Source organism: Vicia villosa, linkage group LG6 (genome assembly GCF_029867415.1).
Source record: "Vicia villosa cultivar HV-30 ecotype Madison, WI linkage group LG6, Vvil1.0, whole genome shotgun sequence".
Lineage (NCBI taxonomy): Eukaryota > Viridiplantae > Streptophyta > Magnoliopsida > Fabales > Fabaceae > Vicia > Vicia villosa.
In genome coordinates this window covers 164450297-164522385 of record NC_081185.1, presented here as the reverse complement: position 1 = coordinate 164522385, position 72089 = coordinate 164450297, and the positions used below count along the sequence as shown (strand labels likewise).

General features: G+C 32.5%; 4 protein-coding genes and 1 long non-coding RNA gene across 11 annotated transcripts; all 5 read right to left on the bottom strand.

Annotated features, from left to right (window-relative positions):
• Nucleotides 1-10536: 10536 nt before the first annotated feature.
• On the bottom strand, nucleotides 10537-13344 carry LOC131610994 (uncharacterized; the record flags this gene model as incomplete). The annotated part of the gene is made up of 1 exon (XM_058883106.1): nucleotides 10537-13344. A coding segment is annotated over one exon (819 nt), but the record flags the coding sequence as incomplete, so codon positions are not given.
• A 2017-nt stretch (nucleotides 13345-15361) lies between these two features.
• LOC131610995 (uncharacterized) lies at nucleotides 15362-17909 on the bottom strand. Of its 4 annotated transcripts, none has more exons than XR_009286737.1 (6): nucleotides 17486-17909; nucleotides 17047-17346; nucleotides 16413-16942; nucleotides 16126-16269; nucleotides 15887-16040; nucleotides 15362-15668 (listed from the first exon to the last, which is right to left on the bottom strand). It is a non-coding gene; the product is annotated as an uncharacterized LOC131610995 (long non-coding RNA). The 4 variants fall into 4 exon arrangements; XR_009286735.1 differs by having other exon boundaries at nucleotides 16126-16519; nucleotides 16739-16942; XR_009286736.1 differs by having other exon boundaries at nucleotides 16126-16942; nucleotides 17445-17909.
• A 24713-nt stretch (nucleotides 17910-42622) lies between these two features.
• On the bottom strand, nucleotides 42623-44156 carry LOC131615237 (uncharacterized). The gene is made up of 3 exons (XM_058886708.1): nucleotides 44056-44156; nucleotides 43322-44007; nucleotides 42623-43200 (listed from the first exon to the last, which is right to left on the bottom strand). The coding sequence occupies exons 1-3, from the start codon at nucleotides 44154-44156 to the stop codon at nucleotides 42623-42625; spliced, it is 1365 nt and encodes a 454-aa protein (XP_058742691.1).
• A 7768-nt stretch (nucleotides 44157-51924) lies between these two features.
• On the bottom strand, nucleotides 51925-55348 carry LOC131613093 (uncharacterized). Its single transcript, XM_058884807.1, has 11 exons — nucleotides 55090-55348; nucleotides 54491-54636; nucleotides 54074-54341; nucleotides 53704-53922; nucleotides 53532-53622; nucleotides 53321-53447; nucleotides 53045-53148; nucleotides 52838-52958; nucleotides 52579-52749; nucleotides 52430-52492; nucleotides 51925-52329 (listed from the first exon to the last, which is right to left on the bottom strand). Exons 2-9 carry the CDS (start codon nucleotides 54629-54631, stop codon nucleotides 52660-52662), a joined length of 1161 nt encoding a protein of 386 aa, XP_058740790.1. The 5' UTR covers nucleotides 54632-54636; nucleotides 55090-55348; the 3' UTR covers nucleotides 51925-52329; nucleotides 52430-52492; nucleotides 52579-52659.
• A 9611-nt stretch (nucleotides 55349-64959) lies between these two features.
• LOC131610993 (uncharacterized) lies at nucleotides 64960-66740 on the bottom strand. Of its 4 annotated transcripts, none has more exons than XM_058883101.1 (4): nucleotides 66316-66740; nucleotides 65570-65689; nucleotides 65342-65422; nucleotides 64960-65254 (listed from the first exon to the last, which is right to left on the bottom strand). In XM_058883101.1, the coding sequence occupies exons 1-4, from the start codon at nucleotides 66547-66549 to the stop codon at nucleotides 65165-65167; spliced, it is 525 nt and encodes a 174-aa protein (XP_058739084.1). In that variant the 5' UTR covers nucleotides 66550-66740; the 3' UTR covers nucleotides 64960-65164. The 4 variants fall into 4 exon arrangements, with proteins under 4 accessions (XP_058739084.1, XP_058739087.1, XP_058739086.1 ...); XM_058883104.1 differs by having other exon boundaries at nucleotides 64960-65245; nucleotides 66316-66732; XM_058883103.1 differs by having other exon boundaries at nucleotides 65570-65680; nucleotides 66316-66730.
• Between the last annotated feature and the right edge of the window lie 5349 nt (nucleotides 66741-72089).

Here is a 72089-nt window from a genome sequence, read left to right as displayed (position 1 = left end):
TCTCTCAATTGCAACTTTTGAACGAAAAAATTGCAAATACTCTCGCAACTGGAATTTTTGGACGGAAAAAATACAAACTCTCTCAACACACTGTTTGAACTGAAAAATAGAAAACTCTCTTAAGGAACAGTTTTTGAACAGAAAAATAAAAATACTATTTATTTCCAACTATGTGGGACTTGGATGAAAAAATGCAAACCCTTTTTACATACGATTTGAACGGAAAAATAGAAAATCCTCTCAACAAATGATTTTTTAATGGAAAAAGGGCAAATCTTTGTATCCTCATGTTTGGGAATAGGCTTTACTCCTCTAGATTTACAATTCTCTTCATAAGTCTTATAAGCTTCAATATTCATAACAACTTTCAGAAGCTATTTAAATTCATAAATACGACCTAGCTTTACATTCAAATCATCCAGAATGTTTGCAGACTTTGCCTCTATATCCATTTGACGCTTCTTCAGTTCTGCAATCTCGTTTTGAAGGAGTTTGAATTTGTTCTTACAACAAGCCGCATATTTAAAGAGTAATTTTGCGAAGGCCACATCAGATTAACGGTGGCAATTGAATCCATTAAGACAAAATCCATCAAATTCATGCACCAAAAAATTCATCCAATCCATCCCACACATAAAAGTAAGTTAATGGATTAGATAAAATCCATCCATTTCTATAAATGGATTAAAACAATCCATCCAACATATTTTAATATTCCAATGGATTAATTTTATCATATACTTTAAATCAATTAAATCTATTTTTTTAAAAATAAAAATAATAATTGTTTTTTCGAAACTAAAACATAATAGTTTTTTTCAAAAATACAAAAAGTTAATTTTTTTTCTTCATAAATACGAAAAGAAAATAATGTTTTTATTCTTCAGAAATACGACAAATCAACTTTTTTCAGAAATATGATAAAAATTGATTGTTTTCGAAATACACAAAAATCGTGTTTTTTAAAAAAAAAAAATACAAAGAATCGAGTTATTTTAGAAATACAACAAAAAAACAAGTTCTCTCAGAAATACAAAAATCGAGTTTGTTTACAAACATAAAAATTGAGTTTTTCAAAAACATGAAAAAAATTGATATTTTTTTTCCGAAATATGAAAAAAAAAACTGCATTTTTTCAGAAACACAAAAAATTCTAGTTGATTTGAAAATACAAAAAATCAAGTCTTTTTGGAACACAAAAAACATGTTTTTTTCAGAAAACACAAAATCTATATTTTTTCGGAAAAAAAAAAAACAATTTTTAGTTTTTAAAAATACTTTTTAAAGTCAATTTTAAAAAATTGTTTTCAAGAAATAAATGGATTTGAAAAAATTGTTTTCAATAAATAAATGGATTTTAAAAAATTGTTGTTAAGAAATAAATGAAAAAAAGGTATGCTTGATAATTTTCTAGCCCTAAATATCCTCATTTCAATTCTTTCAAATCCTTTTTTTTCCATTATTGGTGCGGGTGTGAAATAAAAAAAAAACTACTTATTCTAGTTAAGAAGCTAGTAAACTCAAGAAATCCATAACCTTCAGATTGATTACTTTGCTTATTGCGAATAATTTTAATAGATCCAACCTGCAAACAAACAATACAATTTCTTTAATAACAAACATAATGACCTAAAATCAACACCAGACACCAACTAACCTTTATAGGTCCACATATTAGTTTCAAAGCAACCCAACTTCTACATAAAAAACAATCATGTAAAAAACAATCACGTAGACAAAGCAACCTAACTACTACAAACAAAACAATCATGTAAACAAAGCAACTCACCTGCTGATTAAATATACAATGTATGATACAAAAGGTTCAGATCACTAGTCCACCACATGATGTATCCATAAAATAATGAGCTTAAAGATAGTGCACTTTTTTTGGTGTTAATCAACCGGTATCCGCGGGAGAAAGAGGTCCCACGTGACTAATCCGGACCCGGACTCGGAGGCGACGACACCGTGACCCCATGGCGTTTTTGACTCCAGCAGGGATAGTGTAAAATTCTTTACACAGTCAATGCATCACAACCCTTGAAAATAAATACTTTAAATGTTATTTAAAGAAAAATTTAAACATTTACAAAAGTTAACAATTTGGATTTCACTGACAGTATAAAACTGCTTTACACTATCGGTGTATTTCCATTAAATCTTAAAATAATATTGATTTATATATTTAATTTACTTTAATTAGATTCAATTTTATAAAATCAATTTATTTTAAATCAATTATTGTTACATATTTAATAAATATATACACCTTTGATTGAATTGAATGTATATATGTTGTTTAGTTTTGTGATTTCAAATTAATGTTTTTGTTTTTGTTAATTTTGTTTTTGTTTTGAAAAGAAGGAACTAGAATTAATAATTGGATTGATATCCTTAGAAGTGCAATTTAGAGTCTAAAATATATTTGGAAATGATGTGTTCATTGCACTCTTATCATCTCTCAATAAATGTGAAAATTACAAAATACTCGTCTTGAGTTTGAAACTAAGACACACCGCAACACATCAAACATCTTCATCGAAATGACACCAAATACAAATAAAAAATATGTTCAAAAATTACTAAATTCTGATACACCGTTCAGATATTGAAACTAGGACTCACTTATTTAAAGAGTAGCCTTTTTCATTCAAACTAAGCACGTCGATATCTCACTTTTAGGACGTTTTTCATCTTTTCCTTTTGGATTTTAATGTTTGCTATTTCTTGATATATTATAGTTAAATTACATTAATGTTTTTCATCTTTTCCTTTTCCTTGTTTTTTCCATATTTGGTTTGAATCTTGCATATTTTGATTTTACGATTTATGATGGATTTTTCCTCTAATGTGAGAAAATTTGGATTTCAAAATCTGAATCATAATACGAATTATAAAATCTAAATTTTTATGCTTGTCATTGTGTTTGTTAATTCTATCTACTAATACATAGTTTCAGCATTTTTGGTTATGATATGTCTTGTCTTTTGTGATTGTAGAAAAATGGTTGAAGAACAACGAAGGTACACACATGATCGATTGTCTCAACATGCTTCAATGCATAAGGATGATAATAAATCCTCGCGAGTAGTTGAAGAATTATCTCGTACTGATGAGGGATCGTCTTCCAGTGGTCATATATCTCCAACTCATGATGATGCACCTGTTATTCCTATTCATGCTCTTGAGCTCTTGTACTTGTGCTACTGAGGGGTTACATTATTAGAGGTTTCTTGTTTTTCTTGAAGGAAACACAAACATGTATGGATTACCTCGTTAGATGATTCAAAAGAAACATGTGGCCATATATTTAGTATCGCTGGAGGATACGGGGCTTGGAAATATAAGAAACAAAAATATTAGTTAAGCCTATATGGAGTCTAAGATGATAGAACTAGCAACAACTAGTGAACAAGGAATTTGGTTAAGATGCTTACTAATAGATATTCCCTTATATGAAAAATGGTTACCAGTTATGTCGATCTATTGCGATAGTACCACGACTATTGCAAAAATCAAGAACTCTAACAATAATAGAAAGTGACGACAGCATATGTAATAAGCACAACACCGTTAGAGAGTTTTTTATCTGTTGGAGTTGTAAAAGTGGATCATGTATCCACTGATGATAATTTATTCAAACCTCATCGAAAGAATTAGCTAGAGAGAAAGTCCATAACACATAGAGTAAGATGGTGTGGGAATATATGTTTGCAACTATAATTGTCAATTGGTTTTGATGCTGGCAACTAATGAAGCAATAGTTTTGAAGATAATAACTCTATATGTCAAATGACTTATAAAAGTTGAGACTTCTATATGACAGGGGGAGTTGCTTTAAACTTTCAAAGTAAAGTGTCTGATGATCTAAGTCTTAAGCCCCTAAATCAAATGATTTAAATTTCATTTGAATTACTAAGTCATTGATCTATCAAGCCAAGGACCATACAGATATGGATTTGTGAAAGTGTACAAGATCGCCCGATCTTTCACTTAAACATCTTAGAGTGATCATTTCTAATGTAAAATGTCAAGAGTAAATTTTAAAGTACTGTGAAAATCACACACACAACTTTTCAAAACCCTTTCTTATTTATTAAAACTTTTTGAAATTCGATCAAGGCTTATATGAAATTGATTAAGAAGTGCTTCTAATCATTATGTTAATAATGAAGTAGTTGATAAATCCAATAACTTATGGACCACATGGAGGGAAAAAAAGATAAAAACACCCTTAAGGAAATATATGAAATTTCCAATTGAGATATAAAGGGTAAATACATGTATCCACGAAAATGACACACCAAGTGTAACACCTCAATTTTAATTTTAATAGCATTAATATTTTATTATTATTATTATTATTATTTTAATTGGATGTTGGGGGTATTTTAAATAATTATTATAGTGTTTTAGTTAATTAATTAATTTATGGAGATGATAGAGTTTATTGGAAAAACTAGAGACATTTTAGAGTTGAGAGAAATATAATTTTATTTAAAATTGCAGAGAAAGATGTCTTTTCAGTAAGAGATGAGGATGTGGTTAGAATTAGATAAATAATGGAATTGAAATAGTATATTGTTTTGTTTAATAAATAATAGAGAATATCGAAATAAAATAAAATAGAGGTTTAATAAGGGTGTGAGGAGAGTTGAGGGCAGAGAGAAGTAATTGGATTATTAGGTTAAAATAAATAAATATAGTGATATGACTTTTTACTGCACATGCAAAAGTTGGAAAAGAGACAAATAAGAGATCTTGAGAAAAGAGGGACCAAAGACTCTGAACGATCGTGAGAAGGAAGAGAGCGGTACATCTCATGCACTACAAGAAATGTTGTTCCTACCCACGTGAATTTGTGACGTGGTAAACATATGGCTAAAAAATGGTAGTTGCGACGTGAGTGGCACGTCACTACCATGTTTACTAATAAAATATTGAAAATAACGTAAAGATGGTGGGAGTAAGAGTTTTTTTTAAATAAAATATATTTGCAACATAGTAGAAACGTCGCTACACTTAAATTAATTTAAAAACTCTAACAATTTGATGGAGGGATTTTTTCAAATTTTGAAATATTATGTTGTGCAGTGGTTTCCACGTCCTAACATTTGTGTAAGAAAAAACCTGCTCACGACTTGACTTGGTTCTGACTTGACTCTAAAAAGGTAATTAATGAAAATATCAGTTGGCATGTAGTGTAATGCTAACCACGTCGCAACTAGTGTAATGCTTGTCACGTGCCAAAGTTTTGACTGTAGAGAAGTTGCGACGTGATTTTCACTTTGCTGATTGGCGTCTTTGATACCACGTCGCTATGTCCCAATAAATTAAATTAAATTCTCGCATCCCGAAATCTGCAAAGTAGTTTAAGAGGGAAACTTAAATTTACAAATTTCACGTTGTGGCGTGAATTCCACGTCGCAACACTTTAAGAGGGCATTTGACTTGACTGTGTGCAGGGAATGGCAGGAGTAGCAGTAATTGCATATGATCGTTTGATTGTTACGGCGTGGTTTACACGTGGGTAAGTTGTGGCGTGAATCGCACGTCGTTGTCAACCTTATATATAGCACCTTCATCGTTCCCAAATCCAAATCTCAAACTTAACATTTTTCAAACGTTTCTCTCCTTCCTCCCCTCACATTTCCCTCTACTCCTCTTCTTCCATTAATCTTTTCCTTTTTTTCTTCCATTGCAATTTCTATAAAGGAATGTTACTTATAATATTCTTATTGCTGTATTTTTTTCTTCAAATATTATTTATACTAATTTTTTTCTGTTAATTTTTTTCCTTAAGTACTGAAGTAAAGAGGATTGAAGAATATTAAAGAGATTTAAAGAAATATTGGACAAAGAAGATTGAAGGAGATCGAAGAAGAGGTATTTTTGCAATTTTAATTTTGATATATTATTTAGATTGTTGCTTGATTTTTAGATATTATATTTATTTGTTTTAAAATTTGACAAATATTAGTTTGTTTTAAAATATTATGTTTTTTATTTTGTAAAATTTATTATTAGGTAAAACTAAATAATAATAATAGTTAATATAATTTATATTATATAAATATTTTAAACAGAATATAAGTTGGTATTAGGTAAATCAAAAATTTATTTTTTAAAATAGTTAATATTAGTTAATATAATTTATGTTACATTATTATTATTTTCAAACTGAATATTATTTTAAACATAATATGTATATTATATTTAAAATAGATTATATTTTTAAAACATAATATTTAAAATAGATTATATTATTAAAACAGAATATATACTATGTATTTTGTTTTGTAAATGTACTATGTGATTCAACAAATGTATAAAGAAGCTTGGAAGATTTTTGGAGACGTTTCAAATAAAGAGGCTTGGTTTAATTGTTTTAAGGTATAATTAATTAATTTTTTGAGTCATTGTTTAATTAAATTTTTTTACTATAGTTTTCTAACACTTTATTTAAATGTCATCAGGAAAAGTGTACTTGGGATCAAATGAGCGAGAGACTTGTTAAAAAAAATTATTATAGTAGAACATAAAAAAGACTTTCCGACACGTTGCGACGTATTAGAAAGCGTTGGGAACGTGATGGTAGTCGTCCTGAGTGGATGGACCAAGAAGTTTTTGAGAAACTTCTTGTGTATTGGAAATCAGAAGAATTTAAAGCTAAATCTGAAAATGCCAAAAAAATGAGGGCATCTGAAAAAAGGGGTCACCTTAATGCAGTTGGAAGTATAAGCACTTACGAACATTCTCGACGCATGGTAATTATTACCACTTTTTAAAGTTATGTTTTGATTAATTATTTGTTTTTAATTAAAGTTAATTTTATTATTTAGGCTAAGATGTTATGGAGACAACCACTGATGGTCGAGCTGGTTAAAGAAACTCAGACAAAAAAATCGGGTGATTATGTTGAAGAGCGTACACGAAAAGCTTTGGTAAGTTATTCAATTTTTATTATATTTACGAAAAGTTTTGTTAAGTTATTCAATTTTTTTATATTTAATGGCAATTTTGTGATGTGATTTTCACGTGGCAACTAAAAAAGTTGTGGTGTGATTTTCACGTGGCAACTAAAAAAGTTGTGGCGTGATTTTCATGTAGCAACTCTGATGTTGTGGCATAAAAATCACATGACAACTAATTTTCATTTTATTATTTAATATATTTTAATTTAAGTTAAATAATTAATATTTTATTTTATGTGTAGGAGGATTATCAAACATTGCTTATACGATTTTTGGTCGGTAATCCCCAATATACTCCTAGAGAAGGAGAGCCGCTTCATCTAGATGTTGATTTTTATATTTAGAATGAAGTCGTTGGCAGAAAAGGGCCTAATGGATGTTTTTTTGGTGGTGGAAATTTGGCGGGAAGCTTGAGAAGTGGGGATAGAACTTTATTTCAAAGAGTTAGAGATGGAGAAGGATCGTCACGTCCAGCACAATTGACACTGCAAGTAATGGAAACAATAAGACCATTGGCCCTAACTGAGGCGAGACGTGAGTCAGCGCAACATGAGGCGGCGCTAAAAGCCCAAATGGAGGGGAAACAACGGAAAATAGAGGCAATGGCGAATAGGCAAGCAGAGATAGAGAAGAAAATGCAATTATTTATGCAATTCCAACAAAGAAGTGGTAGTCAACCGTTTGGTGGAAACGTAGGAGTGGTTGGAAATGACCGAGAGAATGATGATGAAGATATGAACCTTGAGAATTTTTCCGATCCAGATGAACCTTAGGATTAATTTTATTTTTATTTAAATTTGAAATTGTGTAGGATAATTTAATTTTATGTAATATTTTGTTTATTATATTATAAATTCAATATATTTTAGTATTTTGTTTAGTATATTATAAATTTAATAGATTATAGCATTTTGTTTATCATTATTATTTCAATTAAATAAATATTTTTATTAATATTTATTAATTTTGAATAAATAATATTAACAATAAAACTTTTTTTATAATAATAATAATTATTTTATTTTATTTTTTTAAAAACTTAACATTTGTGACGTGTTATACATGTCACTAATTTTTGACATGTGTATCACGTGGCTACTCTCTTAAATTAATTAGAAAGGTTGTGAAATGATTACCACGTCGCTAACTTGTGTCATATTTACCACGTCACAAAACTTCTCCGTGTTGTTTGTGTATCACGTTGCGACGCGATTTCCATGTCACTATTTAGTGACGTGAAAATCATGGCACAACCAAGTTGTCACGATCTCCCAAGCGACATATATATGTTAACGTCGCTAAGTATGTGTTGTGACGTGATATTCCATTTTGTGGCATGGGAATCACGTCGCTACAGGGCTTTTTTTTTGTAGTGATGGGCAAGAAAGTTCAATGAATCTACAATTTTGAGGTAAGGACATAAACTCTTTACATATGGGTGTTTAGTTAGTCCAATAGTAACACCCAAATTTTTATTTTAATAGCATTAATCTTATTTTACTATTATTATTATTATCATTATTTTAATTAGATGTTGGGGTATTTTAAATATTTAATATTATATTTAAATTAATTATATATATTTAATTAATTTATTGAGATGATTGAGTTTATTAGAAAAATTAGAGATATTTTAGAGTTGGGAGAAAATATAATTTTATTTAAAATTAAAGAGAAAGAAGTATTTTGAGTAAGAGATGGGGATGTCGTGAGAATTAGAGAAATAATGGAATTAGAATAGTATTTTGTTTTATTTAATAAATAATAGAGAATATCAAAATAAATTAAAATAGAGGTTTAGTGAGGGTCTGAGGAGAGTTGAGGACTGAGAGAAGTAATTGGGTTATTAGGTTAAAATAAATAGATATAGTGATATGACTTTTTACTCCACATGCAAAAGTTAGAAAAGAGACAAATCAGAGATCTTGAGAAAAGAGAGGCAATAGACTTTGAGCTATCATGGAAAGTAGGAGAGTGGTAGATCCCATGGGCAAGAAAGTTCAATGAATCTACAATTTAGAGGTAGGGGCAAAAACTCTTTACATTTGGGTGTTTAGGCATATTCTACTAACATTTGTGCTAAGGCAAGGTCATTTATTATCATTTTCTTCCTTTCTAGATTCATCTTTGATATCTTCAAAGTTGCATCAGCCTTTGTCTTTTTTACCTTTCTCACCATTCAGCCACTTAATGAAGTCGAGGAACTGGCGGAATGAAGCACTCCAAGGAGAAGACCATACTTTATAATCTGAGTAGATAAGAATGGATAAAAGTTCCAGATTTGTGATGGAAGTAAGTGGCGTGACATATTGTACAAATTCCTCGACAGTGTAGCCATGTTCATGAATTTTTTTATGGTAAACAACTCTCAACGGAAAGCGCGACTTTCAATGAGTGAGGTACATGCAGCATTGATCTTCAAGAGAAGAGAAACTTGTCCTTGAACCCCTTATAGTTAATGGTATAGGCTTGGCGAAATCTTCTTTCGGGTAGGTCATTGAGGGAAATCGAGCTTCCCTGGTCCGCGTCTTTTAGCTCAAAAAAGGAAGAAAAAATAACCCTAGTGTGGGAAGGATGTTCATAGCTTCGCAAATAACCTCAAAAGCTTTAATAAAACACCAACAATTGGGGCGCAATTTAGAAGGAGTGATATTTATGATGGATGAGAAGGTCGGCTTCAAAGTAAGAAAAGGAAATCTTGAGTTTGAAATTCTCAATTACTCCGGTATAGAAATAGAAATTTTCATCAGCCACGTCCCTAGGTTGAAAGATTCAAACTCGTTCCCCATCTTCGCAGGTTTTCAACACCACATCCTCTTTGTTCCCAGTGGAAGAGATGTCCATATTTGACCAACGTTTAGCAAAATCACCAGCATCGATCAGGTTATGACCATAGCTCAAAACCTCTGAATCGACATAAGACTCGTCCATCTCCATCAAAACTTCTACAAAACCTGATTAGATGGACTTTGAGTAAGTTTTAGTACGAGGTGATTAAATATCACCATAAATCTCCCTAATGATGTGGTCAAAATTTTCCCTTCCCAAATGACCTTTGCGTGTTTTCATGTAGTCAGCGTAGAGTTTGCTTCTCTCTTGAGCATTTAGGGGAACGGGTATGTTCCCCGAATCATCACATTCTCATTTAAGGATCATGGATTAGAAATTAAAGACTAAAATAAAGTAGAGGAAGGATTACCTGAGTTTTTGGTAAAGAAGGTTGTAACGCACTGGTGAAGAGGTGAGAACAGGGACGGATCTAAGTTAGAGTCATTGGGGGCACCTGCTTCCACAAGTTTATTTATTTTGTATTAAACAAATAACAATTTCAATTTATTCTCTTAACAAAATTAAGTATTGTCCCCACAATATTAATTTGTTGTTTCTAATTTGTTAATTATTTTTTAGTGTAGTATTATAATGGAAATAATTAAATATCAATTAAATTGAATTCATAAAATAATTATATCTTTATTTTAACAAATATTTAATTTTTTTATACAAACATTTATATTTTATAAAATATTTATAATATATAAATTATTTTTGCCCCCACATATTGATATTTCTGAATTCGTCCCTGGGTGAGAATTAGGGGTGCTCGCGGTGCGGTTTTGACGGTTTTGACGAAAAATATCATCCGAACCAAACCAAACCAAACTAATGCGGTTTGGTTTGGTTCGGTTGACTTTTAAAAAAAATCCGAACCAAACCAAACCAAACTAAACTAATGCGGTTTGGTTTGGTTCGGTTGATTCGGTTTTTTACAAATATTTTATTGAGCCATACATACACATATATGACAACATAATTTTATATTTAGACATTCATACACTAACAAATAACAACAAAACTCGTCATATTTTGAAAACTATTTTCCATGTAATATGTAAAAATTAAATTAGACTAAAGTGGAATATTAAACATAAAATAATAGCATAAAACAATATAAAATTATTATAATGAAACAAAAAAATAGAAGAGACAAAAGATTAGTGAAGGTGAAAAAGAAAAGGAAAAAGTGTTGAGAGATTAGAGAAGAAGATGTGCGATAAAAATGAAACTGAAATACGGAACAAAAAGAAAGAATATAGGAGAGTAAAGATTATAGAAGAAGAGGGAAGATGTATGTGGCAAAGAAGGTGAAATAATGTTATTAGAGATTTGAGAAGATCGGGACTGAAATTATATGTGTAAGGATGAGAAAATTGTTCGTATTCATAAGGCTAATGTATAATAGGTTTAATTTTGGGTTGAATGTAAGTTATGTAAAATTTAGGTTGTAACATAATGCGGTTTGATTCGGTTTGGTTCGGTTTACAAAATACAAACCGCAAACCGAACCGAACCGTGCGATTTTGTTAAAAAATGACCCAAACTAATCCAAACCAAATGCGGTTTTTTGCGGTTTCGGTTTGATTTGGGTTGGTTTGCGGTTTTCTATTGGGTTGGTTTTGTTTTGAGCACCCCTAGTGAGAATAGGGTAAAAAATCCTTGGGAGAGAATAAGAGCGAGTAACTAAGGAAGATGATCGTGATGGCAGCGTCTTCCCAATAAAAGTCATCACAATGAGAAAAGTGGAAGAGGTTCGATGGACGCGCACTCATCATTGCATTTGAAAACCCACTAACATACGTCAGCGACAATTGATAGTTGTATCTAGTAACGATCGACCAAGGACATTGTCTAAAGAATTTCAGGATTTCGTGACGAACACCTCGGCCCTCTAGGTCTCGTGATTGGGAGACTTATGTACACCCTAAAATTCTTAATGAAGGTTTGCAAACCGGATGAGGGATACACGTTGAGCAAGTTGTGATCGCATGCAAATAGTCGACGTGGGGAAGGATACATCAACCCGAGATCGATGAAGCCGGGACATGAAGTCGGGCGCATGGAAAGATACACCAACCCATGGTCGAGGAGCAACGTCGGATGGAATATGAGACATGCCTAGTCGGACGGCCGAAGTTTCAAGCCGATAAGAAGGTTACGATAGTCCACATGAGGCATGAAGATTACTAAAATTAATGAAGGAAACGTCACACCCTCATGATTGCGACGAATGACATTAGAGTAGCCTCTTGAATGTTGTACTTGAAGGGTCATTGTCTCATGAATACGAGGGAGAAGGTTGAGTATAAAAGGAGAACCTCCCATAGAGGGAGGGGACATCAAATACAATATCACACCGAAAATACAGGCACACCATAGCCTCGATAACACAAAATTGCTAAGGACTCACCTGATTAACTTTGGAGAGGTTATCAAAAAGTGCTTTTAAGAAACAACATTCATTTTGAAAACAAAGGGAGTAATAAGATAATTTATTTTCTATGGATCGCACAAGGTAGAATAATAATTTAGTAGACTTTCAGCTAGACTCATTAACGTAAGAAAAATAACAAGAATACCCCAGGTTGATTCAAATGAAAATAATCACTACAAAAGTTTAAACTACTTAAAATGGTCAATATATGGTTTTCTTAAACATGCTCAGTTCAGTTCATAAATGAGGTCCATCTCTCACAATTACACCGCTATCAATTCAGACTTTCTTAGCAACTTCGACGTGCATCTCCTGCTCTTTAGGTTGCCTATCAATTCGTGCTCTCTTAGAATCTGGAGGCTGTTGCTCATCAGAATCTCCACCAGTTACATCACACGCAAACTTATGAACAACATTTCGACTTTCATTAGAAGCTTCTTCTCCACGGAGTGCCACTGCAAAATTGTGAAAACTATCATAGTCTTCTCCACTCTGGCTCTTATTATGACCAGCATACTCTATTCTTAAAATCTTCTGCTTGAAAAAATCCCTAATGATCTCTTTCCTAACAGGATCATTCAAGTACTTAACAAGGTGGTTAAGCTCTTTCACGGTAGCACCAAAACCCTCCATGGCTTTCTCAAATGCCATCTCATGATGCCTAGGGAGGGGAGTTATCTTCTTAGACAAACAATCCGCAACATAAAGCTTATAAGCCTCAATCCTCAACTCATGTATGGAAGGGGCTTTGAATTCATAAATAGGACCTAACTTTGTCTTCAAATCAGCTTCAATGTTTGCAGATTCCATCTCCAGCTCCTTCTGACGATTCTTTAATTCCTCTATCTCATTCTCAATGCAGCTGCGAGCTTTCTGACGAGAAGCGGCATAATCAACTAACATTTGTGCCAAGGCAAGGTCATTTTTTGTGATTTCCTTCTTTTCTAGATTCATCTTGGATATCTTCAAAGCTTCATAAGCCTTGGCCTTTTTACCTTTCTCACCATTCAGCCACTTAATGAAGTCGAGAAACTGCCGGAAGGAAGCACTCCTAGGTGATGACCATACCTTATGATCTGAGTAGACAAGAATGGATAACAGCGGGTGCAGTTACCGTGCATAGATAAAAATCTATGCACCGTGCATAGATTATTATGGACCCTTGGATCATTGGATCAAATTCTAGATATCAATTGTTATTACTCAATACTCACTACTCAATATTCAATACTCAATGCTCAATACTGGATTAAAAACATGATCCAATGACTTATGTAGGCTTATGCATGGTGCATAAGGAAAATCCTTATGCATATTAGCCAAAGCCGATAACAGCTCCATATCTGTGATGGAAGTTAGTGGCATGACATATTCTATAAATTCTTTGACATTGTAGCCATGTTCGTGAAGATTTTTAATTGTAAACAGCTATCGACGGAAATTGCCACTTTCAATGAGTGAGGCGCATGCAGCATTGATCTTCTCTTGTCGTTGTGCAATTGATTCCTCTATGTCGCCAATGGTACTTGAGTGAGCCATCTTTTGTGGAATGAAATTAGGATTAGAGAGAGACTGAAAAAGATGGAATGAAAACAAGAGGTCACTCACTGTCTTTATATCAGACGGGGATGAATTAGGGCATTATTAATTTAAAATTAGCGCAGCCTGCTCCTCGATTAATTCGATATAGGGGGATCTTAATACGTAGCTCACCTTTTGGTATTCCAAGGATGGAACCTTGCCACTTTTCGAAAGATGAAAAGCATTTTGAAAAAAAATTCTTTGATGTTCTTGCGCCATTTTCTTTGGGTTGGCATTATTTTTCAAATACTAATTATGAATTGGTTCAAAATCCAAGCTTTAATTTAAATCTAACTAGTGTGTATACCCGTGCGAGGCACGGGACAAAAGGAAAAAGGACATTCTGGGTTCTAAAATTTTGATTATTATTGTATTTTTTTATTTTTAAAAGAAAAACATAAGACCAAATTCAAATTTATTATGATTTATTTATTAATCAATAATTAAAATTTATTAACAAAACTAAATTAAATTAATAACAAATAAAATAAAATAAAAATTATCCTACAAAAAGGGAAGCAGCGCCTCATTCGTTCAAATCTTTTTTTTAAAATTTTGTAACTAAATTTTTTAAAAATTTATTTAATAAAAACAAAAAATAATCTAAAAAAATTTAATCAACTGTGTGAGTTACATTTTAGAAAAAATAAAATATGAAAAGCAAACAAAATATTGATAGACATGCAAAATATGTTTATTTACCAATCATAATTGTCTCATATTTTTTTCTATAAATTAATAAAATAAATCATCCTTCGTTGACTAAATCAATTTTGATAGAAACAAAATGATCTTGTCATCTTTAAATTTAATTTCACCATTTATAAATCTATGGTATTATTTTTTTCTTCTTCATATTAAAATACAACATAAATATTAAAATAACACTATAATAATATTATAATTAATTATAAAATGTTTTTGATATTATTAGTATACATAAAATATTTAACAAATAAAGTTATAATAACATTATAATCAATTATAAAATATTTATAATATTATTAGTATACATAAAATATGTTCTTCAAATAATAAGTTATTTATTGTTAATAAATAAGTATATTTTTATTACTTAAAGATTGATTATATCATTTTTTTAAGAAAAAAATTTAATGTAAGTTATCTAAAAAAATGTTGAGTCTTTCTATAGATAATACCATGTATTTGTATATATAATTATTTTAAAATTTTAAATTATTAATATATTTGAGACAGTTGTCGGTGTTCACAAATTAGAATTAAAATTACTACTGCTTTCTTTAAAACTTGAGACTTGTTTGATGAAGTTGTTTGAAGAGGTTATAGTCAATACTTTAAAAAGTTGAACAAAAATTTTAAATCGCAATAACAACCAAATTCACACTCATGGTAGAAACCATTAAAGATGACTTCTTTTTTTTTAGTTATCAATATAAAATATTGAATCACCTATTAGGTATAGCATATTGTCTAAAGGTTTGATTTGTTAAACTGACTAAGAGATTGAAGTGTTTTTAATGGGTCCTACTTTTCCCTTAATATCTAATGATCTAAAAAAATATACATCATTTCCATAATCTATTTGGAATTAGTTTCATGGTTACTCCAAATGTTCTGATGCAACATATTAAAATTTACAATCTTATGATACAGATACAAATAGTATATGCTACACTATTATGATTTAACTCCTTTGTCTTTCAATTTTGCCTCATTTTCTTCAAAATCCCTTTTTCGTTTAGAGAAATTATAATTCTACGAATTCATTCCTAGATATAATTATTTACCATCTCTTCTTACTCCTTTTCTTTAGTGATGCTATAGCAATAAGGTAGAAACTGCATTATTATATAAGGCAACTGCAAGTGTTTAAGAAATATCGATGTTATTAATAAATCTATTCTATTGATAAAATTGTTCTACGCGACAAGGTAACTTAATATATGATGCCATAATGAGTTTCACAGCAAGGAATTTGTAAATGAGCTTTGGCGTATGTAAAAATCACAGAATAAAAAGGTTATAAATGTGATTAACACAAATAAGAGAGAACAGATGGGATTTGCTCAAATGTTACCTTTAACAGATCCATCCTGTTGGAGTGTACCTGCTGGCCGTCAAAGCCAACACCACTGCGTAGCCGAAACCAACAATAACCGGGAGTCTTTGAAGTGATAACAGATCAGCCGCCAAAGCCAAATCCATTTCTTTCACCGTGAAAATCGCAAGCTCTATACAACCAAGCTTGGAAATCATGATGTGCAACCAAGCTAAGATAATATTGGCATACAACAATAAACAAATCAAAATTATTACCTCGCCTAGTTCAATCCTAAGCTTAGAATTTATAAACCTTAAAAGATGCTTCTGATTCATGCATGCTGAGAGGTGGACATGAGTATCAACTTTCCTAACATTGAAAAAGTCTCGATGAAGATCACTCTTTTGGGCGAGACATTCCTTATCCACGTTTAGCATCAAATGAAGAATGAATTATCGAGTACATACAAAAACTGCCAAAGCAACTAATTTTTCCTGTGATTAAAGTATATGCATATCCTATACTTTCTTAGACATACTCAGAAACTTAAAATTATAATTACTTGTTCCAGAAGATTAAGTCGGTGATAGCATAAAGTCCTTATCCACATACTTAAATACACAACTCTTTGAGAATAATGTATGGAGAATAAGTGTCCATTTAAAGAATCTGGACAAAATAAATATTAAGTTACAGAAATCAATCAAAATCGGAGAGATTAAACTTTGATAAATTAATCAATACTAAAATGACAGCTACATTAATTTCAAATAAAGTGATTTATACTATATAATATTTATTGTTGTTTTTCCATTAGTTATGTTTCACAATCTCTGCAACATTTACATAGAATTGTTCTATTCTAATGAAAATGATCAAAATCATTACCTGAGATTCCATTATGCGCAAACATCGGGACCAAAATCATTACCTGAAAATGATCAAAATCATTACCTGAATCTCCATTCAGATACTTGGACTCCATCAGAAATCTTTAAAAATCGTCTCAAATGTTAAGCTATTTTGAAATGTGAAGCTATTTTGAGTAGCTTATGTTAAAAATTGTGTTCAACCTGTAGAACTCTTCAATGCCTAACAAAATAAAAAGTTAAGTTATTCAAAGAAGAAATAATTATAAGCCATTAATTTCCCATGTAACTATTTATCTTAGACAAACAACACCCAACAGCAAATACCTTTCTTGAGCTTTCTGCTGTCATCAACAGGCCAAAATCATGAGCTTTCTCCGTTACACCATATCTATAAAATACTGTAAACCATAATAAACAAAACTAAACTCATTAATCAAAATTCAATATCATTCACCTAAATCAGACCAACCAAAACCTTGATAAGAACAAACTTCGAAAAAAACCATTTAATTCACATCCTTTTCTTCCCTGTCAATGTTACTACAGGCTTGCTCTCATCACAAACCATAACCGCAAATCATCAGCACCTTCACTAAACCGCTTTGAACTCCCGCAACCTAAACACTGACACCGGTAACACAAGGCACAGACAACAATAACCCGCAAAAGAAAACGAAGAAGAAGATCGAATCAGAAATCAGAGAGAAGAAGACGAAGCATACAGAAGAGGATTTGAGAATAGAAGATCAACCATTCCACGTACCCGACCCTTTTCGAATTCGTTTTTATCTTTTGTTTGTAAGTTGTTGTTGCATCTTCATTTTTTCACCATGTATATCAAATATGGGGTATAGGATTTGATGGGTTTAGGGTTCGTTTCTTCTTTGCTCTTGATTGTTGAATCCATGCGTTTGAGGATTGAGAATGAGCGAGAGATCATGTAGAGATTTGATTCGAGTGTTTTGTTGTTGTTATTTTTTATCTTGAACCGGGATTGAAATTGAAACGCGAAAGAGAGAAATCAGCATAAACTTTAATTGATTACCTGGAAAATTGAAGGGTGACATTGAAGATGAGATGAATTGGAATGGGAGAATAGAAATTAATGATGAATGTGAAACGACTCTAGATATATTTTCTTGTCTTCCCCAAATATTTGCTTATACATTTCCTGAGGTTGGTATGAGTGAGACACAAAAAACATAGTACATTAATTAGATAAATTAAAAATTAAAAAATATATAAAATATTAACAGTAATAATACATTTAAAAAAAGTTTCCATTTATAGCTAAAATATAAATAAAAGATAGGCTGAGAGTTTGACAAGTGGCAAACTTGCCAAAATACTCATCTAGCTTTATTATATTGTATGATTTTAAATGTATTTTGAGGAGGTAGTTTAGTCATTTTGTCTTTGTCCCAAAATTGAAAAGAGAAGAGCGTTTATCCATATCATAAAAATTTATTACTTTACATTGCAATAAAGGAAAAAATTTTGACGCTTAATCCGACTAACCATCATTATTGTCAATATTAGAGAAGAACAAATGTTTTTGTTGTATACTTTAAATTCAATGGTTTTTTCATGCAATACATTTTTAATTGCAAATGCATTTGTTTATGATATAAAATAAGATAAAAAGTTAGATAAATAAAATAAAACTACACTTACAAGATATAAGGTTATATAAGAAAACTAACCTTAAATTAAATTTTTTTTCAGCTATAAAGATTATTTCCAAACTTCTTTAAGTTTTATTATTTTTAATTCAAATACTTTCATTATCAATGTTTGAGTTTCAAAATGTAAGGCACTCAAGATATATAGTTGTGGCGTTCGCGTTCTAATTAGATGCAGAGAGTTTCTTGTGGATTAATGTCTTAGTAATATCTTGAGTGTTCACTACTACAAAAAGCGCTTTTAACCTAGGACGCGAAATGTATTTTATTTCGGCTAAAGAAGGAAAGTAACGAAGGGCGTCATAAAAAGTAACGACTTAATACATCGGTTTTTAAACACTGAAGGGTATTATTTGCGCATGAGTTCGAACCCCACCATCAACACTTTTATTATTTAGAAAACTAGCACCTCATATATCTTGGTTTATCAATAAAACTGAGGGGTAATTGTTTACCCCTGATTTTGGTAAACAAGTGTTAATCCTCAGAATTCAATTACTTCGGTTACTCGCAGGATCGACTATATTGATCTTAATGACATTTGTGTTTAAGTTCTCATGAATTTAGGTTTTTTACGCCTAAATGTTCGTCTAATCTTAAAGAAAAGAAAATAAAAAGGGTTGTAAAGGTTTGTGTTTAAAAGTAAAGGACAGAGGAATTTAAAGGACAGCGTAACTAAATGACAAATTAAGTAAATTTAGACATGTAAGTAAAGCTTTCGACAGAAAGAATAAAGGAAAAGACTCTAAAAGATTGATGAATGTAAATAACTATTTATAACTGAAAAAGGTGGTGTTTCAAACTTACATACTAAAAAAAAAACTCTTTTCTCAATACACTAGATACTTTGAGTAGATTTGAGGATTTGTACAATGTTGAACACACGAAAAATCTAATTACTAAAATCCTTATATATATATATATATATATATATATATATATATATATATATATATATATATATATATATATATATACTATTTCGACTAATATGGTGTCCTACTCTAAAGATGACATGTTTCTTGTCTGCATGCGTTTCGCATTTTGCAAGCTTTCACACGTCATTTTGATGAGAGATAAGGCCAAATATCTCGCCAATAGCCTATTTCAAATTTGCTTCGTCAAATTCTAAGTCCAAGTGCCTTGAAATATTTCAAAGTCCAAGATAACATAGTTAGTCCATCAGCATGACTAATTTTTGTCAAAGTGAATCCTCATTGTCCGTCGAAGTGTACCTGTCTCTATAGAATTTAACCATTTATCTCCCAACTATCCTTCTTCTGGTGAGCATTGAATTTGCAGCTAACAAAATGCTCCCCAAAAATGTCTTGTTCAATTTTATGGAGAAATGGACATTTTTTGACATTTTTCGACGCGGCAGCTCTATCATTGTTGTGACGTCATGATCTTCATGACTATCTTTTACAAAACGTCTCATTGAGACGTGCAACTCTGCAGCTCTCATCATTAACCCTATTTTCTAAGAGTAATGGTGGAAACCGAATAGGCAACCACCTGACCTGCCTCTGGGAGGCATGCACTTGCCCCACTAATTTTCCTCTCTGTTTCAAAAAGAAAACGCGAATGTCAATTTTCCCTCGCTTATAAATAGTTTCTCTTTCATCTTCTTAACACTTTTCCAAACTTTTGAGCATTCAAGTACTCTCACGATTCTCTTACCCATAAAAACTCATCCTCACCGATTCTCTCTTCTAATATTTCAACATCTCATCAATGGCATCTTTCAGACCAAAGACGTCCAAAGTTGGAAAGCAATAGAAGAATTCCATGGCGCTTGTAGTCTAGATTGCGAAGCCACTACTGGTGGGAAAGAAGGAGTTCGTTCCTGAACCTCCTTTGGTTGAAGAACAGCTCCGTATTTACAAATCCCAGGTACTTGTTCCTTTGACCACCTCAGGTGAAACTCATGCATATATGGGTCCCTTACCTGGGTCTGGTTTTGATATAGAAAAACTTAAGACATTTTTTCCTATATATCATATAATAAAGCCTATAATTTGTAGATCACAAATTATCCCTAAGGATAGTGACAAACCAGACACTAGTACCCCAACTGTGGACATCTTGGCGAAGTCTTTAACTAACGCCTTAAAACAAGATAAGCCTTTTAACATAGACTATATGAGTAATTTTCTTAGAGCGTTTCTCTCTTGTCCAGTAACCAAGTATATTGAGCTATATCGTGTTTGGCTCACAAAGGTTGAGAAGAAGAAAGCTCCTTTATGGAAAGAGATGGGTTTTTATATGATGCTATTTTGCTGTCGAAACTAGGAACAACATAGTGTCAAAACATGTTGGTAGCTTTGCTGTATTTTTGCGATATCACCCATAACACCTTTCCTTTCCCTTATGGAATAATGGCCCCAAATCTTTTCGACATTGATGCCACTGTTGAACTTCGTCCAACTAGAGAAGCCTTCAATCCCAATGGCCTGAACAAAGACACCATCAACTTCGAAGTTTCTAGGGAACCTTTTACCAATTACATTTATGATCATCATGACACTTCGACTGAAGACGTCTCTGATAAAGTGCATATTGCTTTCCTAGCAATATGGTTGTCAAAGTGCATCTTCTATTCCATATCTCTTCAAGTGACGAAGAAATTCTTAACCCTGGCGAACCAACACCATGCAGGCCGCCAGATAAACTTGAGCCAATTAATCTTGGGCTCTCTTTATGAGTCTTTGAGGAACTCTGTCGAACTGTTGAAGGGTTACCAGATGGACAAGAACATTTTCTTTGCCAAATCCTTTTGGTTGTTGCAACTTTTGTAGTAGGCGGACCACCAATCCTCAAATTCTTTGGTGCAGTGAAAAGAAGGCAAGAATTCAAGGGGGTCAAAAAATACAGGCATTCTCTGGAAGAATTTCATACATTTCTCAAGAAACTCGTCATTTGGTTCGTTGGTAGAGATGAAGACAACATCAACTTTTGGAAAGAGGGATTTTGGTGGGAATTGACTAAGACTAAATTGTCTAGCTACCATGTTTGGCTGATAAGCGACCCCCCTCATACCTGATTTAGAATAACAGAGTTTGGTCGATAGTAGAACGGGTTAGAAAAATTCTAGCGAAATGTCATGAATCTTTCTTCGCTCATTAGGTAAAGGGTTTAGGAATGGTTTTTTGAACCACTAAGGTCTAAAATTTTGACTTGCAAATGGTGCCATAGACGAAACAAATGTTTTACAGTTGTAAAACATATCAAAATATGTATCAAAATCTTCTTTTAATGCAACTTTTCCATCATCTGGTGTGAGCTAAGCAAGCCTTAGACCTTTGATACCTCCCTTTAAATTGGGCGAGATGTTGGTTTTTAGGGAAGGTTCAAAAGTGGCATTAAACAATAACTTTAACATCTAAATTGGTCTAGAGACCAGGAGGCTTTCAGGATTATTGTGTTCTTTGAGGTTATGAGAAGCTATCCCTATAGATTCATTAAGGCTACGAAAATTCAATTTGCTAATGAAAACGTTCCTCTTTTCATGTAGTTGAGTAGCTAGAGGCACAAATATTTTGGCCACTTTGAGAGATCTGTAGCAAAAAACATAGCGTGAGAGCCAGTAAGTGAGGAAAGTTATTTGTTCATAGTCTCCTACAATATCACTCGAGGCGTAATATTTTTCTAAGTATGTGCTATAGACATGATTATTAAAAATAAATTTGGGCTTATACTTATAGTCCCAGAGGGTTCAAAGTGTTCCCTATTAGGTCAAAGACCTACAATATCTTTTATGTCAAAGAGTGTTGGGTTTATCATGCCACATGGTAAGTGGAACATATTGGTGGAAGATTCCCATAAGTAACTGACAGTAATAAGCAGGTGGGGATTGTACTTGGGGGCCAACTCTTGAGAGTAATATTAAGTCAAAGATACCTTGATCTTTCCATGACTATTTATTCTTTTACTGAACTATATCCAGCCATTGGATATCTAAATAGTTGTTATCACTCGGGGGAGATGACTGAAATATATGGTTCCTCATAAAGCTAAAATCAAAGGGTTCATGTAGAAACACTAAAGGTTCACACAAGGGATATCATGGGAATAAATGTTTCAAAACATGAGGTTTTCTAATATGCCTAGGAAGAGGACCCATAAAGCAAAAGTCGTACTAGAAATGGAATAAGGAATTAATACATAAGAATACCAAAGCTCCTCTTCCCTTTATCCATGGAAGGCTTTGGGACATATGTGCGGTTGTCTATGAGAATATGGTATAGGATGTCAACAACAAAAGGGATGCATGAAGCAAGCTTGATGACACGACCATAAGCCATTGGGTCGTGAAGGTATTAGAAAAGAAATTTTTTTGAGCGACCAAAATGGAAGTTGCAAAATTTTTAAAAAGGGTTTCTAGGGCTTTCAAAGAAGAAAATGGTGAAAGATAAGAGAGACGTTGAAAAGGCATGTAAATAGCCATTGAGGGGAAGAAACTCTTAAATTTCCCACCAAAATAATTGGGACAAGTGGCTCGTTCGAATCGACTGATGGCATTTTAAACATTGGTAAAAATTAAATTAAATGGATTATCTTAATATCATTTAATTTAGTGGATCACTTATATCTTAGAAAATTAGAAGCAATGATCACTACAGGAAAAAAGGCCTCCTGCCACGCCCAGAAAACCGAGGCTATATGCAAAATAACCGTGGCGTAACGCTTAGGCCACGGTTTGGCCACGGAAATCCAACTGTGGAGTATACGGCCGTGGCCTAAAGTAAAGTCCACGGTTTTTTGGTATAGACCACGCCTTTTTTACAACCGTGGCTTTTTTAGGCCACGGTTTAGGTAGCTTGATTAAGGCCGCGGTTTGTACTTGCCATGACTTAAAAACTGTGGCTATATGGTAAAGCCACGGTTTCATTTTAACGTTTACGACACAGTATTAGTTCAAGATATAGCCACGGTTTGGTTATGACCACCTATTTAAAAGCGTTGTTATATGTTATGCATTCTAAACCATTTATCTGCCACGGTTTATTTCTGTATCATTACATAAATGAATATATATATATATATATATATATATATATATATATATATTAATAAATATATATATATATATATATATATATATATATATATATATATATAAACAATAATATTGATGATTAGAATCTAATTAATTACAAGCAAATTAACATTAAGGTCAAAAGTAAGTTTTTTTTGTAGTGCCACTAATAATAGTTGGATACTAAGTTTTGATGTCATCCCAAATTCAAAATTCAAAACTACCATATGATCCAAAACAAGAGCTAAATTAAACACAAGTTTCTCTCAAAAAAAGTCATCCCAAAATAACAAAAAAAGTTCTAAGAACTAGCTAGCTAGATAATATAAAACACAACTATTCTTCTTGATCTTCTCCTTGTTCTTCTTCCACATCTTTGGCACAACCTTAAGTAGATATGAAAATTTCAATCTATGAGGGTACTATGTGAATGACTTACCAAAGATTATCCCAAGTGATCCACCTTGTGTATTCTGCGAAAAAATCGAGTTATAAGTAGCAGCAGATATCCCAAGTGTAAATAATCAACAATTTTCTGTGAATTTCAAATTGAATTTAAACACATGTGTCGGTGTCGAACACCGGACACGCCTTTGATCAAAGACATATTAAAGTCATATTAATAAATAATTAGGTCATCCAACGCAAGTGCCAATGCATAATTAACCCTAAAACCTAAACACAATATAAGTTGGACCGAAAAATCGTTATGTCCATGCATAATTTTCAGTTAGCCAAAGATTATAAAATAATATTCTATTTTTCATTTAGATCAATGACATAAACATAACCATTGTTTCAATGATGTATTAAATTACCAAAACATAATCAAATGTTGGCAAGCAATTGCAAGGATTCATAAATAAAAACTAAAATAAGTAAAGAAAAATGTTCACTATACGTATGTGTACATACCTCCAAGTGATGTCGTACTTCCTCCCCACCATGGTAAGAGTATATCAAAACAGTGTACTTCCTCCCCACCATGGTAAGAGTATATCAAAACAGTGTACTTCCTCCCCACCATGGTAAGAGTATATCAAAACAGTGTGCCTTGAGTAAGCTACTCCTAATTATCAAACAAACTCGTACATTAGAGGTCTGTTAAATTGACTTCTTAAAACTTATCTTGTAAAGAAAACGTATTTTTAATAGATCTATGTATCAAAATTCAATGATTTAAAATCACTATACTTACTAAACAAAGCTCTGCCAGGACTCCAAGTCACATGATTGACAAAAATAGCTGGATCTTTGACAAGTATTATTTGAAATCAGAAAATTAGACACAGGATGAATACCTTAAGAAATGTGAAAACACTTTTGGTGGTTCATTTCCCATAAATAATTAGCTTTAAAAATTTGTCCCAAAGATATAGCTTTAAAATAACTTGCAGCACCATATAAACAAAAAAAATAACTATGTAAGAAGAAAACTAAAAGCTATGTTTCTTGTCCACTTAGGAAATTACAAACTAGAAGAATACACACGACCAATGGTATGAATCATACAAGTATCTTTATTTTTACATTCTATTGCCTTGAATGTAGAGTACACGAACACAGAAATTCCAACATAACAACTACACTTAGCATGAGATTAATGATTGAAAAAACTTATTTCTCATGAAAGCACATAAAAATTGATAGTTGTACTATTAAACCATAATAACAGGTCAAAAGTTTATTATTAAACTATGGAACATAATATAAAAGGTAGAGATTCTTACAAGAACAAGTTCCAAGTTGGAAAGGGTCAGTTGACTTCTTTGTGTAATTTGGAATACTCTTCCTATAGCACAAGAAAAGTCATTCGGTCATCCTCAAAAATTACAATGTTGCATATTTCCTGTCACTACTATATCATCTCACAAATATAGAAAACTGAACTTTGTTTTTCATGCATTGTATGAATCTTAGATAATATGAAGAAGTTTAATGTGAAATCCTTGAAATTGCTGAGTTATCCTAAAAAAAAAAAAATCAACAAAAGTGTAATAAATAACTATTCCAAAAACTGTGTTTGAATCAAATCAAATCAACCCTATAAAATGACATCTTTGCACGTACAGGTGCTCCAAATCCAATAGAAGAATCTTGGCGCCTGAAAGGAGAAAAATAGACTTACAACACTGCACATACCATATTACAATACAAATGCAATGAAATTTCCAGGTTTAGATGGTGCATTAATGATCTACAACACTGTCATGCTCAAGTGCTACTGATTCAGCAGACTCGTTAAACGAAATTGGCGAAACAACAGACTGATTTCCAGTACGCCTTCCGTGTCCTCGAAAACAAGGAGTTCCTGCTCAAATCAACATTTAATTAAACTTAACAATAAACCATGAACATAAGTATGTAATATATATGTAGCATTGCTTGAAAAAATAAGTAATTGAACACAGAAAAGTCGAAAACTCTAAAGAGTTATACCTCGGTGGAGCAAGAGGCGAACACGGCCGGGATTTAACACTCCTTGCTTCATTGGAAAACCTTGCTTGTCACACCCTCCAGTAATTTGGAAAACATAGCCTTTGAATTCCTATTTGTAACACAATCATAAACAAAGGATAATCAACACAAATTTCATCAAAGTTCCTAAATTGATTTCCGGATCTAAAAAGGCTTGTTGCTGATTCAAAAAACACAAATTGGTTCAAGGATACACATCATCACCCCGTCTAACTGTTCTCATATGACTTCGACAAATATACAACAGACTAAATCACAAACTCAGTGTTTCAATGAAGCTTCACTAACTCGGCTATGATAGCTTTTCTTGTTTTTCTAGAGTTAACTTCAGGAGTCATAGTAACCTTCATAAAACACACATGATAACTTAGCAAAATCTATATAAAAGTTCTAGAGGTCTCCGAAACCTCAATTGCGGCTACATTTTGCCGCAATACCAAGGTTTGCGAAGTAACCGCAATTTAAGTTGATTCTAAATGACTTACATCATATTGGCTCAAGTCAAATATTGATATATCTGCAAGAAAGTGATTAGCTTTGACAACACACTTTGTCCCAAGTTTTCCATAGCCAGGCCTAGAAGGAAGAACAAGAGTTTTGCAAGAGGGAGAAAAACATGAAGCTGATCCATGCATGTAAATAGAGAGTACTGTTACAAATTAATAGGCTTCCCATTAAGGGTTCAAATATTCAACAAAACTGCACCGGAGCCAATCTGCACCTAGATCTGCCTAATGAAAAGATTACAATATCAAACAAATATAAGGAACATATTGTCAGAACCACAATATCTGCAGAATCTCCCAATCCCTCATAAACTCAGTCCTCATTAGAAAACCCCAGTCCACTTCAAATGTTTCACTGAAGCTTGAAGCAGAGGATGAAACGAACAAAAACATTCACTACACTCAAAACCACAACCCTCCATATGTCACCAAATATACACTCAACCTCACCCCACTCTACATAAACCTCATCTCACTCAACTCATCAACCATTCACAACATAAACACCAGAATCGCAGCAACAAAACTCACAGAGTAGTCATAAGCTAAATCACAAAAGAAGAAGTATCCAAGTTAAGCATAGTGAGAAAGCTTACCTGAAGAAGATCATCTGTAGGTCCGGCTTTTCATTCCCGTTGTTATTTTCCTTGCAATTGCTTTGATTCACTTGTAAATATACTCTTGAAATCACCGAAAATCAATAACGAATTGGGGCTTAGGGTTTGTTTGGGATAAAGGGTAACATTGAAGGTTTGTATGTTTGTTGTTACTGAATTCGAAACAAAACGATGATGATAGAGAGAGTTGGATCGGTGATAGCAAAGGGAGTGAAGAATCGGTAGTAGAGAGACCATGAGATAGAGCCGGTAGAGATATCGATCGAGAGGTGAGCTGAGAGTTGAGAGAGTGAGGCACTAATGTTAGAGAGTGAGATCGTGAGAGGGAGAAGAGAAGAATTCCAAAGGTGACTTAACCCTAATCCCCTTTTTTTTTATTTGTTTTAGTTTTTTTTTCTTTTTAATCTTAAAAAAAATAAAATATAAAATAAGAGAAAGAGGGAAACGAAAAGAAAAGAGAGAAAACATGGCGGGCACTAAATTTTTGGACTTGGTCCACACTTTTTAGTCAAAATTATAAGGCCGCGGTTTTTTTTTGCGCCTTAAAATATCTGTAGTTCTATGACTGTGGCAATTGAAGTAAAGGCCACAGTTTCATATTTCGGATTCAATATTTTATAACATAATTCTACGCTTTGATAACCATGGCCAAATCATATATGTGGCCACAATTTTTGAGCTGTGGAAAATTTTAGCGTGGCCGTAGGCCAAATTTCTAGTAGTGGATTATCAACTATCTGCGCGTCTATGACGTAAGGGTTTGATAGAAAGTATTCATAATGGCTATAAAGGCGTCTAAATGATGAGGCGTGTACAACTCCAAACAGTATTGAACAGTTACAAAAATTTCACCTTTCTTCCTTCTGATACATATGATTGAAAGTGACATTTTTAGGGGCATTGGTTATCTTGGAAATTCTAGCTGGAGAAAAGTAAAAGAAGAATGCTAATAGCCATATTGGAAAATGATAAGTGTTATGAAGTCTCTACTGAAAAGCTTCGACTTACTAACCACGTCGACTAAAGTGGTTTGACTAGCGTGGTAAGCATGGTTTGGAAGAATTTCCATAACATATCCACAAGATTAGGATCACTCTCTCTTCAAAACATGTCCAAAATCTCGTGATTATTTACTAAAAACATCGTTAAACACTAAACAGAGTGTTAACCTTACAGATCTAACTCAATGATACAGCTGACCAACACAAGTGTATCGGGAATTTTTCACCTCAATTTATTCACGACCTCTTGTTGACTACGGGACAATAGTTGTGATTGACCAATAATATAAAACAAATTGTAATAATTATGTATATAAATTAAATCTTTACAATATTAACTGTTAACTGTTACATTACAATATAAAACTTATAACTACATATTGAAAATAAAAAACATGAGATAATTTAGTCTAAAAGATTCACAATATATAATTGAGTATATTAAATATAACTATAAGTAATATTTTAATTCAGTCAGACGCCTTATCATCAAAAATGATGTAACTAGATTAAGGGATACTATAGCCCTCTAAATAAAACTTATAATTAATCTATATATAACAATAAATACAATATACATATTTAAGGGCTAAAACAGCTATTTCAAAGTATAAACATGATACTTTAGACTTTGTAAATACCTATGCTATTGCTATGTCGCCTATCAATACTAGTTGCATGGAAACAATTTCTTTGGCTTTTCAAAAAAAAATACTAGTTGCATGGAAACAATTTCTACAGGAGGGTATGTGGTAAATAAAACAACGAAAGGCAACCCAACAAAATGTGAGACAATCCCTTTAAGCAAGAGTTGCACATATTACATCATTTCATTATTAGTTATAGTTGCAAAAAGATATAGCAATTAACCTCACAATTTGATTATTGTACATAAAAGACCCAGTAAACAAATAGTTTCATATTCACTTTGGATTCTAGTTAAGAAATAACATATTCATCACACTCACAAAACAACTTGAGAATACTCCTTAAAGATCCTCCAGAGTAAGCAACCACAAAGTTCTAAAACCCATCACCACCTACCAATAAACTCCTTAAAGTAAGTTTCAATGATCTCTTTCCTAGCAGGATCATTCAAGAACTTAACAAAATGACGCTCTTTCACAATACCACCAAACACAGCCATGACATTCGTAAATCCCGTCTCATCGAGTTTATGGATGAAAGTTATCCCCTTAGATCTACAATCCTCTTCATAAAGAAGATAACATCCAATTCTCAATTCTTCTATGGAAGGCTCTTCATATCCATAAATAGGACCTAACTTTAAATTCAACTCAGCACTGATGTTTGCAGATTCTGTCTCCAGCTCCATTTGACGCTTCTTTAATTCATTGATCTCGCTCTGAATGCGTTTGCGTTCTTGCGTAAGAGGAGCAGCAGAATCAACAAGCTTTCTTGCTAAGGCGACACCAGCTTTTGACATTTCCTTCTTCTTCTTTCTTGCTGATGCATCACTTTTCATCCAGTTGATACAGTTGAGGAAATCGAAGAAATCATTAGGGGGTAGTATGACTGAAAAATCATAATACAACCAACGATTGCCAGAGCTTTACTGAAAAGATATCTTAAATAGTTCAGATCTCTGATAGATGAAACTGGTTTGATAAACTCTAGGAATTTTTTTTCGGTGTAGCCATAGCTATCGAGATTGTTGATGGTAAAGAGCTCCAGACGGAAACCGATTGCGATGAATGAAGAACATACAGCATTGATCTTTGCTTGCCGTTCAACAAGTGATTCTCTCCGGCGAATGCCGCTGCCACTAGGAACGAAGTTAGCCATCGGAGAAGAGCGATTTGTGTTGAGTAAAAGAAAGATAAAAATGAGAGACGTAAAATGAATTCTTGATGATTAGAGTTTAATTGGAGACTAAGCAATTATAACCGAACTAAATGAAAAGGCGGGAAAATAATAACGGAAAATAACGGTTTTTTTTTTTTGCGTCACCTTTATTTTCACCAAATGCGGAGACAGTTAGCAACGGAATAACAAACTCCGGAAACCGTTTCTCCTTTCGGTGCCACGTGGCAACTGGCACTACTCTACTGAGTACTGAGTTGAAAGCCTACTTCTTTTTTCTCTCTATTTTGCTCTAATAATAGTAACACGTGAATCTAATTTTCAAGAGTTTAGCTCCCTCTTTTTTTCTTCTAATACTCTTTAATAAAAAAAAATACATAATCTTTAGATGATCATATATTTCCTACTACAAAATGATCAATAGTAATTAAATGTATGTATATAAAAGTTATATATGTATGGGTGAGTAGAATAAAATTACAATCTTAAGAAAAAATATCATTTTTTATGAAGGTTGTTTATAGGAATTTTATTTCCGTCAATTTATTTTTGACAAATTATTAAGATTTTTAAAAATATTTTTAAATTTTATTTTATTTAAAATTTTAAAAAAAAACACATTAGTTAAAATTATATGTTGTATGGGTGAAAATATTTGGATTACTTCTTGAATACTATGAGGATAGAGTACTATCATTCATTGATAATCGAATCAGCAAGATAGTTAAGATAGATAGAAACATACTCAACATGAAAAGACATAAGTATGCAAGATTGTGCATCCAAGTTGATTTGAAAAAACCTATTTTGGCTATGTTCTCCATAAAGGGAAGGCACTCTAAGGTGGAATATGAAGGCCTTCATCTCCTTTACATGCGGTCGTTTCAGACATTATATTATGCATAGAAAAGACTCGTGGAACGATTGAAACAGACAAACATGGAGGAAATGAAATAATATCAAAAGGATGAAGCCAACTCTTCAAAATCAAAATCTATGTCATGGATAGTAGTTCATACACTACAAGAAATGTGTTGCCTAGCTACGTGAAGTAGTAACGTGATAATCACGTGGGTAATAAAAGGCAGTTGCGACGTGTAAAACACGTCACTAAAAAATTTAATATTAAAATATCTGGCATAACGTAAATATTGTGTGTCAGGTTTTTGTTTTTTAAAAAAATAGTTGTGACGTGGGAATCATGTCGCAACAATAAAATTAATATAAAAAATTAAATAGGCGGGGACATTCACATGGGTGAAATTTGAAAATTTTCAAAATTTAAGTTGCGAAGTGTATTTCACTTTGCTAAAGTTTTGCAGACTTATTAAGACTGACTTGTGCAGGTTTATTGCAGTGAGAGAAAATTATTTATTACCGTTGGGGAGGTTGCGACGTGAATTACACGTGGCTGGGTTGCGACATGAAATTCACGTCGCTGATAGGCTCATAATTCCACGCCAAACAATTAAAACTGGCTTGCGCAGGCTTTATTGCAGAGAGAAAATTATTTAATACCGTTGGGGAAGTTGCGACGTGAATTACACGTGGTTGGATTGCGACGTGAAATTCACGTCGTTGATGTTCTTATATATCCACGCCTTCACGTTCTCCCTCCCACACGCTGTGATACCTTTTTTCCTTTCTCCAAACACTTTCTTCCCAAACAGAAATCCTTTCTTCCCAAATATCCAATTTCAAACCCAATTCAATTTTTCATATCATTCAATCACAAATATTTTTCCCAAATATCACATATTCTTAACTTAAAGGTAAATTACATCAATACTTTTTTATAATTTCAATTTATATTCATAATATATTATGATTTTAATGTTAGATTTTTTGTTTTTAGATTTTGAAGAGAGAAGAAGGTGAAGGAGAAGAATGTGAAGAAGAAGAAGAAGGAGAAGGTGGAGTAGATTGAAGAAGAGGTAAGTTTTTTTTTTAAAGATTCTTATTAGATTTTTGTTTAGATTTTTATTAGGTTTTGTTTAGATTTTTATTAGATTTTTGTTAGGTGTCGGTAAAGATTTCTGAAAAAGAAGGTTTTTGTTTAGATTTTTATTAGGTTTGTTTGTTTAGATTTTTAATAGATTTATTAGGTTATTTTTTTAATTAGACATAATATATAAAATAAAAAAGAAAATTATATATATATTTTTTATTAATATTTTTAAAATTATTAAAAAAATTGATATATTAAAACTATTATTAAAATTATTATATATTAATATGATTAAAACTGTTAAAATACATACTTTCTATGTAAATTTATATATACTATAAGATTGTTTATGTTAAAATAGATTTTTTATAATTTGATTTGTAATTATATATATATATATATATATATATATATATATATATATATATATATATATATATATATATATATATATATATATATATATATATATATATACTATTGAAATAGATTATTTTATGTAAATTTATTAAATCGAATATTTTGTTAAATATTCTACAATATATAAAATAGATTATTATAAATATTAGGCTTAATTGCAACTTTAGTCCCCCTATTTTGTCTTTTTTTTTTTATTTTGATCCCTCTATTTTAAAAATCACTATTTTAGTCCCCTTTATAAGTTTTTTGTGCAATTTCCGTCCCCCTATTTTGCTTTTTTCTGCAAAATTAGTCCATATTCCTGTCTTTTTTTCAATAGAAAACTCAAAAGGGGGACCAAAATCGTGGTTTTAAAAATGGGGGACTAAAATCAAGAAAAATACAAAATAGGGGGACCAAAGTTGCAATTAAGCCTAATATAATTTTAAAAACTAAATATATTATATATAAGTAATATTATACTATGTTTTTAAAAAAACAGAATATATATTATATTTATATATTTAAAAATATATATATTAAAAAACTGAATATAATAAAAAACTAGTATATATATAGTATTTTGTTTAAAAACGGTTATTTATAACTTAAAAAAATATTATTATATAAGTTTAAAAAATATTTATTATATGTTTATATGGTTATATAAGTTTATTTTATATGGTTATATATATATTAGTGTGAAGTATTATTTTGTTTAAAAATAATAATATTGTAGTATGTTGTTTAAAAAAAATATATATATAGTAGTATAGTGTGAAATAGTATTTTGTTTAAAAAATATTTATTATATGTTTATATGGTTATATATGTTTATTTTATATGGTTATATATATTTTAGTGTGAAGTTTTATTTTGTTTAAAAAAAATAATATAGTAGTATATTTAAAAAAAGTATATAGTAGTATAGTGTGAAGTAGTATTTTGTTTAAAAAATATTTATTATATGGTTATATATGTTTATTTTATATGGTTATATATATTAGTGTGAAGTTTTATTTTGTTTAAAGAAAATAATATAGTAGTATGTTGTTTAAAAAAAGTATATAGTAGTATAGTGTGAAGTAGTATTTTGTTTAAAAAATATTTATTATATGGTTATATATGTTTATTTTATTTATATATGTATGGTTGATATAATTAAATGTTAATAATAGTTACTAAAAAGAGAATGGTTGAATATATGTGCAGTATGGAATATTATTTGTATTATCGTAGTTAGATGTACGATAGATTGGAACCAGGAAGACGTGCACTGAAACCCAATTTTATAGTAGGAGTTAATGGGTTTATCACGTGGGCGTTTGCTCAAGAATGTTGTCGAAGCAAAGAAGGAGTTAGGTGTCCTTGTCTTAAATGTGGATGTAGACCTATAATTAGAGACCCAAGGCATTTGCATAGAAGGAATTTCATGGAAAATTATTGGGTTTGGACGTTTAATGGTGAAAAATTGCCGAGTAACATACCAGAGACTAGCAATACGCATGCTTCAAGTAGTTATTAGGAGTGAATTATTAGTATTTTCATGTGATAAAATAACTACCATTTGATCTGAAATCGAGCTTATTGTATGATTTTTAGTGATTTTATGGTTAAAATTGAACTCTAGAAGTTTGATGCTAATTGTAGAGCAAATTGAATCACTTTGGGTGTTATTTGTGCAGGTATTAAGGCTGGAAGGCAAGGACGAGGAAACACGGAGGCGTAAGAACACTAGAGATGTAAAATCACAAAGAAGTGGGATAAAGAAGCCCTAATCCTCATAATGGGAAGATCTTTGGTGAGCGAAATTCAGAGAGCATTCATATTCCAGAGCTGAAAACAACATTCGACGGAGAATTCAACATCAGTCGAAGACATTCCCTTGATCAAGATGAATCCATCTATGAAGTTTTGTGTGTTCTTCATGACTATGGAGAGCTAAACCCCATTGTGTTGAGTTTAAGGTAGTAGTTAACCTATGAAGATGCAATAACTTTGATTAATTCCTGTGAACAATTGTTTAAGTTTTATTATCAATAAAGAACCTTGCTTTAATTTTATATCATTGTTGAACTATCAATCGAGAGATAGGGTTCATACTTTTGCCCTAGGTTTTTATATTCATTTGTTCTTGATTCGCAGAGATGGGATTATGAATAAGTTTTCGTAAATCATTGTGTTTAATTCCCTTTATCCTTATTGTTATTCTGAGAGATCGAATATCGTATCGGTATAGGTGGTTCTAAATTGATCTTAGACATGAGGTCAGTTTTGAGGATGAATGAAGATAATAACTTATATAATGGTTCACTTGTGGATTAATTGATCAATTGCATACGAATAGGTTGATGAACCCTAGAACTCAACATATTCATCCCCATTGTTATTTATTCTTTAAGCTTTCAGTCAATTAATTATTACTTTCTTATACGCACTTTTAGACTAAATAATCAAAACCAATGCTTTTTACCACTCATTATAATTCGACTATAGAACGGCAGTAATATTGACTCAGTCTCTGTGGATACGATATATTAGAAAATATTTACCCAAAATACTTTCAAAAAATTGGCGCTGTTGCCGAGGATTGGTGTCAATATTGCACGCATTGCAATAGTCGTATTAATTTTAGTTATTTATTTAATTTAGGATTTTTTGTTTAGTTACTTAATTTTAGATTTTTTTTGTTTAGTTTCTTTATTTTAGATTTTTAGTTAGTTACTTTATTGTAGATTTTGTTATTGCAATAGTCTTTTAATTTTGATTTCTTTTTTATTATTATTTTTTTATCTTGTTATTTCACTTGTTTGCTAGTTTTGTAGATTTTTGTTTGTCGGAATGTTGGACCCAAATATAAATGTTGCGATTCATGCTCAAAACGAGATCCTAACTCAACAAATGGAGTATCTCCTTCAAAGTGTGTCACAGTTCACACCTCAAGTTAATGAGTTTCATGATATCGGATGGTGCACACCGGAAGATGCAATGGAGTATCATATTGCTAACCATGAATATCAACAACAAAGGCTTTCACACTATAATCAAGTTTATCAAAGAGGACCCTCTGAGTTAGAGGAAACCATGAATCAATTCATGCAATTCTCTTTAGCCATTCAACAAAACCGGGAAACTCAAGATGTTCAACTTACCAAATTCTTAACCGAGCAAAACGTAAGTCAAGTCTCAACTTTTCAAAACCCTACGACTTATGTAGAAACTTGCAATACTACTTCTATAAGGAGTGTAAAAGTGATTGGTGAGGATGTTGGAAAGAAGAGAGTGGAGGAGGAAGTTGATGACAAGGAAGATGTTGTTGAAAAGGATATTATAGAGTATGTAAACATCAAGAAAAATATAGAAGTTGAGTATGAGCTCTCAATGAAGCTACCTTATCCAAGACCTGCTAAAAAAGTAGATGATGTGTTAGTCGAAGGAACAAAAAAAGAGGATATAATCAAAGAAGTCGTGAATGAGTTAGAAACTTCAAAAGTTGAAACTTTTTCAAAAGAGAATAGGGTGGACTTAGAGTTGAAGAAGAGTAGTAATGCAAAGGAGCATAAACTCTCATTAGAATTACTTCCTCTACAAGTTCCTAATAAAGAAGGGAAGGAGAGTCATTACTTTCGACCAATGGAAATGTTTAGCCGTTTGCAAATCACCATCCCATTTTTAGAAGGTTTAGAGTTAAAGCCAAAATGTGTCAAATTCATCAAGGATAGGTTCTCACAGAAGAAGAAATTAACGGATAAGGAGGTTATCTCTCTTGAGGAGAGGACAAAACAAATGAAGGAAGAGAGATCACGAGTTGAAGTGGTAAGAATTAAGGATGAAGAAACCAAACAAGCAAACATTAAATACTTTTGGGGCTTCACATTGGTAAGAAAAGTACCAAGAAAACGAGACAATGGTTGATGATTTAACCATGAACCGTCGAGCCATGCGACGTTAAACGAGGCGCTTCGTGGGAGGTAACCCACACTTCTAATGTTTTATTTTTTTTGTTTATTTTTATTTCATGAAATAATAAGGGGACCTTTCTGGTGAAAGCTAGGAAGAAGAAATTGATTTGGCAATACCCTTTGTGAGTCAACCCTCTCGGGCTTGTTCTGAAACATTGAGGTTAATGTTTAGTTCAAGTTTGGGGGTGGATTTACTCTTTTGCATTTTTCAATTTTCTGTTTATTATTTGTTTGTTTCCCAAAATGTTAATGAGTAGTTCCTAAAAAAGCTCGAGCGAAACAATGAGAATGCCAACAATGGAGCAACATGCATGAAAGTGGTAGTGAGTGGAAATTTTTGAAAAATTATTTTTCCCTTTCTTTTTCAATAAAAGTGACAACGCAGGTATGAATTTTCGAACTCTGACTCTTAGTGTGTGCGTGAAACTTAGGTTGTTAGTAAACTCCTGTAGAAGTTCTTTATGGTACACAATTCTTGTTGGATCAGCTTAGCCTTAACCATTGTGAGGAAAGCTTTCCATTGTTTACTATATGCAGGAGACCATCGATTACTTCGACATGTTTGTATTTTGCTAAACCGGTTGTCGCATCGTCTTGTGAAAATCTGTGAAAATGACTTAGGCACTTGTTTGAAATTGAGAGTTTCTTTTAGCCTATTCCATCTTAAAGCTTACTTCTTTTCTGTGAGAGTGTGATCCTTTGCTAACCATTCTTTGAGACTGAGGTCAAGATAAATATCATAATATGCACCAAGAAAAACATCTGGTGAGGTTTTGATCTCAATAAAAAGTTTTATTTTGGACCATCAACCATAAAATTTGGTGATGTGTTTTCGCTTTTACCTTAATAGAAAGTAGGGGAGCATTCATAGAATCTGAATACAGGTTGATCTCCAAGTTGGGGAGATTCATAATCAAAGGAAGAGTAAGTACAAGTGGTGTTTTGCAAAGAACAGAAGAAATTCGTAGCTTGAGAATAAAGAAAAACAAAAGAAAGACAACATTTGAACCTAGAAAGTTGTTGAGAAAAAAAAAGAAGGAAAATGTTTGAAGAAAAGAAAAGAAATATCGAGCTACGAATATGATTAGGATGCTTCCCTAGAATAGGAACAACCTTTAAATATCTTCTTTTCTTTGAATCTAAACCACATTACAACCCTATAAAGACCTTCCGATTCTCAGATTTCACAGGACTTGATGCTAACAATACGGTGAACGTATGATATGAATACTTGTTGATTTAATTGTTTGAATGAGTGTTTAACCCCTCTTTTATTCATCGTACTTTCTGATGAGAGTGATTAGTGCTGATTCAACTACGGTTGTGAAGTGTTTTGAACTTCTGGAGGTAATTTCCTTTCAAAATCTGTTTCATGTGCATGTTCTGAGTTTTCAGGTAGATGAAGAGTATCTGATTTGATCACTGAATTGAGCCATTTGAAAAAAATCTTTGAAAAACTTGTTGCATGATTGTTGGTATGTGTTGTTGTATTCACTAAGGTGAGTAATTTTGTTTAGGCACAAACAAAACTCTAAGTTGGGGAGAGTTTGTTAGGAATGAATTATTAGTATTTTCATGTGTTAAAATAACTACCGTTTGATCTGAAATCGAGCTTATTGTATGATTTTTAGTGATTTTATGGTTAGAATTGAACTCTAGAAGTTTGATGCTAATTGTAGAGCAAATTGAATCACTTTGGGTGATATTTGTGCAGGTATTAAAGCTGGAAGGCAAGGACGAGGAAACACGAAGGCGTAAGAACAATGGAGACGCAAAATCACAAAGAAGTGGGATATAGCAGAGGTCGAGCCGCAGCAAAACTTGGCGAGAGGCGCCAAACCTTCAGGTCCCAGTTCGCGCCTCGCTAACCCGTGCCGCGCCGCGGGAGCTTCGTAAAAAGAAACTTTGTTATAAAAAGAAGCCATAATCCTCATATAGGGAAGATCTTTGGTGAGCGAAATTCAGAGAGCATTCATATTCCAGAGCTGAAAACAACATTCGACGGAGAATTCAACATCAATCGAAGACATTCCCTTGATCAAGATGAATCCATCTATGAAGTTTTGTGTATTCTTTATGACTATGGAGAGCTAAACCCCATTGTGTTGAGTTTAAGGTAGTAGTTAACCTATGAATATGCAATAACTTTGATTAATTCATGTGAACAATTGTTTAAGTTTTATTATCAATAAAGAACCTTGCTTCTATTTTATATCATTGTTGAACTATCAATCGAGAGATAGGGTTCATACTTTTGCCCTAGGTTTTTATATTGATTTGTTCTTGATTCGCAGAGATGGGATTATGAATAAGCTTTCGTAAATCATTGTGTTTAATTCCCTTTATCCTTATTGTTATTCTGAGAGATCGAATATCATACCGGTATAGGTGGTTCTAAATTGATCTTAGACATGAGGTCAGTTTTGAGGATGAATGAAGATAATAACTTATATAATGGTTCACTTGTGGATTAATTGATCAATTGCATACGAATAGGTTGATGAACCCTAGAACTCAACATATTCATCACCATTGTTATTTATTCTTTAAGCTTTCAGTCAATTAATTATTACTTTCTTATACGCACTTTTAGACTAAATAATCAAAACCAATGCTTTTTACCACTCATTATAATTTGACTATAGAACGGCAGTAATATTGACTCAGTCTCTATGGATATGATATATTAGAAAATATTTACCCAAAATACTTTCAATAGTAGTCGACCTCCTATGGAATATGAGGAAAGACCGCCTATGGAATATGAGGAAAACTTTAATCTGATTGGTGACATGGTTGAGGATGCTTTTGGTGTGAACGTGACCTATGATCAACCTGAAGATTTTGGTGGGGAAGAGTTGTCGAATGAGGAAGCGCATAAATTTTATCAGTTGTTGAATGAGATGAATACGCTGTTGTTTGATGGGTCGTCTGACTCAAAGTTATCAATGTGTGTGAGATTATTGGCCGCCAAGTCAAATTGGAATGTTCTTGATCAGTGTTTGGAATTATTCGTAAAAATGATGTTGGACTCAACTGCAATGAAAGACAACTTGCCTACAACATTTAATGAAGCAAAGAAGTTGGTGTCGAAGTTGGGCTTAAGAGTAAGAAAGATTGATTGTTGGATTAATGGTTGTATGTTGTTTTATGACAATGAGTTTGGTGCTAAAGATGAATTGTTGGAGGAAGGTAATTTTTGTATGAGTCCAAGAGATAAAGTTCGCAGTAGAGCCATTAACACTAATCAAGACCGTGAAGCAGTAAAGTTCATGTTTTATCTTCCGATAATACCAAGGTTAAAAAGAATGTTTGCTTCAATGCACAGTGCAAGTTAAATGACATAGCATCATACAAATAAAACAAGTCCAGACACTATGTGGCATCCATCTGATGGCGAGGCATGGAAGCACTTTGATCGAATACATCCTGATAAACATCGCAACCAATAAACGTCTATAACAATTTTTATTTAATAAATGCAATAATTAGTGACGTGATTTACATGTCACTAATTAGTGACATGAAAAACACGTCGCAGCTGAAGATTCCCTTTTTGAACCAAACCTACTACGCCTGCTCTGATTTAAGTTGTGTGAATATTTGGTCCAAAATTAGTGACGTGATTTTCACTTCACTAAATAGTGAAGTGAAAATCACGTCACTACTGAGTTGCCACCTTGCCTCTTGCGACGTAATATTTCACGTCGCAAACTTTGGTTTGTGATGTGTTTTTTCTATTTGTGGCGTGATTTTCATGTCACTAATGAGTTTTTTTTGTAGTGATAAAACAAGAAAAGTAAGGAAGAACAAGACGGAGGTTCATGTTGGCGGACAGACGGGGAAGGGAAGTAGTGCAACGCTAATCAAAGGTACAATCAATGCTAAGGCACAAACCAAGGGATTTAGGTTCAATGCTCTAAGTGAATAATAAGTTATAAATGAGATTAATGCCCATTTCAGAATCATTGAAGAGAATAATCATATTATGGACGATTATAACGTAAAGACATGAAAGGAAATTATGGAGAGGTCAAAAGAAGCTGTTGGAAAACAACATTTGGAGAGAGAGAAGGAAGAAAGAAATAAAAAAATATGTACTACCATACAGAGAAATTGAAGTGGCATCTCGAGGAATAATCAAGGATAGAATTAAATGAGGGACACGTGGCAAAGGAAAGAACAATTTGGAAAAAAATCATGGAAGATAGTGGGGTCGATGAACTCGTTAGGGGTTTGCATCTTGAAGGATCTGAGTTGATGGCGCTACTCATTCAAACGAGACTCATGTTGGGCCAAACTCAGTAAAAGCGACAATATTGGACCAATTTATTTTTCATTTGGCTTTTTGATAAATGATGAAAGAAAATCACATACGAAATTTTAATCAAAAGCATTTATGTTTAAATCGAAGGGCTAATAGTTATTCATATCATTCTCACATGAAAATAGCATTCTCACTTTATATATATATATATATATATATATATATATATATATATATATATATATATATATATATATATATATATATATATAAAAGATCCATTCACACCAAGTGTGAATTTAAAAGACTTATATCAAATCTTAACCGTTAATAGCATTCGATCAAACAGTCTAGCCTATTTTTTAGGAGAGAAAATAGGTTTTTTCTAATTTCATATAATATGACCGTTTGATCGATTCTTTACATGATTGAAATTTAGTGTAAGTCTTTTAGATTTACACCTGGTGTTAATGGATCTTGTCTCATATTAACGGTTGAGATTTGGTGTCAAATTAAATTTTGACACCTTGGTTGAGATTTGATCCCATCCCATATATATAACAGAACCAAATAACACTGACATTTCTGATAAGTCTTTACTGCATATCCGTATAACACAATTTACCGTTGAATTGAAAGTTATTATGATATAGATTATGTCCATAAAGTTTAACATCATTTGATATATTAACGAGAATGATCAAAATTAACGGTTTTGTAAGACGTTAGTTTTATGTATCTCGTTGACATATCAAATGATTTCCAATTAATGTTAAATTTTGCCGACGTTATCTATATCATAATATCTTTCAATCCAACAGATAGTAAAGAATTATCAGAGGTATCATGTTACTAAATTTGACACTTTAATATTAGATCATATATATATATATATATATATATATATATATATATATATATATATATATATATATATATATATATATATATATATATATATATATATAGTTTAAAGGTAGTGCATAGACAGTGTAAACAAACTTTACACATACATCCAATCAAAATCCTTACACTTGCCATGTCATATTAATTTTTTTTAATTAAAATTATGTTTTAATTAAATACATGGTTGTGATTGGTTGACAGTGTAAAAATATTTTACAATGTCGGTGCATATCTCTTTTTCTCATATATATATATATATATATATATATATATATATATATATATATATATATTCCTGTTATTTCTGAATTTGAATCTATTGTAATCATCCTTTTCATGCAATCAAACTATTATCAATTGTTGGATTAGAAAGAAAAAAAATTTATTTTATAGTGTGAAAATATTTTATTTAAATTAGTATGGTCTAATTTTAATCAAACGGACTAAGTTTACAAAAATGCGTGAATATGGGATTTGTTAATGCCTGAGGAGATAATAGAGAATAAAGAAAGAATATAAAAGAAATAAAAATTATATTATTAAATTGTATAAATAATAATACAAACTATTTATATACTATTCTGATTGGATTTAGACTTTGAATTATGGTTGATATTATTTTATTAAATTATATTTGATATTGTATCGATTTCTGCAGCAAATTTAAATCCTCGATTCCACTCCTATCCGTGCTCAACTATTTCATAGCATGTGATATTTTAATTTTTTTATAATATACTAGTAACAAACCCGTGCTGCCGCACGGGTAATATTATTAAGATATGCCAACTTTAAAATAAAAACCATTGAACAATAACTTTATCATCTCAAAACCATAATTCCAATAGGATATATTTAGTTTTTACAATGTCATAAAACATGAAAGAGCTATAATGTCAAAAAACTATTTTGCATGTTTGATTGAAATAAAAATATGGCTGCAGCATGAATCTCAAAAATGGAGTGAATGTTTGGACCTGAAATAGTTTGAAAACGAATAATAAGTTAGAATGTGCAACTAAACAACAACCAATATTTAGCAAATGTTGATAATGGCATGATAAGATAATATTTATAAAAATTGGACCTTTATGGAACGGTTGTTTGAAAACAACATTGGCTGCAGCATGAATCTCAAAAATGAAGTGAATGTTGGACCTGAAATATTTTGAAAACGAATAATAAGTTAGCATGTGCATGTTAAGAACAACAAATATTTATCAAATGTTGTTAATGGCATGATAAGATAATATTTAAAAAAATTGGACCTTTTCAAATGTTATGGAACACTTCTTTGAATACAACATTGGTGGTAGAGCTCATAGATTGTTTATCTTTGTCATGAATAAGAATCCTTAAACCCTTTTTCGATTTGACTCTTGAGATAGCCACATATAATTGCCCATGACTAAAAACTTCTTTAGGCAAATACAACCCAACATTATCAAGTGATTGCCCTTGAGATTTGTTAATAGTCATGGCAAAGGAAACAATAATTGGAAACTGGCGTCTTACCAATTTAAACGGCCAAGGCGATTGTGAGGGAGATAGAGACATTCTAGGAATATAAAATAAGTTACCAATATTTTTTCCAGAAATGATCTTAGCTTCAATGACATGATTAGCAAGTCTGGTTACAGTTAGCCTTGTACCATCGCACAATCCTTCAGACTGATCTAAATTGCGCATTAACATAATAGTGGCACCAACTTTCAACTTGATTGAATGGTTAGGCAGTCCCGAAGTTTTGAGAGCATTTAGGAACTCAGGTGTCACATGCTCATATGCATCAAAGCTAGTGACATCAGATTTATCAATAGAATCACTACTAAAGTATTCTTTCTCTTCTCCTACAACAATTTCGAAAGACCTATATTTAGTTACAATGAATGGGCACCATAATTTTGCAAAACATATAAAAAGGTGTTAACAATTAACTTAAACAGAATGAACTAAGTTTGATTTATATACCTGGAATAAGATTTGTGATATATTGGTTGATATCATCAACAACTTCAATTGTTGAAGCTAAGATCGCACGACTTTGAAGATAATTGGAATCAAGATAATTATGAATGAGATCAGGATATGTATCTTCAACAATTGCCTTGATTGGATCAGAAAAGCTAGAAATCAAGAACTCATCTGGAATACAAATATCAACATAACCATCATTTGGCTCACACATGGTCCCATCTCCAATTTTTAAAATCCACTCAGAAAAGCTCCTTATGTCATAATTTGTAGAAGAAGCATTATCACCATTTTGCAAGCGCATGTTCTTTGTAAGCCTCAATACCTTACAATGATCCCAAATATAAGAAGCATTTATTGTTGCATGGATAATGTCTGATCTAGTTCCTCTTGGTATAACAGGGAGTATTTGTCGGAAGTCACCACCAAACACAACAACCTTACCACCAAAAACTTTGCTAGATGCATGTGGGATTTCACTCATAATATCTCTTAAGGATTTGTCGAGAGATTCAAAGCAAAATTTATTGGCCATAGGAGCCTCATCCCATATAATTAAATCTGTCATCTTTAGAAGCCCAGCAAGATCATCTTGTTTTTCAATGTTGCAAATAGAATTTTCTAAAGTCGGAACAGGAATCCTAAATCTAGAATGAGCTGTTCTTCCACCAGGTAACAACAAACTTGCAATTCCACTTGAGGCAACTGGCAAGACAATTTTTTTCTTATACCTAAGTGCTGCTGATAAAGTTTTCCACATAAAGGTCTTACCAGTTCCACCATAGCCATACAGGAAAAAAACACCTCCTTGTTGCTTCTCTACAGCCTCCATGATTTCTTCAAAAATTCCTCTTTGTTCATCTATGTATAAGAGATGTTTCCAAACAGATTTGTTAATATAATGCAAGAGTTGAAATATTCTAAATTGTTGTAATAAGATAGTCATATTACCTGTAAGAGAAGCAGACAAATGTTCAAAAATTTGATGTTGTTCAACAACATCATATTGACGTTCATCATAGAGTAATCTGTTTCCTGTAAAGAAAACGACATCCTCTTTTGGAACTGGCATTGGTTTGAAGTCCTTTAAGCTACGATTATTATTTTGCAATAGTATTTCAATAGCCATCAGTGTCCGTTCCTTTAGCTCGGCGTCGCTCATTGTCAAACCTATGATTAAAAAGGAAAGTAAATCATATTTATGAAGACTATTCAAAAATTTGGAAATATTATGAATTATAACCGTTGAGTTCATATTGCACATTTAGAACCTCATGGCTTATAACTATTAATACCGTACTGGTGTTGAAATATAAAAAAAGTATATGTAAACAAAACCTAAAATGTGCAATGCAGTACCTATATGCAAATATTCCAGCACTTTAATTCTGTGTGACTTAGCATATATTATTGGAAAAAGACAAAAATTCATCTAACATGACAAGGTTATAACAGCGCCTTTTACATAAGCTTTATATATATCATGTATCGCATTGAAATGTGATACCGTTAGCCCATTCTAGCTGTTGCTGAATCGTCAAATACCGTGAGTTCCAAAACAGAACTGGATAATATGACTACCTTCTACTACTATGTTCACCATAAAAAGGTTAATTTGAAACAATGTAAACTATACTAAATAATGTAATGAATTAAGTAAACAAATAGAATTATGTAATATTCCTACTACTAACTACGAAAATTATTGGCATCATTTGTAACAGCAAGGCAAATAAAGAAAAAATATCACAAATTTAGTAAGATTGCATACCTTGATTTCTTGCCAATAACCGTTGATCATGGAGAATGCCGTCCGATAAATATCTCCAAGTCTTTCTCCAAACATGTTCAGGTCTATTCATGGATCCTGAAAGTAACATTGTCACAAATAGTTTGCGCAAAAAAGGACCCGAACCCCAAAGATGCGCCTCTTTTATTGCCTCGACAAATTCACGATCATCTTGTAAAAAACCCATGGCAAAACACGCATCTCTAAAAGTTTTGCACTTCTTACCATCAACCGTTTTGATATCTTGATAGCATAACGGACCTTTCTTGACGGTAAGCATCATTCTTAAATAAAACAACTCGCCGGTGGATTGCGGAACCCAAATCAGTCGACCAATGGTATACCCTCGCTTCCTTGGTTTCCAACTTCGACTTCGTTTGTGATAGACAAATTTAGAAACAAAGTCACCATAAGTTAGTAATCTTGCTTCCTCATAAGTTTTGTTAGCCTCAAACCAAGCCGTAAACATGGACTCTGTTACACTTGGTTTGAGCAACACATCACCAACCTGCTCGTAGTCTTTGTAGTACACGAAATTTTCACCTTCCATGTGAAAAAACAATCTTTCTACGGTCGGTTTTCTGCCATGAATAGAATAAGAAAATATCCGCCAACATGCTTCGCTTGGGGAGATGTATCGACAATCCAAATATTGTTTGATCTCATCAACGTTGTTTTTATCTTGGCCTTGTATGATTGCTGAAATTCTATCGGAGCCTTTGTTAATATATTTGAAAAGGTATTTGATAGAAGTATTTTGATTGCACCATTCCATGTTGATGTGGGCTTCGTACTTCAACAACAAACTTGGATTGTGAGGAACAACATGACCACTATGAAAGATGATGTCGTTCTTTTGAATGGTGTGTCCGTTGTTTCTTCTCCTATAAACCGGGTATCCTTCTTGGTCCACTATAGTTGTACTAATTTAAACCGACAATAGGATATTCATGTAATATAACTGCTCAGTTCAAAATTAGCCTACTAATTTAAAACCAACAAAGTGAAATTTCCATGGTTATTACCTTAGATGATGCATTCTGTTTTCCACCTCATTTTCGGTGTCATAAATATATAACTGAGCGAACTTTGGTTTTTGACCTTGAGGAGGCAACATGTTACCGATGCGATGACACGTTTGACCTTGTATCCTTAGTATTGGAGGGCCACGTCCGTTGTTAAAACGATTGTCCAACCTTGCTCCAGGTGATGTGAATGCAAACATCATATTGTATAGTCGGATATGTTGTTGAAACTTCCGACTAACACTATTTTCGTGATCAAACAAAAGTGTTGCAAGTGGTTCCGGAGGCTGTCTCGGCAGTGGGAGTTCAACTTTTCCGTTCCCACAACACATCATAAACTTCGGGTTAGCAGAGTGGGTACTCTTGTGCATCCTCTCTTGATACCACATCATTGCTTTACAATACCGACATTCGATAAGAGGTGAACCAATATCGTAATATTCTACAATCAAACAATCAATGTAAAAGTTATTGATATGAAAATTATAATGGTTTTCTATCTTTAAGTATGTACTTTTTTTAATGGATTAAGAATGTACCCGACTCAGTTCCGGTTGCATAGCCATTGATTGCAAAAGGTGCTTCATGCTCGTCTGTCTCTGAACAAATTTCATCTTCGGAATGATATGCTATTAAGAAAATACAGAGGTTTTTAGGCAAAATTGAGATGAGGTTTCCAGCTCTGTTATGTAAATGTGATTTGAAATATAGCATTGAGTGATAGAACAAAGTATTAGACATACCTGCAAAAGGGTCGTAGTCGCTATCATTGTCGGAGTCACTATTAAAATCCATATTGACCGTAGGTGTAAAAATCGGACATGTTGGCTCCGAGCGACGATGGTTATTCTGTGTGGACTGTGTTACTGGCGGAACATCACGAAAGACAGGTTGGTTTCTAGCACTGGGTATTTTGGGAGGTATTTCCAACGGTGTAGTTAAAATCCTGGTGGGCAATTATGAACAAACAGTGAATAGGTGCTCAGATAAATGGAAAAATAATGAGAACTCTCATGTTTGGTACCTTGAGTGAGGTTGCCCATTTGTAACAGAAGATGCCGTAGCATAGCCTTGGAAGGTGAACTGGCTATTCAAATTCAACGGCGGACATGGTAGCTCAGCCAATTGTTTTCTAGGCCGGCCCCTACCTCGTTTGAGGATGGTAGTACTTCTGCATATGGAAATCCAAGTGAATAACATCCATATTAGTTACTTGTACACTATGATTCAAGAGCTAATAAAAATTTGAGAGGGATAATATATGGCCATTAAAGTTTGGTTAAGTCTCCATATTTGGTTAACTATGGAGGGTTGTACCACTCGTTAGCAGTTGCAAGCATGAAGGTGTTGTGTTTGAATTATACCGTTGTTTACTTCCGGAAGACGATGCGTTGTTTTCATTAGACGGATTTTGAACTGGCTGAGTTGGAAGAACAAAATTAGCATTAGCAGCCGACGCATTATGTGTGTCCAGAGTTGGATTGCTGTCATGAGCAAATGAAGTTTATTAAACTTTGATAAACCTTTATGAATGCAATGTTGATAAACAATATGTGCATATAATTAAATTTGAACTATATTATCAAACAGATGGACAATATGTACTTCAAGGTATGTATGTACCTGAATTGTTCATTTCCCTCGAGAGTAGAGGCCGGCGTAGCGGTGTTTGTACTTCCGATAATAGGAAACTTCCTGGTCAAGTTCCTAGCAATATTTGGAACCCCGTAGACATTTTTAGGCCTACCCCGACCTGGTCTGGAACTTGCTGGGCACCTGGTAAGATTGCAAATCATGAATTGCATTATAATGAGTGGAATAATTAATTTATCAATCTCGAATCCGTGGTACGTGAACAGGTATGCCTGAATCAAGGATACAATGTGCAACCTCATAAATGGGAGAGAGTTTATTACATAATGAATGTAATTGCCATATTTGCTTAAAATCCTTGTTGAGGTTGAACAGGGTGATTATAAGAAATGAGACTCATATATTGTAAGGCTTATAGATAAGCTACATACATTGTATTGATGGACATGTTAAATTGATGTGAAAATGGAAAGGCAGTATACTAACGTGTGTATCTTAGCAGAACTTCCAGTTCCAAGGACTCCCCTTTCCCTTGCCGGTGAACGTTCATTTAAATTAACAAATGATGAAGGAGTAAAGGATTCGTTCTCCTTTGCCGCCGAAAATCCTGCAAATTTTGCGAATAAATTGGTTTGCAGACCACCTATTTCCGACGTGTTAAAATTTGTCCTAAAAGTGTGTCTTGATATGCTAGGTTCTGAACCGGCATAACTGTTTTGGAATGATGGAGTCAATTCTTGCAAAGGTTTCCTAGGAGCCATTGACATTGGAGTATTCATCATTGTATGGCCATGTAATTCTTGTGGACTATTATATCTTTGACGTTTGGAACGCAAGTCTTTTAAGAGCAACGATCTTCTTGCCCTTGCCTTTTTGGCTGAACCAATAGTGTCAATAGGGTCCATAAATGGCTGGAATAAGATATCTACAAAAGTCAACAAAAAATTTGTTCTCATTTAGTTATTGACCAGGTTAATAATTGCAAACTTTCAAATCAATTATGTTAAAATTCCATTAGATTAGTAAAACTATCAACATTGGCAAACTACATTTGAGGGCATAAGTAAAACAGATTGTCATTGGTAGCATCTTATTTTTTGCTGCTATTGACAAAACCACAAATTAAGCATTTAATGAACCAATGGAATATACTTCTAATTAGAATGTTATAACCAGCAGTTGAAAAAACAAATATATACATAGTAACATGCAATAAATATTGAGTTGTTGTTCAACCATAAATGTGTTCAACCACCATTATTAATGGTATGGTTGTACATCAGTTACCTCAGTATATAATGAACACTATGAGATGTTTGTAAACCATGTTTCAATGCCAATACTTCCCAGCATTCTGATCATCTGTTAATAGTAGTCCCTATGCTCATATTCAAGTTAAGGTAATTAACTAAATTCTTATTATCTCTTTTCTATAATCTGGGTACTTTCAATATGCATTATACCCATGCTATGCAAAAAAAATGGTCCTCAAATAACATCCTATTTTACCTTTACAACAATAAGGTTTTTCACATATTGAGAATGGAATAATAGTTGTATCTAAAAGTCATATCTTGAGAGGTGCCTCCACAAACAGACCTAGGTAGTTTACATTGTTGATATCTTTCATTTTGTTCAAGATTAGATAAATTGTTTAGATTAGTTTAGCCATGAACAGAAGAGGTTACCTGTGGCAGCTATTGAAATAAAATATTCAGTAATGGAGATGTATCATCACTTGCAAGGCAAGCATCCCATAGTCTTCATCGTTCCATGCTCATGTCAAGTTCATTTTATTTTAGTCTTATTATTACCTTTGTTACCTGCAGTTGAAATGTTTACTTACAGCAATTAGATAACTAAACTAAAACAGCTAGGTCCTTAATCTAACTCTTATTTCTAAATGATGTCTTTACATAAAACTTCCATCTTTACATGATAGGTCCAAAAAGATGTTTTAAACTGCCTTTTCATTTCCATTTTTATTATTTGTATATAGCATTATAATTATATAGCACAACACTTGTCCATTAGGTAAGTAAAAGTTAAATAACTATGGTTCATGAAGCATACAAATGAGGCATAGTCTGACATCTAATTTAACATGGACATGGAAAAAGCTAATGTGGATGAACTATGTAATGACTTAGCTTGTATTAGGGTTCCAAGCATTTAATGTAGAGGTGACAGCACAGTGCAATTTATCTCCAAAGTGCAGGAAAAAGTACTTTCATGCAGCTGCATTTCGGCATTGGAGGGATAAACCTAAGTCCTAACCAAAGATTTATGGTTCCAATGGAAAATAAAGTGTAATTGCCAAAAAGCATATATATACCTACGAAAAAAAATGAGGATAGGTAAAGCACAATTGAAGTTAGTTGAAATTGGCCATGAAAAAAACAAAAGTCAATGGTTCCCCCATGCCTATTAAAGTGTAACCCTGCTAACAGCATTTAATGCTGAGTTGACACATTTCTCTATGCTTTTCCCAAAACATATGGAGGTTGTACTTGAAACGGATGAGTTGTCGCATGAAAGGATGCAGCAGTGTACTACTACATGCTGTTTTCAATGAACAAATCAGTATAATAATGGTTTAAGACAGTCTGGTTTGTAAAAAGATAAAGCCATAAATTTAAATGCTTGAAATAGACCTGCTAGAACAAAAGAACCAAGCTGCTAATTTATTTACAAGCCGGTGGTATTTCCAGTATATATATATTTGGAAACATGCTAATAGAACTAAGTGCTACAGACTTAATAAATAAGAAATAGTTCAACTAACTTCTTAAAGGCTCGCTTACTTACCTGCATGGCCCTCTTTTTGTACGATACCTGCTAATTCTTGCATCAGCTACATAGCTGCCACTCAATTATAATCTTGCAATATCCTTGGATCTATTACAAAAGATAAATACAGAATTAGCACATGTTTATGAACCTAGTTACTCTAATAGCACAAAGTTTTTCAAATGAACTATGCTTGACCAGTCTTGGCTAGTTTTTCCTTGAAGAGAGGTTCTAAATTAATTTATATTTTTAGGTTATTGTATGTGTAGAAACAACTCTAATTATCAGTTGTTAGAAGTAGGAGAAACTTAAATTCTAATTGAGCCAATTCATGAATATTAAATTGAGATACATAAATTAGATGTTACTAAATGTCTGTTAACAAAAAATGTATGCAAACAGAGTGCATGGCAATGTATTTGCTAGCACGGGTCTTTGTTTACATTGACTCTAATCATCTACCAAATCACATAAGGTCCCTCCTATAACATGTCTGATTCCCTCCCATGTTGTGTGCTGATTAGAATGATTCTAATGGTTCCATATGTATGCTAAAAATAACTATAGCCAAAACAAATTACAATGAATAAATTTTGCAACTAATTTACTAAAACTATGCTAACAGTATAAACTAAGAACCAAACTGATTGGAAACAGAAATATAACTCACTAACTAACCATTGAATTGGAACCAAATGCTAACTAAATATTAAAGTAAGTAACATAATATTTAACCAAACCCTATATAACTTAAAAACATACTCTAGTTAATAAATGTATCAAAATTTGGACAAAAAATAATCTAACAGGATTCAGTCCTGAAACCCAACCCCTTGTGCAGTACAAGATAGCAAGGTAGTATAAAAGTTACATTCAATAAATTGTTTCACAAGTTATGTCCCAGTGTATATTACCTGCAAAACAGTTAAGCATTCAAACATATGCTATATCATTTTAGGTTCTGCTGCTATGAAACAATACTCATCAGCAACTTACATTATACCAATATTTGGATTTATCATAAAATAGAACTTTGAAACACTAAATGTATGGTAAACCAAAAATTTATGCAGACATAGTAGTTGCTAATATATTTGCTAACAGAAATTAATAATGTATGCAGACATAGTAGTTTGAAACTAATTTACAAAATGCTAACTAACAAAATGCAGACATAGTATATTTGCTATCAGTTACTCTTTTTTTAAGAATTGAGCTATTTCCTAATTTAACAGGATTTAGTTAGTTTATCTATAAGAATTCAAGCAAGAGTCATATATTAAGCTATTCTTAATCTTTCTCTAAGCATGCTATGATCAGTGCAAGAGGTCATGTAAATTGCAGCAAAGATATAGCATTAGCTTTCCATTCATTGAGAGGTGATGCATATTGTAGCATCATTAAGGTTCATTACAAAACATATTAAATAAACAGAATAGGTCTCTAAGTACTTGAATAATGGCAACTTCAAAGTCATAAGACAATGGCCAACAAAATAAGGTTTTAAAAGTTGGATTATATCCTTACAAATAGTTAAATGCCATGGTAAGCATCAAAAAATGTGACAATCTGCTGCAACCAAACCACCAAAGTTACTCCTTCTTGATATGCTTGGTCTTCTTTCCGGGCTTGGCCTTAGTGGCTGATTGCTTGGGAGTCAGCTCCTCAGACTGGATGGCTTCGTTCACTGAGGTCGACGTGGCAACCCTCTTGGCAGGTGTACTGCTGCAGCTGGCAGTAGGACTCCCCGAATGGTTAGCGGCATGAAGTGGTTGAGCACCGATTGATTGTTCAGAACTTTGAGTGACCTACGTATGCCAAGCATAAAGGAGTTAGCATTCTGTATACAGAATGGGATCATTATAAGATGAATGTTTTTGTTACAGCAATGGCTTGTTATGAACTCACTTGGTTTGGAGTAAGATTTGGAGAAGTGGTGTCCATTTCCTCAACTTCTTCATTAGTTGCATTCTGAAATAATACAAATGTTGTTAGGTAAATGTTAATGTTCCACCATGTAAAGGTACATAAAATAGTGTAAAAGAGTTGCCGATTACCTCATCCGGTGTGAGGTAGTTGTGAAACTTATCATAAAGGCCGTCTTCGTTAAGTATCTTCACGATAGAGAATCGTCGGTATTATGATTGATACTTGATACGAAAGACCAATGTTCTATTCAATAGAACATCAAGGTGAGTGGGCCAAATCTTAGGATTATCCTCTCCAGCCTACACCAAGTCATTCAAAGTGTTAAATGGTTAACTTTTTTTATTTCTGATGCAATGTACGTAATATAAAAGGTAATGTCACACTTACAGCTTTCATAACTTCTCGCAGTTCCTTAGCAGACAATTTAGTATAAGGTATGCAATCCTTATCCCAAAAAACAAAGATTCCCTTGTGGTTATCGTACTCCACTTCAACCTCCAGTTTGAATCTAGAAAGGAAAGTGTCAATTAACATTAAATCATGCCATAAGAAAAAGAGTCCAAATTGAATATAAGGGAAAGCTCAAATGTTTACTTGGTAACGGTTTCAGCCTCTGTGTTTCCAGTCGATTCAAAATACCATCCAAACTTCGAGGCATTAAAACCTATGGTCGTCCCAATAGTTGTTGCATAGCAGTCCTGTTGCAAACAGTTACATGGAAATCAGAATTGGAATTAGAATAAAACATAGTGGTAAGCACAACAAACCAGTATTGTTATTTAAAGAGGTTGGATTCAAAACTAATGTTACCATAATTGCAATGTAATAGATCCATCATACAAACAAAGTAATATAAAGTAATAGTAACACCTTTCCAGATTCAGATATTGCACTAATACTTTTGACCTCACTTAGTTTAGTCCAGAAATTGTTGCTAGATTGACCGGATGAATCGCAAGTCATTGATTGGGAAGGGGCAGGCATGTTGTCTCCAAAGCTGTTACATCAAAATAAGTAGTCAAATACTATTAAATAGGAATGCATGATGTATTTCACTAATTGTTCTCTAAGAACTTCTTACCTAGCTTTGTATTTAACAACCTGTGGATGATCCAAGTTAAAGTATAGCCTAGAGCCGTTCCATGCATTGGAAAGACACGGCAATCCCGAAACTGAAATGTAACGTGTAACACTCGTTTAGTTAGAAAAAAAAACAACATGAAAAGGACGCGAGACCGATTTGTTAATCAAACCTGTATTGGGCTTGCACCATGCATGTGTCAATACTATTAAAGTAGGACCAGATAAGTTGTTAGGGGTAGTGTAGTTCACAAACTGCTTAGCATAATCATCCCATAGTACCAGCTCAATGACATTCCCCTGTACATCACGTAAATTGACATTGACGCAAGACTTTCTTCCCCCACCTCCCATCTGGGTCTTTAAAACATCCTGTAACACCCCAATCACATCTGCAGGGTATGATAATCTCAGTGGCATCAGCAAAATATCTAAAATGGTATGAACACAACAATAACATCCCTGATAACCATGCCTTTGAGTGAAAAGTCTTAAAATTGTATGAACACGGTAGTAACAGTGGCAATGGTTAGTACAGCTTACCATACAACATGTCATGTTTGTAGTCACCTCTGAGGAACTTCTCAATAGGGAAGAAACTGAAACTATGAGCTGGTATTTCCGGGATAGCCACTTTGGTCATGGTAGTGCCTCCATTGAAGATGAGCTTGAGTGGGTTACAGCACACTTTCAGTGGAACATCGTTTTCAACTGGCTCTCCGTTATATATAGTATACGTCTCATGCTCCTTGAGAACTTCAACCCATTCTTGGTAGTCCCTGCTCCGAGTTATCACATGAATCTTATCACCCTATGAAATGCATAGACAACAACCAAAAAGTTGGAATGTACATTAAGTTCATGTGAACACAAAGAACTCTGAAGATGGTCAAACGAAAACAAACTAACCAAAAGTGTGTTAGGTTTATGAAAAATGTTTAGAGTTAGAAATAAGTATACCTGTCCATCTTGAATAACGGCTTCCATGTGTTGTTGCCCATTTTTTTCAATAACAACCCACAAATCAATTACTCTAATGAGCATTTTCCACACTTGGTTCCCCTTGACCAGATCCTTGATTAGAATGGGCTGCCTCGACATCGTTCCTGTGGTAAAAATGAGTTTGGATTAGGAAGCATATACAACAACAACAAAGGCATTAGAAGTCATAGTAAAAGGAAACAAACAACACATTGCAAGCATTAACAACAACAAAGAAAAATAAATAGCAACAGCAAACACACAAATACCATTTGTTGGCAAACCATGTTAGATCCAAACAAAGGCATTAGTAGTCAGAGTAAAAGGAAACAAACAACACTTTGCAAGCATAAACAACAACAAAGAAAGATAAATAGCAACAGCAAAGACACAAAATCAATTTGTTGGCAAAACATGTTAGGAAAGTGTTGAAAGATAATAGAAGTCAGAGTTGCTTGAAACACACAAAAACGACGGTGACCCAAGGTTTTGCAACACGAAAGTGTTGAAAGATGGAATTTTTTTGTTTAACCGTTCAAATAAATGACATAGCGTGAGGAATCCGAGTGAGTTCAAACCTGGTGTGGTTGATTTCTGGAGAAAGTAGTTCTCCGGGTGGTGGAAGATATCTCCGGATGCGCAAGGTTGAGAGAAGAAATGTTGGTGATGTTTGCAGAGAGAGTATTGGTTAGTGTATAGCTTGGCCAGTGATTATATTTGTTTGGAGGGAAACGAAATGATTTGAAAAGTAGAATGGGAAAGTACAAAATGAGAACATCAACCAATAGAAGGAAACCAAATGGCATGGATGAATATTTATTTTGTTAATTACAGGATAGCCCTTTTGGTAGTGCAAATTATTTTGAGTGAAAGGGGTATATGGTAATTTTGGGCTACATTTTATTAATGGGTAGATAGTTGATTTAAAAATATTAACCAGCTATGCGTAAGGATACCGGTAACAGATAAGCTACAATGTGGCTATGAATTTGTCAAAAGTTAATCTTGTTTCCCATTCCACAGAGTATATGGCACGAGTAATTTGGGTTTCAAGAGGCTAGGTGGCACCAAATAGAACAACGGTTTCACAAGTTGTTAGTTATTCTGATTCTCCCTCATCGGAGAGTACTTCTGTTGATAACCGTTTGTTTTTGCTTTTGGTGTCTTTCATTTCAAGTTAAACAATCTTCAACCGTTGATAAGGATTCTAATCCAATGGTGGAAATATATACACAAACCAAGTCACACAGGTAGGATTGCCAAATAAGAAATAAATCAGTTTGTTATTTTCTGTTATTATTTTTTATTTTTTTTTAAAAAGTAAATATAACTATATAAATAAAAGAAAGTGAAACACAAAAGGTCTAGGGTTCAAATACAAGAAACTGGTAAGCGGCAGAACAAAGGTATTTTCCTTTCTATTTACACTTTTGCAAGATTAAGCACTTAGTTTAAGTAATTCAAGCCAGTTGAGTTATTTATATATGATACTTTGATTTCAATCAACAAGAATACATTTTACATTGTTTAATTTTATCTCTCTTGTAGGCAACACAGATCACTCTCCAGCTATGGTTCAATCTATTCCGGTTGACGGCGGCTTAGAGGAATCGTTTGTTGAGCGGCAAGCCAGGGTCAATACTGCATGTTCCTCACTCATCGAAATTGGCTTCTCTTCGACAATATGAACTGGCTGCTGAATGATGAACAAGGTAAGAAAGTTATGGAGGATGTAACAACAAGAATATCAAAGAAGAAACTAGAAAAGAAGAATGAAATGTCAAAAGCTGATTATGCTTCTCGTATGCAACGCATTCAGAGAGATCGATGAAATAAAGAAGCGTCGAATGGAGCTGGAGATAAAACATGCAAAAATTAGGGCTGAATTGAAGTTAACGTTAGGTCCTATTTATGGATACGAAGAGCTCCCCATAACTGAATTGAGAGTTGAGGCTTATAAGCTTTATGAAGAGGACTGTAGATCTAGGGGGATAACTCCTTTACCAAAAATTCACGAGTTAGGATTTGCGAAGGCCGTTGAGGCATTTGGTGGCATTGTGAAGAAGCGTCACCTTGTCAAGTACTTGAATGATCCTATTAGGACAGAAAAGATCGAAAACTTCATTAAGGACTCGCAAAGGCGTTTGATGATTTTGATGTCGGAGTATTTAGGTGGTGATAGTGGTGCTGTTGATTCAATGAGGACTCAAGGTGCATGAGGCGACTGTTAAAAAAGTCTGAATATTGCTCCACCATTGATGATTACTAGACTAAACCAAATTGCTTGGAAATAGAAGTTTTTTTTTGTTGTTATTATTCACCATGAAATTCAAACTGTTTAATAATCCTAGGTTTTTTTTGATTTTTTTTCTTATCTCCATGAGTTTTAATTAAATATCATTAAGTTTTATAAAAATTGATTTAAAATTTTAATTTATTTTAAAATATAACAAATTTAAAAGTGATATAATTTATAATTTAAAAGTGATCTAATATTAAATAATATTGTTTGATTGGATGATACAAATAAATATCTACAAATAAATTCAAAAGTAGTACTGTCTAATTGTTTTCAACAAGCCAAATGCAGCTACTGACTACTGTTGGTGTGACCAGAAGAAATTGAAAAGCGTCCAGCATGGAGAATGGAGACACCTTTCCATCTTGCTCTTGTATGTACACCATAATGTAACTAGGGGTGGCAAAACGGGCCGCCCCGCCCGCCGCCCGCCCCGCCTTATGCCCGCCAAAAAGTGAGCGGGGCGGGCATGCCCGCCAAGGTGGCGGGTTAGCGGGCGGCGGACTTATCCGCCTAATTTTATTTATATTTTTTTAATAGATTAATATGTTTTTTTTACCTTTTAATTAAACTTTTCACTTATTTTTTAAAACAATTTTTTATAAAAGTAATTTTTTAACAAATTTACTCTAAAAAATATTACATATATTTACAAATAAATGTATAAAATAAACCATCAAGAATTACAATTACTAGAATTAACTAAAAAAAAGTGAGTTTTGGAGGAGGAGCGGGTTTTGGCGAGCGGCGGGCTTTGGCGGGGCGGGTATGGCGGGCGGCGGGTTTTGGCGGGACGGGCTTTGGCGAGCGGCGAGCCTAAAATCTCAACCCAACCCGCCAATTTTTGGCGGGTGCGCGGGCGGCCCGGCGGGCCCCGGCCCATTTTGCCACCCCTAATTGTAACACCTCTCTCTTACACCGAGGCTATATATAATTTTTTTGCCTTTGTTCCAAATTTCAATACACAAAAAAATAATAAAATATAGTAATAAAAGTGAATTGTATTTAATTGATCAGGAATGCTATATGTACACTAAAGCCTACATATACACCGTATATCTATACGGTATTACATACTTTTTTTGTTTTTATTTATTATTTTATTCAAAATTGAAATCTGTGTCAGGGCAATATAAAAACTAAAAGCTACGGTGTAGCATATGGTGTCATAATTGCAGTGTACATATATCATTTCTCTTAATTGATATAAGGTGTAGTGCCAAATTGGGATGTAAGAGTAGCATTTCTCAGCCAACAAATTGTTGTAACACAAATATGAAATATTAGCATTTTTTTTGGATTTGATGGGCGCATGATATATTTCATGTTTTTTCACACTAAGATGAAAGACGAATACTTCACATTCGTTTTCTAGTCAGTCACTTATGTAAAACGGGCTTATTTTTTAAGGCATGCATAACTTTGAAAAAATTGGGTACTCTAATGGTAGCCATTCGGGAATTAAAATTAGATGATGATGAAGTGAGATAGCGTTCAGACATGGTAATCAGGGGCGGATCTAGACGTTATATATTTGTGTGGCTAAACATAGAAGAAATCATGAATTACATTGAAAATAAGTATAACATTATTTATTGCAATACATATACATGGAAATCAATGAAAAAGAGTTAAAACAACATCTTTGTTAATTGTTCCAAGAACATCTTTTTCTATAAAAATTACAAAAAGGTCATTTAACCACTAATCACTTATTTTATTACAAATGTGACTCTTCTCTAATTTCATAGATAAAAAAACACGTTTCATGCTTGCAGTTGCTATCAGCAAGACTAAAGTCAATTTTATAAGCTTATATATCATATCAAATGTGTTGCACTTATTTGTTTCCACAAGATTTTTATAAAGATATGAAAGTCATTTTAATTTGTTTTGGTTCACATCGAACATTTCTAACATAATTTTAAAATTGATGTTGCACCAATATTTCCGATACATTTACAGAATAATTTGGATAAACCTCAACCATGTCTAATAATGAATTCATATCAAACACCTGAGATGAATCAAATAAGACTTATAAACAAATACATTCTCGAAAGTGTGAAATTGGTGGCAACTTAGATTTAATCCGGTCATAATTTATTATAAAAAATTTGAATTCTTGATGCATCTTACTGATAAATAACAATAATTGTTAAATATACAGAGGAAAAATATTAGTACTACATATCTCTTTTTTTATTATGTATTCATCTAAAACTATTGTATCATTAAATCATTGCAAGGGACAAGAAATCCAAGTCACCACACTACCATAACACTACCATAGTAAGTTGTTTCTTTCCTTATTTCTAGACTCAACAAATCATCAATGGTACGTGGTAGCTTTGAATAACCCACGTGTTAAAATGACAATAATTCAATTAGTTCAAAAGATTTATTGTATATAAACAAGTTGTGTAGTGTTTTTATATAACTCAACATTTTAGCATGTCAATGGTTGATGACATCTACAATTTCCTAGCATCATTATTACCTAGCTATAGCTACACATAGTCACATGCTACTACTTTGCTATAATATTTAATGTGTTATACAATGCAGAATCAGCCCCTCGAAATCTATCCTTCATCCTTTCTTTTTCACTCAAGAAAAATTCTTCTCTATACACAACCTCTCTCTTCAGAGTGCATATATAAATAGAGAAAATTCTGGTGTGGCTATAGCCACAGTAAGCCTCTATGTGGATGCGCTCCTGATGGTGATGCGTGTTTTTGGTATAGCAGATCAGGAGTGGACCTATAAGATAAACACTTTAACGCATAAGTTATTGTATGAGTGAAAAGTAGTTTAAATGTTGGAATCAATAGAATACTTTGAGTTGTGAGTGTTTGATTGGTTCGCCGCTCGAATCGTCGAAAAGTTGGTTTAACGCACTTTAACTTAAAAATATTGTTTGTACTATTGGCGCGTGGACGGGTGTTTTTTATGTGTTGAGTTATGTCGTTTTGTGAAATGTATGCAAATGCCTTGTATAATTGATAATTATGGATGTTCTATTTCTAATGATGAATATGATGTTGTTGTGGAATTATTATGGTGGTTATGATGATGACGTGATGTAATATAAGTTGCTTGTGATGAGGATTAATGAAGCGCGTGTTAATTTGTATACATGTTATGTGAAGATGAGTTTATGTTGATTATATGAATGATGATGCAATTTGACTAGCCGTGGTCGCAATTATATTATGAAGTTGTCTTGCATCATGCACTCATAGCATATTTGGACAGTGATCCGCTATTTTGGAAGGTGTTCCACTTATGATGAGTCTCAATTTCATTGTGTGCGTTTATGATGTGCTCTGATTCTAAGAGGCAATCGATCCTATGGTGGGAATCTTTGGAGGGTGGTGACCAAGTGTTCATCAAAGAGTTTGATACCACATGCATTGAGTTAGTTGTGCATTATTTTATGTGACATTGAATAATTTGGTTGATGAAATTGTGAATTAATGTGGCGTTTGATGTTTGATTGATGAAATTAGTATGTGGCTTGTGTCGATGAGATGTGATGTGATGATATTTGAGGACCGTGGGAATTATATGAGTTGGTTTTATGACGAACGATGTATATGTTATGAATGATGTGTAGGCGTGAGTATGAATTGTGTATAAATGATATAGGTGATATGATGAAGAAGTTGCTACTAACATTTTCCTTATATATTTTGTAATGAATTTGATTACTCACCCTTCTGTTGGAATGATGCTTTATACTGCATCGTGCAGATGTTCAGGAATAGTGTGTCGGAGCTTCGAAGATAGCTTTGGAGTATTTAATTTTTGGTTTATGCGTTTTTATGTAGTAGATATTCTGCCATGATCATGTAACACTAGGTTGGGATAACACATATTTTCTTAATTGAATTATGCTATTTATTTTGAAGTGTTGAGACTTTCTAAGATGTGGATGTTATTCATTAACAATGTTATTGTTGATGTCAAAGTTTAATACTCAAATTGACTTGGTGAATTATGAAGGTGAACTAGGTGCGTTGTTTCTAAAAGAGTTTTAATGAAGTGTTAGTGTCTTGAATGTGCATGGTTGATTTAATTTGAAGTTTTATGTAACATGTATTACGGAGCAGAATTAATTGTGATGTTTTTATGAAGTGTGACACCTTGCTGGTGAATACTTATTTAAAATAAATCGTTATTTCATAGGAATTTAGAAAGGTGTTACATTCCTTGCATCTTCCTGTTTGATGCTTGTACCTGGGCCTTCATGTGGGGGTCTTGAGCGCCTCAGAACAGTTCCCCCCAATTCTTTTTACTCCTTAGAATGAGAATTTTGTCGTGTAACCTTTTAGTCTGGCTTCTGGTGGAAGTAAGTAAAAAGGCTTTAACAAGACGCCGACTACATTGTGAATAGACACATTAAATATCTTCATCGTGACTTGCAACATTTCGCTCATAAATATTTTAGTTTACTTCTTATTTAAAGTATCTTCCACCATACAATCATCACAAAATTATATATTTATTTTAACTTATTATTTAGAAAAATTGTGATCCATAATATATAATTTGATTAATAATATAGAAATTTTTATAGCATTTAAATAACATACAAATATTCTATCAACTCATAATTACCTAGTTTCGATTTGTATAGGGAAGAATTCTTATCATAGATGATTTTCTTCTATCAGCTTTGAAAGGTCACCACGAGTAAGATCATATATTTCACATATTAATTTAAATTTACTTGCAAAATTTTCTTCTTTTGTCTTCTCATCCTTCTTTCGTTTCATTTTCGATAATTTATGAATTATATATATATATATATATATATATATATATATATATATATATATATATATATATATATATATATATATATATATATATATATATATATATATATATATATATATACACACTAAAATATCAATTTTAAAAATAGGTAAAAGAAACTTATCCTGCAATAGAATTTAAGTTTAAGGTAAATATTGTTCATACTCGCTCGATTGTTTTGGAGTTGATTCCGCGTAAATCGGAGTTACCTAGTAAAAATTGGAATGAAACAGAGAAAAAAAAATTTATAGTTGATTTGATTCTGAAATAGAATTTCATTTTTTTCTCGACACTTGTCGTTGATGAATGAGTTATTGAATCACATTGTTTACTGTAGCACATTAAATCATTTTGATGAAAAATATGTTTAGTTTCATTTTATTTGTTTGTTATTAATTCACTCATGGTCATGGAGTTGGCCCATTTATTGACTAACTCAATCCAATTATTTGTAACACTTAGTCTAATTCAATTACATGCACATTCATTTATTTATTCATTTTCGTTTATAATTAAAATATAATTTATTAAAATTCTCATTAAAATAATAAAAAAATATTCACACTTAATGTTAATTATAAAATTTAATAAATCTATATAAAATTAACATAACATAGAGAATATACATATAATTAAGATTAATATCAATATAATTAAGTAATTATATAAATTTAATAAATATATTTATATAATTAACATATCATTTTATACATAAAATAATTTATTGAATAAATAATTAAACTTACTAAAAAAACTAAATGTATTATATATAAAAATATATAAATGTTGTACGGTTTATCATATTCTCATTCATTATCCCTATATAATAAGTTTACTATAAACTAAGCCTATGTTTAGAATTTATTAAAAACCACGGTAGTGATTGAAAATCACTGTGGATAAAAGTTACCAATAGTAGCTTCTGAAAATCACAACAAAAGGGCTCCAAACGTGCGGTGGCGGCAGAGAACCGTGTTTCCAAACACACCGTAAATAATCAATTTTCATTCCTTCCATAACTTATTTTAAAGACATGGTTATAAATTATAGTATAATGTTGCTCATTTAATTTCTTAGCCACGTAGAAGATATTTGCAGTTTTACTCCCACAACAAAATTTGGATAGAGGACTTATCCTCTACTAGTACTACATCTATTCATTGAGCTTGCTCCTCATTAACTCATGCCATTCTTCTTTTAATAATACTTTTCTTCATTTAATAAAATACCTCCAATAAATAACCATTGTCGTTCCTCCTAGTTTCTCAGTTTCTTGTTTTGGCTAAGCCATTACTCTGTCATATCGTTTGGTCCACTATAAGTTGTTGATTAAAACAAGCTATAACTTACTTTAACAGAAGATACTGCCAATGCTGTAACAGCTGAAAACGGATTGAAAGTTGTTTTATTCGAATTCATATACTCGTCTACTCTACTTTTTCACTTTGGATGCTTTTTTACGGCAAAACAAATCAGGTAGGTAGTACTTATGCACGCCAAGTGCAGCGCGCGTGGCTCCTTTGTTTCTGGTAAAACATAAAACACAATAATTTGGCAATGTTTTACTTTTGACAATTACTCTACTTGTACGCAAGCCCAATGTAGTTTTCGTTGATGTCCAAATTATTTGCCTCCTTTCACCCAAAAAGTTACTATACTTTACTAGTAATACAATTGAGATGCCATGATTCTTTTATTTTGCTGTTTAGGAGTATTAAAAATTTCTTGTTCGTTCTGGTATCAAAACTATTGGCGCAATTATTTGATACAGTTATGGGATCCTAGGTGTGAAATTTACTTTAACCCAAAAACAAAATTAAGATCCAACCAAACTCACTTGTCAAGCTATATTAAGATGAATAACTATTGAAGATTTAAAGAAAGGTGGTGAACATTTTGAATTGATTGTTGGTGTGAAATTTACAAATACTTGAACGCTCAAGTTAGTAAACGAAAAAGAAGTCAAAAATACTGGTATAAGGTGTTGTCTAACTTTTTAGCTGATAGATGGCCCCAAGAATCGTTGGAGGTATTTTGATCAATATTTTGATTGTTTAACGATGGATTGGGCTAAGACACAATCTAGAATAGTTATCCCCTCATGTCATCGAAATGAGGAAGTGAAGAGTGAGGAGTTAGTTATGTCGAAGAAGAGTTGGCCCAGTTAGGGGTTTAACTGAATCTTGGTTCATATGGGAAATTTGGATGGAGTAAGTATAATTCAAATATAATACACCAAGAGTTTAAGATGGGGAGAATTTGTCTAGAGCCCAAGAAGAGGGGGCAATCAAGAGTCAAGACATATTTGGAGTCTGCGATGAGGAGACATTTGTGTTTGAATAATTCAAAAAGAATTTTTGTAGATATTTCTCAACCACAAAACATGTCGTTGATCTGTATTTGTTTCGAAGTCTTTTAATGTAGTTTGGTCTTCCTCGACCAATTTCTAGGTGATTATGATGGTATCTTTTGAGGTAAGGTTGTAAGAGAGACCTTCTTAATTTGAGTGGGAATGGTCATCATGGTATGTCCAAACATGTAGTTTGGTTTACAAACTTATGTCAATTAACCCATACATCTTATAATTTTGTTGATAAGATGTGCGAGAAATTATTTGCTCCAAAGACCATGGAGGCATGGGAATATGGCCAAGGAAACGTATGTTCTTTTGGAAAAAGTGAGGGTGCTGGAAGATGAAAGAGACTAATGGCGAACTATTCATAAGGATTGGAGACTTCAGGGCAACTCTTTAGAAGTTTTTTACTCGGACCAAGAATTGAAGTCAATCGCTGTTGGAGAATGGTCGTTCCATAGAGTTTCTAGGAGAAGGAAGAGGAGTTTGGAGAGATTCTGAAGTTGTATCGGTTCCCAGTCTTTATTATAAGAGACACTTAAGTTTGTTCTGAGTTAAAAAATTTATTGCTGAGTGGAAATTAATTGCATAGCATTCTTTGAAATTCATTGTAACATTTTACAATTCCTAAGAAGACAATATTAGGACCAGGAGAATAAGGATTCTCTGTTTCGATTTGCATGCAATTTGTTTTGGTTCCACTTGCATCGTAGGCACAAGAATGAGAATTGATATCACCCACTCCTTCACACCCCAATTAGTGTTTCAAGAACAAAAGTGAACAAAAAATTGTAGATCACGTAGAACAACGTTTAATGCAAATGACTAAAAGATCTATGAACCATAAATTACATCATGAATTTCCCATGACCAATAATCACAAGGATAGAAAACATTCTTTCTTCTAGAGACAGATGATAAGAAATTTGTGTCAACCTCAAATTACATGAATAAATTAAATAAGAAGAAGAAGAACAAAGCATAGAAAAGTGAATAAAAATGCAACATATTTAGTTACAAACCTGTTTTGTAGAGTATAATAACCCTCCTAAATTAGCAATCAAATGCTAGTTAAAACACAAAATTACAAAATCACAAGACAACCATACACATAAAAATACTATGTCATCATCTTTAAATATACCACACAAGATTCACTAATCAGTTGGCTAATAAATCATTGCATTTGCATTGAATCTATGTTCTTACTCAGCTCCTCCAGCTTCTTCATCCTCAATCTTTCACTTTCACTCACCAACTGATCAATCTCATCAACAATTTAAGACCAATTAATATTTAGAAGCAACAACATCAACAAAATTATTTGAATCCAATTAAGAAAATTGAGACTCACCTCCATTAATTTTGTAATTAACTGTACTTTTTCCCTGTTTTTATCATTAAAAGCTTCAAGGGCATCTTTGTATTCTTTCTCCTGTAACAATATATCATAGACAAGGTATTATAATACTGATTGCGATCATTATGGTTATTACCGTGTAAATTAATCACAATTTTTTGTATCAGTGTCAGTATCGATAATTTCAGAAAGAATTAATCAAAAACAATTAACCTAACTCACCTTCTTCTGGCAAGATATACCAAGAGGCTTTAATTCTTTGTTTACTGAATCAATCCTCTTTCTAACAACTGAAACTTCTTTTCTCATTGGATCTGCAAGTGCTTCAAGCTCCTGAAATTCCTCAAATAACAAAAAATTTGCAATTTCTTCATTTAAATAAAACCAAATTTGCAGACACACAAGAAACTTGAATGCTAAAAAAATTCTAAAAAACCAAAATAATAATAATTTGTTTCATATACTAATACTGCTTCTGACAAGGACAAATACAGAGGAATAAAGAGTTTTCAAATTTTAAATTATTTTCTATTATCAACGGTAAATAAATAGATAATTATTTTTGGCTACAAATTCACTCTGTTTGTAGAAAAAAAACAACAGATCCGGTATAATCCAGTTCTCTAGATGTTCTTCAAGCCTCAATTATCTATTTATTACAACAAAAACCCGGTTTATCAACAATAATATTCAAGAAAAAGACCAAAATTATTTGTGTTTTTGCGAAAATAAATAGTTAAATTAATTAAATGAAATAAACTATGCCAACCAGATTCCAACACCACAAATACTTCCTCGTATTTTACCGTTGAATTTTAGTAGGTCAATTAAATATTTTTCAAAAAAAATAATTATTAAAAAAAAAATAGATGAAGATAACATCAAAAAGGGTTTTCAAATTTGAATGGAAGAAGATGAAAAAAAAGTGAAATCTGAAGAAAAAAAAGTGAAAAATAAATTATATATACCTCACGAATTGTAGCAAGACGTTTGGTTTCTTCTTCAACACGACCTAACTGAAACTGAACTTTCTCTCTAACTTCCATCTTCTTCTTCTCGATTTCTTCTTCTTTAGCCCTGAAAGTTGAAAGCGCAGACCTAGACATCTCTTCATCTTCCTTAGACAAGTGACTGCTGAAGCTTAAACTCCCTGAAGTCTGCACTACCAACTGGTTATTGCTATTACTCTGTTGTTCACTCATCTTCGTCTTCAACGAAATCCTTGTTCTTCCTCGAATTCCTCTCTTTATGAACCTCTCTATTGTTTCTTTCTTTCTTTTTCTCTTTTGCTTTGTTGGTATTGAAATGAAATGATGAAGTGTTTTCTTTTCTTTTCTATTTTTCTGTTTGTGAGTGGGCTTTTATGTTATCTGTTTTGCCCTTTGCTTTTTATGGACCAAAGAAAATGTACTACTACTACTACAATATTAATTTTAATTTTGATTAATCAAAAGATAAATATTTTATTATAAGAAAAAGATATTTCCCAGGTTGGGATGGAAATTATCAAATTAATTAGAACAAGTCACTTTCTTGGTTCTACTTTATCTTTATGAGGAAATGGTCACAATAAATAAGTATATTGGACAAATTATGGGTGACCTGTTCCAACAACTTATACACACTTCTTTGCTTACCAACTTGGGTTTCCCTTTTTTTTTTATAAAAAATGGAATTTAAAAAAATAATAATAGTAAAAGACAAAAGTTATAAAAGGTTAATGGGATTTGGCCCAGTGCCAGACAATCACTGTTGATAGAGGAAGTGGGATTTAACTTTATTTGAATCAAAGGTTGTTAACTTTGGTTTACATGAATAGTTTTAGTTGGATAATAATTCTAGCCAGATATAGAAATCATATTTTATATATTTCTATATACTTCAATCATGAGTGCTACTTTAGGTTTTTATATATTGTAAACTTTTTTAAATTGATTTAGAAAAATAACCATAATCATAGTTATGATATCTGGAATTTTTTTTAGACATGTATTAATGAGATTGTGGAAGTAGAATATTATCTCATTGGAATTTGGGCTGGGAGTTCGTTTTCCCACACATTCTTAAATCTTTAAGGCTTCTTTCAAGATAGCCAGCCACACAAGATGCTGCCAGATAATAAGTTACCTTAGCTAGTGTAGCCTTTTTCTTCCTTTGGGTAATGTGCTACCTGGCCAATTCAATAAGACATGAAACATATATTTAGCTTAGAATTTCAAGTAAATCTTGACAATTGTGAGTGTAAATCTTAATACTACTCTTTATGTTTCATACTCATACTTTGTTCTTATTTAGAACTAGTACTTTACCCCGTGCGATGCACGTGTTTAGGCGGGATTTTGGTATAAAGTTGGCGCCTAAACATGTATCCTGTTTTAATATATTAAAGATATTTATGTCTTAGACTATTTTGTCCTCTTATAATAGTAGTACTGAGACATCGCTTTCTAATGTTAGTCTTACTAGCTTATTAAAAGAGTCATGCTATTTTTACAAACTTTTTTTCATACACCTTATCTTACACTCAAAATTTTAACAAAGGAAGATGTTATCATTTCTCTTATTAAAACAATTTTATACCGGATAAATGAAGTATAAAGATATGTTTAGAGTGGTTTACATATGAAAATAAAAATATTTTAGCTTGGATGAGTCATGAGATTTCAAAGTGTAAAGATATTTGTGGCATACATAACAAAAAAGATATAGAAAAATAATATTTCGGCTCCGTTCAAAAATTAAAAATATGAAAATAGTGGGAGAACTAATGAAATTTGAAACGACGGTGTTGATCTTCATCATGGTGGTGCGGAGTGGACCTCTATGGTTAACGACACTTCAACGCCTAAGTTAATTCAAAATTCAAGATAAAGATGATAAAAAGTGAAGATCATAAGTGTATCTTGCATTTCGCGCGAACTAATTTCATACATTGGGTCAAGTGGAGTGGATTTTGAGATTAATTGGATTTTAGTCATTTGGGTATTTGGTAGGTCCAGAACAGTTGTCCACAAGGCTTTGTCGGGCACTGTTGCTCATGAATTTCGACTACCCTATTCATAGTAAGATTTAAGGGCATATAAAGCTATAGTGTAAAGGACCAGTGCTGGAATACCAATTTTAAATGTTGATCGACTTATAGGTCAAAGTGGTCCAAAGAAGCTCTCTGATCGAAGGACCTTCGACATGGAAAAAAGACGGTCAAAGTTTCATAGGTGTTTTGTACTTAGAAGAAAAACTTAGAGAAACTTAGTTGTTTTGAAAGTCAGAGTTGGTCGAAGTCGAAGCTAATGGATAAGATCAGACAGTTTCTTTTAAAAACACGTGGAAGTCCAATAGGCGAAGGTTGCATGGTGTGGACACGTGGTAGCTAGGGGTGGGAATAGGCTAGGCTAGGCTTTATAAGGCTTGGGCCTGGCCTACGATAAACTTACAAGGCCTGAGCCTGGCCTATGGCCTACTATAGGCTCGTTTTTTCAGCCTGGCCTGGCCTTTTTAAAAGCCTAGCCTGGCCTGAAAGCCTATTTAAAAGCCTCTTTCTTATTAATGTTTTCAATTAATTCATATTACTTAAGAAGCCTTATAGGTCGCATATATATGAACATTTAGACCGACCTATTTAGCATTTTTTTCTAATATATATATGCATACATAGATCAATCTATTTAATACTTTTTCTAATATATATGCATATATAGGCCAACCTATTTAGACTAATTTTAATATATATGAAAATATAGGCCGGCCTAGAAGGCTTTATAGGCTTTTTTAATAGCCTAGGCCTGGTCTATTTTATTAAATAGGCTTTTAAAAACGCTCAAGCCTGGCCTTTTTGTCAAATAGGCCTGGCCTGGCCTGGCCTTAAGTAGGCTAGGCTATAGGCCCCTGTAGGCCGGCCTGGCCTATTCCCACCCCTAGTGGTAGCCTATGCTTAGTCGATTGTTGGGGCAGTTACTAGTTAGAATATCAATATAAGCAGCGTTGTTTATAGTTTGAGGAGTCCGCATTTTTACATTGTTCAAGGAAAATTCTAATCTCTGTGTCAAAAAGTGAGAAACGAGCGTTACCTCTGAGAATGTACGTATGTGTACCATTTCCTTTTCATGCAATGTACTTACTTTAATTTAAAAGTTTATGTTACTTCTAAGTTTCTGCATTCTCTTCAAGTCTTTCTTTGAGTTCTAAAGTTTTATTTCTTTAATATTTTGTCCTTTTTGTTCATTAAATATAAGCAAAACTACAATGAAACACATTTTAGCACAATAAAATCTTAGGATTCACTAGTCGATCCTACAACGTAACATTTAATAAGAGACTAGTGGTTGTTTGCCAAAATCCAAGGTAAACCCACTAATTTTTGGGTTGGATTGGGTTACGTAGTGGATTGTCCAAACAATTTTTCTGTTTTATTATAACGAACCTTAAGCTCTAACACGAGGTTCATTAATAAAAGCATTAATAAATTCAGGAACTGAAACTTATCTACAAGGTTCATCTCTTCTAGACCAGTATTGTTCTTGATCTTTCTTGGATGTTACTTCTTGTAAGAAACCAGTGAACCTTTTCTATCTGGACACCTAAAACCTGTGGTTTCAAAGAACTCTAGCACGTTTTTCTTGGATGTTATTTATTTATTTAATATTAATTAAACAGAAAAATTGTTTGGTCAATCCACTACGCAATCTAATCCAACTCAAAAATTAGTTTGTTTACTTAAATCGACCCATTGGTGTAGCGAGTGATTATTTACCTCACTCAAATCAGAGTGTCCTATTGGATTGAGTATTGGGTTTGGCCAAACCCAATCAAAAACTGCTCAAGTACACTCCTAGACCCAATGTGGATGCTCCTCCTCATGACCTATCAGTGATATTATAGTTGATGTTTTGACTAAGAGATCAACAAGTCGTTGTATCGAAAGTATTCTTGACATGGTGATGGTTAGGCGAAGTGTCTTGTTGAAGAGCTTGTGATGTGCTAAGGGTGTCAACGAGGGTATAAATGTATGTGAACGAAAGAGCTTCCCTTTAAGGGGAAGTATAACGGATGCACTCACACGTGAGACAGATATTATGGAGATACAAGTGTGAGTTGAAAGTTTCACAATATTTGAAAAAGTGGAGGTTGAGCACTTTATAATTGAAATGACTCATACACTCAATGTCCTAAGGTTTTGGATGAATATGCGATGTCTTTCTCACTTATGTGGTTTCTCTTGAATCAATGTGGATGCTCCTCCTCACGATCCATCAAATTTTAATGGTGGTTGAATAGGTGGCTATAATGGTAGTCAGTGGTGATCTTATTTAAAATTATATGTGGATAAAATGGTGATCAAATGTGATCATAGTACTGATTATAGTTGTTAGTGACAGACTGAAAGTGGTCGGAATTATAAAGTGGTGACCACCAATAATCGATATTGACTAAATTGATAGTAGGAACGTCTTTGCATTACAATACAAAGATAAATTATAATTTTTGTTGTTTATTTTGAATTTCAATAAATAACTATTTTAAAAATTAAATAAAAGAACAACTCCGTTCTATAGGGATGTTGATCAAAACCAAACCGGCTCAATAGAAAACCGCAAAACCAAATCAAACCAAATCGAAATCGTAAAAAACCGCATTTGGTTCGGATGTGTTTGAGTCATTTTTTAACAAACCGTGCGGTTCTGTTTGCGGTTTGTATTTTATAAACCAAACCAAACCGCATTATGTTACAACTCCCAAACATTAATTAACTTATATTCAACCCAAACTCAAACCTATTATGCCTTAGCCTTACGATTACGAATTATTTTCTCTTCCTCACACTTAAGGTTTCAGTTTAAATCTTCTCAAATCTCTCTTAACGGTATTGCACTTTCTTCTCATCTTCTTTTTCAAATACATATCACATATTCTTTTCTAGTATTTCATCTCTTATGTTTTTTCTTTTTCATCTTATTATTTTTATTCTACTGTTCTATCTTCCAATTACGTTTTTAATGTTCCTCTTCTTATCAAATCGCATCTCTTATGCTCTTTCTTTTTCATCTTCTCTAATATTTCATCTCCTCTTTTTTTTTTCTATTTAATTATAATGTTTTTTATATTATTTTATGCTACTATTTTATATTTTTTATTCCACTTTTATCTAATATTATTTTTTATATTAAATGGAAAGTTGTCATCCAAATATGATGAATTTTGTTGTTATTTGATAACGCAGAAATGACTAAATACAAAGTTATGTTGTCATCATTATGTGTATGTATGACTCAATAAATTTTTGTAAAAAAAACAGAATCAACCGAACCAATTCAAACCGCATTGGTTTGGTTTGGTTTGATTCGGTTCGATTTTATTTCTAAAAGTCAACCGAACCAAACCGAACCACACACTTTTTTCTCTTGCGGTTCGGATGATTTTTTACGTCAAAATCTCCCAAACCGCACCACGAACACCCCTGCCAATGCCATTCCATTTTAACCAAGCAAATTTTAGTTTTAAAATTAATTTTTAAAATTAAAAACTACAACCAATTTGAATAAAATAAAGCAAAATAAAAAATAAAAAGGCAATGGTTTATAAAAATTAATTAAAATTATATTTAACTTTGAATCATAACAGTTTTCAAATTATATATATTAAGAATATATCTGTAAAAAAAAAAAAAAATGTAAAGGAGATGGACCTAGTTTAGATATGGATCTTGGATGCAGCAAGTACAAATACTTTTATGACCCACAGAAAC

Excerpts from the sequence above, each read along its gene's own strand:
- LOC131615237 (XM_058886708.1), bottom strand. The coding sequence starts at position 44,156 with ATGGAGGCTGTAGAGAAGCAACAAGGAGGTGTTTTTTTCCTGTATGGC. Across the intron at positions 44,008-44,055 it reads ACTTTATCAGCAGCACTTAG|TTTGTTGTTACCTGGTGGAA; the intron begins GTATAAGAAAAA and ends TGGAATTGCAAG. Across the intron at positions 43,201-43,321 it reads TATCACAAATCTTATTCCAG|GAGAAGAGAAAGAATACTTT; the intron begins GTATATAAATCA and ends AAATTGTTGTAG.
- LOC131613093 (XM_058884807.1), bottom strand. The coding sequence starts at position 54,631 with ATGTCGAGGCAGCCCATTCTAATCAAGGATCTGGTCAAGGGGAACCAA. Across the intron at positions 53,149-53,320 it reads CAATATCTGAATCTGGAAAG|GACTGCTATGCAACAACTAT; the intron begins GTGTTACTATTA and ends TGTTTGCAACAG. Across the intron at positions 52,959-53,044 it reads GAGGCTGAAACCGTTACCAA|ATTCAAACTGGAGGTTGAAG; the intron begins GTAAACATTTGA and ends TTTCCTTTCTAG.
- LOC131610993 (XM_058883101.1), bottom strand. The coding sequence starts at position 66,549 with ATGAGTGAACAACAGAGTAATAGCAATAACCAGTTGGTAGTGCAGACT. Across the intron at positions 65,690-66,315 it reads GTCTTGCTACAATTCGTGAG|GAATTTCAGGAGCTTGAAGC; the intron begins GTATATATAATT and ends TTGTTATTTGAG. Across the intron at positions 65,255-65,341 it reads TAATTACAAAATTAATGGAG|ATTGATCAGTTGGTGAGTGA; the intron begins GTGAGTCTCAAT and ends ATTGTTGATGAG.